Genomic DNA, 72,089 nt, shown 5'->3' with positions numbered 1-72,089 from the left:
TCATATATACTTCCTCTTCCACAACACCATGAAGAAACGCATTCTGTACATCTAGCTATCTGAGATTCCATCCCCTGAAAACAGCAATGGACAATACAAGACGAATAGTTGCTGCTTTCACAACAGGACTAAGAGTGTCCTCATAGTCTATACCATACCGTTGTTTGAAGCCTTTTGCAACAAGTCTTGCCTTGTATCTGTCTATAGTACCATCAGATTTTTTTTAATTCTGAAAACCCACTTGGAGTCTATCAAGTTTTTACCTTTCTGATAAGGAACTAGATGCCAAGTTTTGTTTTTGTGAAGTGCCGTGTGTTCCTCTTCCATGGCTTTCTTCCACTTGACATCTCCAAGTGCCTCCTCAAGAGTGCTAGGTTCACCTATTGAGCATGCAAGACCAAACTTTGTGATGCATTTATAGTTAAGAGGCTTTGTTACCCCTTTTTGTAAAGGTGTTCGTAGCAAAGGAGCAGCAAAATTAGTCGATGTAGAGGATCCGCCAGTGCTAGGATCCTGTACGGCCAGCGACGGCATGGGAGCAATTGACGCAGAAGATCCACTGCGTCGAGACTCATCATGCGCTAATGACTGCGCAGGGGACGATGATGCTGACCCGACCGAATCCATGTTGGATCCCGAGCCGGGCGGTTGGTCGAAGCCAGCCCCGGACGCGCCACCAGCACCTGACGCGCCGGCAACTGACGCGCATGGATCTTGTCGGTTTTCGCTGGATCCCGAGCCGGTCGGCTGATCAATGCCAGCACCAGGCCCTGTCGCGCGTCTTGAGTACTGGAGAGGCCCACCAGGATGCCAGCGAGGAGATGCGGGCGACGTGTCAGCGCCAGGTTGGTGGTGAGTTCCCGCAGGTGGCACAGGCGACGCGGCGGTTGGTGGCGCTGAGCCCGAGGCTGCGCCTTCCGAGGAAGATATGCTCCCCAACGGCGGTCGGTCCCCTAACGACAGGCACATAAAATGACGGTGTGCTTCACTGTTTTGGCTGCTTCCTTCACCATTGTTGCCAGAATTTACCTGCATCACCACAAGGCTCAAGTAGAGGGATATGAGAATTAGTCAGAGATTGGTCATCATAGTCATTTCCCTTTGATCAAGACCGGTAAGGCTAGATGGTAAGAGGAGGATTTCTTTTGTAAGAAGGGCACCAACATTTGGGTGGAGATCAGAAAAGGGAAATTTCGTTTCATCAAAGACCACATCTCGTGAGATGTAGACACGACCGGTGGGGATGTCAAGGCATTTAACACCTTTATGTTGATTGCTATAGCCAAGGAAGACGCATTGCTTTGAGCAGAACATAAGTTTGCGGTTGTTGTAGGGGCAAAGATTTGGCCAGCATGCACATCTAAACACTCGTAGAGATGAGTAATCTGGTTTGGTGTGGAGGAGTCTTTCTATGGGAGTTTCATTGTTAATGACACGACTAGGGAGCATGTTGATGATGTGGACTGTGGTGAGAAAAGCCTCATCCCAGAATTTTAGTGGCATGGATGCACCGGCTAGGAGTGCAAGTCCTACCTCAACAATATGCATGTGTTTTCTCTCGGCTGACCCATTTTGTTGATGGGCATGTGGGCAGGACACATGGTGGGAGATCCCAAGGTTTTGGAAGAAAGAATTTAGTTTCTCATACTAGCCTCCCCAATCTGATTGGAGAGCAACAATTTTGGTGTCAAATTTTCTTTCAACAAGGGCTTGGAAGTTGAGAAACACTTGGAACACATCTGATCGTTTTTTAAGGAGATAGATCCAAACAAACTTGCTATAGTCGTCAATGAAACTCACATAGTATGTGTGTCTTCCAACCGATGAGGGTGCAGGACCCCAAACATCAAAGAATATAAGTTGCAATGGTTTAGTAGAAACACTGAAAGACACAGGATAAGGTAATTGATGTCTCTTGGCCTTTTGACAAGAATCACAAATAGTTTCAACACTTCGATCTCCACTACGTGGGAGTTTATTTTTCCTAAGTAGACGCTCAACTAAAGGAAAATACGCATGTCCTAGACGATCATGCCATCGTGTTGAAGACACTTTGGTGGCACTAAAACTGACTTTATTCAACCTTCGAAGCTCCGGAATAAGAGGGTATAGCCCACGAACGCATCTACCTCGGTAGAGCACCTTCTTCGTTGCATGATCCTTAATCAAAAAGAAGAATGGGTGAAACTCGAGGAAGACATGATTGTCAATAGCAATACGATGGACAGAAAGAAGATTCTTGGAAGCACTAGGAACATGAAGAATTTTTCGGAGATGGATTTTTTTGTGAGGGGTTTTAATGATGGAGTGACCAATATGACTGATTTTCATACCTTCTCCAGTGGCGCTGTGAATGTGATCCTTGCCACGATACTTCTCCCGCATGGTTACCTTCTCTAGTTTGTCGGTGATGTGATTTGTTGCGCCGCTGTCAACATACCAGTTTGTGTCGACGCCGTAGGAGCCTTCTGCAGCTCCGTCTACCTTCTCATCTTGAGAGGATTCATCACCATCTTCGTCGAAGCGATACCAGCAATCTTTTGCTGAGTGGCTCGGTTTACCGCAGATCTGGCACCGGATCATGTCCGGGCGGGAGCGGTTGTTGTCGCGTCGACCTCTGTTGGATCGATTGTTGTTGTTGCGATCATTGCCGCTGCCCCTGCTGGAGTCCCCACCAGGGCCCCTGCCCCGGTTGTTGCGAGGGGGGCCGCGACCACCACGACCTCCACGGCCGCGAGTAGCAGCATTGGCTGAAGATTTGAATCCGCCACCCGCACTGGTCCCTTGGAAGAGAGCCACCCTTTGATCAAAGTTACTCATCTGAGCAAAAAGTTCATCAAGGGTGACAGGCACAGTGCGTGCGTCTAGGGCAGATACAAGTGGTTGATACTCCATGTCGAGGGCGTTGACGATGTAGGAGATCAGCTCGTCGTCGGGCAGTGCCTTTCCTGCCGCGGTGAGCTCATCGGCGAGGCCTCTCATGTGAGCGAAGAAAGAGGACACATATTGCGTCCCCTTCTGGGCATTGGTGAGGGCCGCACGGATGTTGTTGACGCGGGACAACGAAGTTGACGAGAACATGCTCGCCAATGCTGCCCAAAGCTCATGTGCATGGCGATGGAGGTCACCTGCACAAGTGTCTCTTGGGAGAGATTGTTGAGAAGATAGCCAAGTACCTGCTGATCTTCTCTCATCCAGATCGCATGAAGCGGGTTGGGGATGGTTTCCTCCTTGCAATCTTTGTCCTTGCTGACGACGACCTTGGCCGGCTCCGGTGTGCTGCCATCCACGTACCCAAACACACCGACGCCACGAAGTTGCGGTGCAATTTGGGTGCGCCACAAGATGTAGTTGCTGCGGGTGAGGCGTTCGGTGACCTGGCCGGTGAGAGTGGGGGTGGAGTTGCTGGAGGAGGCCATGGAGCAGGATGCGGCGAGGAGAGGTATGTCGTTAGATGGGAAGACCTAGGCTCTGATTACCATGTGAGAACGTCGTACCCCTTAAGGGCGATGGTTTCATGTTATATATAGGGGTCGCAACTCCCTGATAGCGGTACATTTAACTTGGGGTACAAAGAGATAAAGAGAGATAGAGATAGTTGGTTTAAAGAGATTACAATCATTCAAACTAGATCTATCTATATATTCCTTGCACTACAAGACAACTCCATATCGTATGTATCGCCGTATCTTGTTGTTTAACAGGAGGAAGAGGAGATGGTGATGTAGCCCTTCAAACGTCGGACGATGCGGTCCTTCTTCCACTTGAGCTTTGCCACCCTCGCCGCCTTCCGTTCGGACTGCTAAATTAAAGCCGGGCTAGAATGCCTTGGCGTTTATCCTTCATCTCCACCATCGTAAATGACCACCAATACACCCATTGGAAGAGCCGCTCCTCCTCGCCAGTCACCACCGGCATCCCACGACAGCAGTAAAGCTGAAACAAACTTGGTAGAGCGATGCGGGAATCCGAACATGCAATTGGCCAAGAACCATGATGGATGACCTCATTGGTTGACAAAAATATTTTGTCCTCATTGGTTACGACCTTGACCTAGTTAGAGAGGAGATACACTTCTTTCTATGTCTGTCATATAAAGTACTCCCTCCGTTCTTAAATATAAGTCCTTTTAGAGATTTTACTACAGACTACATATGAATGTATATGTAGACATATTTTAAAGTGCAAATTTATTTAATTTGATCTGCATGTAGTACGTAGTGAAATCTCTATAATGACTTATACTTAGGAATGAAGGGAGTATTGTATACCGTTGTCTCCCTGAACTAGGAATGGAGCCTTCCAACATTGGTACCATTTGATCTCTTCCTCATGTAGAAGACTGGAAATCTGCACACTTAATTGACTTTTTTTATCAATCTTAGTAGCAGTTAGGAGCCTTACCTCCGCAATTTCATCAAGGGGTCAATCAAGGTTGTAAGCCTCAGCTTTTCTTTCTTGTAAATACCGACTGTTTCTTTTGTCCATCCATGAAGGAATAGTCGCAAGGCATGAATTCTATAATTTCATCACTGAACGGGCGTATTGTTATGGGGTTGCCATGTCCATCCTTCTTAACAAAGTCACAGATTCCTTCCTACGGAGCCATCGGAGTTCGAATTTAAAATTTTGATGGTTAGTCCTTGGAGAGATTTGATCAAAATAGGTTAGTAAATGGAGCATGATCTGATAATGCCTCAATCCTTTGCAGTGCCCCTATCGAAGCAAGAGGAAACTTGTGTTCCCAGTCGATGGTCATTAAAACCCAATCACGTTTTTTTTATAAGTGAGGACTAGCCCGTTAGTGGCCCAAGTAAAGTGACGACCTCATATACTGAGCTCTTATAAATCCAAGCTATCATGTCTCAAAAATTAAAATTGAATCCAAGCTGTCAATAATAATATTCAATAGCAAGTTTATTAAAGAATAGAAGCCTTGAATTCCTCTTGTGTTGTGCCATAGAAGGCCACCTGGCTCAGTAGAAAACAGGTATGAACTTAATGTGATATTTACCCTTTGATGTGCAAAAGAATTCTAAAAAGAAGATGCTAAGAAAAATTCCGTCGAAACTTTCATAAGGGGTAATACATGCCATGCATACATAATCATAGCCACATGTAAGTGATCTGTATCACATGCCTGAAAATCACATTTAATCAACTTAGTTATGCCTCAAAGCCGTACCAAAGTTCCCAAGGTATCTCCTATTCTAAAACATCCCTCCCGGAAAAAAAAATCTATGGGACTAGGTCTCACTCGCAAGCAGTAGTGACCATGATGGATGACATGTGACATGCACAAAATCAAAGCATATACTCCCACTTTGCCCATCCTCTATAACACTAAGCTCCCTATTTTTAAACAGCTCATATTCAATTAAGGTCTCTAATTAAGTGCCCCGGGCCACTGACGCCAGAGGGGCTCCCGATTAGGTGCGTGTTATGTACTGGGGGCCTGGCCAGAGTGGCAAAATGAGTAACGGGCGCATTGATAGAGGGTGGTTCATTACGGAAGATTGTGTATCTCGTTCAGCGGTCGCCATGCCGAGATCCCCTCTTGGTGCAACGACAAAATTGATCTCGAGGATCTCTTGTGATTTCTCCAACATCTTCTATCAAAATTTCCTCATCCCGATCCCCACCCGCCCCCTCCCCTCCCGTGAACTCTTCACGCACCCCGACTTCTCTTGCACCTCTAACCAATCACCAATCAGAAGGTCCTTTAAGCAATACGTGATTAAATATCTAGACTACAACCCCACGCGGACACACTCAGTTTAAAAAGAGATGGTATTGGTTTTTTTTATTTAATGAATTGATTTAATACCTTTGTAACTAGCGTTAGTTGTCGTTTACTACTTTTCTGATTCTGTAAATTTTAGCACGGCATGCCATCTAGAACATATGCATCCGCTGAGCAAAAGAAAAGGAAAGAAACTAACGAGTCAATGAGTTTATATAGTTACAAAGTTGATCCATCCAGTGGCGGACCTAGGATAAAAACTGAGTGGGGGCACTCATTTATGAAAAACTCATGAACATGTTTGCACAATCATATAAAAACGCTTAGTGCTTTTCATCCATAAAAAATATCTAGCATTTTTTCTATAATAATAAGATACTTGATCCACGTTCTAAACAAAAGATACTTCATCCAGTAGTAACATCGTAAGTTTATCATTAAATTAAGCAAAACTTACATTTTATATCCCAGTATTTCATCTGTAGCAAAAGGCCATTACATTTCCTTTCTCCCACGACGATCTTTCATCTTATGAAAACGATCAACAATCACTTCATTGGTAATTGTGTCCAGTCAGCAGTGTTTGTATCTAGCGGAGTTTACTAATTACTAGTTGGGGAAAAGGATTAAGGAGATGTATGCAGGACCGAGTAGCAGACTAGCACTCTAGCAGTTGAGAGATGAGCCTACGCAGCGTACATACCTGATCAGAGATAGAGATTAGTTGGTTCAGTCCTGAGTTGGTTGCTGCTGCCTGCGCTACACACAGGGCCTTCGACGCTGGCCGCTGCTGCCTACTCCTAACGCCCAATGCTGACGCTGCTGTCGGCGGCCGGCGACGGGCGACCGAATTGTCCGAGATGCGATCCACCGATGGTCCAACTTTAACCAAGCGGCGGCCGAGGACACAGGGCTCGCCTCTTCGTTTTTCTAGTTATTGATCCCAGAGTTGAAGCGGCAGGCTTCGGGCTTCAGGCTTAATTTTTTATGTGATTAGCTTTGTTTATTGGGCTTTCTAATCGGAGTGGGGGCACAGCTAAATCCCGACTGGGGGCCTTGTAGCTCGTCTCGGACCTAGTACGAGGAGGACCAAGAATCGAGTGGGGTCCTGGGCCCCCGCTCGCTATAACATAGGTCCGCCCCTGGATCCATCGATAATGTAAGTGATTACGAGCACATATTCAATTCATCTTGTATAGAATCTGCTGTCCCCTTGTTGATGTGTTGAACGTCATTGATCGGTCTTTGAAATTAGGATGGATGTCCTTGTCCTTGCCGCATCTGGTTAGACGTGACGACGGCGGCATGAGGGCATATCACATCTTGAAGCTGGTGTTGTTGCAGAAAAAGTTGTCTTCCTTATTGGTAATAACTTCATATCTTGTAATGGGTCTACTGTAATCGTGTTTGTTATGTAGTCTGCTTCTTGATGATTTTGGCTTCAGTGCATTGTATCAACTTTAACAAAGAAAATGGGTTTGTGCATCATAATGATGTAGAGGCGGCGGTTCAACCTTCTTTCGAAAAAAAACATTATCATATGTGTATTTTCTATGCAAGCGATGTTTGAATATATATTTCCAAGAAGCTTGCAGATTGACAGCTAGTGTGGTGTGGTTCAAGATTTACTCCCTCCGTTCCAAAATAAGCGACTCAAAAATAATTCAGTTTTATACTAATTTTAATATAAAGTTGAGTTACTTTTGAGTCACTTATTTTGGGACCGGGGAAGTACATGATAGCCAGCTTTTCTTTTGATATTTGTTGACGTTATAAATATCTGTTTTTTTTTGTTTTATTAGGAGAAAAGGTTAATTTACCAGCGTTTGTGACTCAAAATGGTGCACTCTTAAATCCTAATTGAAGCTCTATACACATTAGCGCAGACAATGTTGCTGTGTTTCCCAGTTGCACGCATAGCGAAAGCTACGGCTTATTAGATTATATACATATATATATTCACATTCATGTATACTCCGGCCCACTGCCACGCGCACGGCCGCGTGCCTGCACCGACGGCTGATTTGTCACCTGGCCGCACGAACAGAATTCTGAATGGGTGAGGCAGACGTGACGCCACCGTACGTACGTGTCACCATGGTCGTCCGTCCATACACATCTGCCTGCGCAGTCAAGGGACACCACACTAATCAGGTGATCGAACACTGGCGCCGATGTCCATCCGTGTGCATGGTGTACCTGCAGCGAAGAACCAGAGACACAACGTACGAGCGCCCACGTGAGTTTCACGTTGGTGCGTCCATGTCCATGTCCATGTCCATGTCCGGAGAAAGCATGCATGTCACCTCACGCACAGGCCGATGGGGGCTAATCGGAGACCTGTTACATGGCCGCCGGTGATCCACGCCGTCATGCAATATGCAATGCCGGCGACGCACGGAAGGCGATGGCTTACACTGGAGTATTAGCTTGATTTGGATTTAGTTAATTAGCTCACCCACGTGATCGGGGCGTCGTGACTTGGTCGCTATATATGTAGCTGCTTGCAGGCCCTCAACTTCAATTTGGCCGGACAAAGCCAAGGCAGCCACACGAATTAAGCTAGCTAGCTGGCTAGCTAAGGGCAGATGTGATCCCCAAACTAAAGGACTTAATTAATCCTGGACGTACAATTACCTTACCCTCACACTGTGCACAAACATCCACATCAAATCAAAGTGTAGCTAGGTAGTGTACCTTGGTTCCACGCTCACGAAAACAACAAGTCTAGCTAGGTTGATTGATTACTTTGCTTATTTGGTGCATCCAATGGCTATCTAGCTTGGTTGTTTGATATTCTTTGCTATTGCTATGGGCTGGACTGGGGGTCCATGCATGCTGGAGCATATATAGCCAAGATAGTAGGACAAATTAACGTCGTACACACGTACACACGGATCCATGTATTGACCAACCAACCAACCAACCTAGCAAAACTAGCATGCGCGTGCATGTTGCATCATTGTTGTTGTTTCTGTTAGAATTAATTAATTAGTTTAATTAGTTGAAATCTCTGCCATGTGGAACCAACTGCCGTTTCTCCCCCGAGCGATCGCGTCTTAATGTAATGGATGCGTCGTTTGGTTTGTAACCGTCGCGTCCGTGCGACACATCCCTTCCAGGGATATAAATATGTAAATCATCTACATCAATGAATAGCGATTATTACTGTTCATCACACTGTTTCTTTACACGTTATCACGCACTCCTCTCCAGCGAGAGCACTAGGCCAGAAAAACTCGTCGGAGAAGAAACCAAATCGGTGAGGATGCCGGCCCTCGCCTCCCTTCTCCTTGGTCTTCTTTGGGAAGAGGGTCGCCGTCACTTCCTTGCCCAGCAGCGCCGCCGGTTCGTCCGCCGTCAATGGGGGGCGCCACCACGACTTCCTGGCCTCGGTATTAACCGCCAGAACATCGCTGGTAGACGCCGCCATCATGCGGCCGCTGGACGACGTCGTCACACCACGTCGGTGAACCGGCGCCTGGTCACGCCGGTGGGAAACCGCCAGAGTCTCGAACCAGGGCTCGTCGCCGGACCCAGTGCGGCACCGCCCCTGAACTCCGAGATGGGAACGCCAGAGCCTGGACTCGCTGCTCCCTCCCCTCCACAGTGGTGCCGTGTGCACGGGTATGGCCCGTGCCCTGCTCGCTCCATTGGCACACGCCTGCCGTCACCAACGCCAGCAGAGGAGGAAGAGCGGGAGATCGTCACTGACATAGCTGCACGCGGCTACAGCCCGGCTCCGGCGCGCGTCGCCGGCGATGGGGGCGACGACCTCATCTTCGTCCCAACTCCAGGACGCGAGATGGCCACCGCAGGGACAAGCAGTGCTCCATGGGCGTTCGGCCGCTCTCCTGCTTCTTCTGGCGAGCAGCGGATCTTCCTCTTCGGCGCTGGTGGGACGGCTGCCGCGGATATCGCTGACACGAGCGGCAGCGAAGGTCCGCCTGACGCTGGCACGAGCCGCCGTCTCCTCTTCGGGGCAGGAGAGCGGCCCGCCATGGACGTCGCCGGCACAGGCAGCAGCGCGGGTCCACCTGACACCAGCGCGAGCCGCCAGCTCCTCTTCGGGCGCTCCGTTGCCGCCGTCGACCGTCGTCCCGGACGCCGTCGGGGAGCTTGGAATCCGACGTCGCTCGGACTCGCCAATGGACTCCCGAACGGAGGCGACTACACCCCCTCGTCGGACGAGGATGAGGGCCCCATTCCTCGACCACCGGCGACTCGCCGGTGAGCGCGCGTGCGGCGCGGCGACAGGAGCAGAGGAACGGGCTGCGCGTGGAATGGATTGGGGGCGGCAGTAGGGGAAACCCTAACCGTCGGCCTCGTCTTAATCCAGCGCGGTGCCGGGCCAGATGGGCCAAAAGGCCAGATGGGCTTCGGCATGCGTCCCGTCCTCAGCCGAAAAAGGAAAAAAAAAACGAAAATTACTGTAGTAGTGCGCTATTTGTTGGTTTGGGCCTCCCTGTGTGCGGCCCAGAACTATTTTTTTTTCTTCTTTCGTTTTTCTTTTCTGTTTAGTTCTTTAACTAGCAGTTTAAAGTTGTGTGTTATTGTTTAGTAGTTTGTGTAAATTACTATACTGTATTGTTCAGTAATTAGTGTATATTATTGTATTGTACAAGCACAATGTATGTCAACATATATGTTCCGGTAATTTGGCAATTGCTATATGTTGATCAATTTACATGCATTGTTTTATTTACAACCAATTAATTTGCTATGAGAGTAAATTAATAAGCATGATGATTGCATGCAGGATATGGCTGACATATCGAAAAAAGAGTTTGCTGAACTTGCCGTCGATGGTTCTAACTATTTGACATGGGCAATGGATGTCAAAATAAATTTGACGGCCAAGGGACTCAATTCCGCAATAACCACACCTGCCCAAGGGACTTCATCTATAACAGACATAACAAGGTATTCAGCGTTGCACTTCATTCGACATCATCTTCACCCTGACCTAAAGACAGAGTATCTGATGGAGGAGAACCCTCTGACACTCTGGAACTCCTTAAAGGAGAGGTATGATCAACAAAGGGCGGTGATGTTGCCTGAAGCGCAACGGGAATGGGCGCTAGTCCGATTCCAAGACTTTAAGTCTGTAGCTGCATACAATTCTGCTGTTCATAAGATCAACTCCAAGTTAAGATTCTGCAATAGTGCAGTTTCTGATGCTGATCTTATTGAAAAGACACTTTCTACTTTCCATCCTTCGATGAGGATACTTGCTGAACAATACCGTCAGCAAAAGTATAAGAAGTATTCTGAGTTGATTTACTCGCTGCTTCAGGCAGAGAAGCACAATGAGCTTCTAGAGAAGAACAATTTGGCTCGTCCAACAGGAACGATGCCTCTGCCTGAATCACACTTCAACTCTAAGAATACTCAAAAGTTCAATGGTTCCAACAAGAACCGTAGGACATTCAATGGAAAGTGGAAGCGTAATGAGAAGCAGAATAAGAATGGAGTCCAAAAGGGCAAAGGTTCTTTCAAGAAAAATGAAAGGACTAGCAACACTGGTTGTTTTAGGTGTGGTTGTAAAGGACATATTGCAAAGAAGTGTGACACTTCGAACCATTTGGTGGAATTGTACCAACAGTCACTTGGAAAGGGCAAGAAGGCTCAGGGGAACCAGTATGAAGCACACTTCACTGGAAATGAAGATGGTACCCCTACGGTTGATGGTTCTCGAGATGATTCTCTGAACATGGACAACCAGAAGCAGAATCAGCAAATGGAAGATCCAATACTAGATGTCGATGACATGCTAGTGGAATTTGGTTCTAGTGACATATTTGGAGACCAAATTTAGTCTCATTTGTCTAAAAGTATTCTAATGGTGTTATTAGACATATTACATGTGTTGTAAAATAAGTTATGTCTTTAAGACATAATATGTTAGCTATGTCGTGTGATATATGGCTTGTAATAAGTACCAGACATATATAGTTTGTAATGTATGTACTGATTCTATATGAGTTTGATTATATACTGAACTTTGTTCTTTTACTCTATAGAACTTCAAGGAATAATACAATGGAGGAGGAAATGTGTTTAGTGGATAGTGGATCTACTAACACGATACTCAGGGAGATGAAGTATTTCCAGACACTCAAGAAGAGTAATGGAAGTGTCATGACAATTGCTGGTCGAGACACGGTGATTGTTGGTTCTGGTCAAGCTACAATTACACTCCCTATGGGTACTAAATTGATAATCCAGGATGCTCTATTGTATCCAGATTCTACTCGTACCTTGCTGAGTTTTAAGGATATCCGCAAAAATGGTTTTCATGTGGAAACTAATGAAGAGAGTGGGGCTGAATGCCTACTCATAACTCAGCAAAAGGGATTTCGAAAGGAAATCCTTGAGAATCTGCCTTCTCTATCTTCTGGGTTGTATTATACATACATTAAACCAGAGACGCATTTGGCGTACAAGATAGTTTTTCAGAATCTTGATAAGTTCAAGATTTGGCATGGTCGCCTAGGTCATCCTGCTATTGGGATGATGAGAAAAATTATTGATGGTTCTGTTGGACACAACATAACGGGTAGAAAGTTCCCAAAATCATCTGATTTTGTATGCACTGCATGTGCAACTGGGAAATTGATCACAAGGCCATCTTATGTGAAATTAAAGGATGAGCCACTTGATTTCCTTGAACGTATTCAAGGAGATATTTGTGGTCCAATACAACCGTTATCTGGACCATTCAGATATTTCATGGTCCTAATTGATGCATCAACAAGATGGTCAAATGTGTGTCTACTGTCAACAAGGAACCATGCTTTTGCAAAGCTAATTGCTCAGATCATTAAATTGAGAGGAAATCATCCTGAGCATAGGATAAAAACCATCAGAATGGATAATGCTGCAGAATTCAGTTCTCGAGCATTTAATGATTACTGCCTAGCTTTGGGCATTTCTGTGGAGCACTCAGTACCCTATGTACATACCCAGAATGGTCTTGCGGAATCACTTATCAAGAGGATCAAGTTGATAGCAAGACCGCTCCTGCAGAATAGTAATCTTCCAGCTTCATGTCGGGGTCATGCAGTTTTACATGCTGCAGAATTGATACAAATTTGACCAACTGCATATCATACGGTCTCCCCGTTGCAGTTAGTACGTGGAAATCAGCCAAGTATTTCCCATCTGCGGCAATTCGGTTGCGCGGTATATGTACCGATCTCACCACCGCAGCGTACATCAATGGGCCCTCATAGAAGAATGGGGATCTATGTGGGGTACAATTCTCAGTCAATCATTAAGTACCTGGAACCCCTGACAGGGGATTTGTTTACAGCCCGGTACGCTGATTGCATTTTTGATGAGGACAATTTCCCGGCATTAGGGGGAGAGAATAACCACAAAGAATGCCGAGAAATAGATTGGGATGTAAAAGGCATCCAGTCCTTAGATCCACGTACGAATGAATCTGAACTGGAGGTTCAGAAGATTATAAATTTGCAAAATATTGCAAATAATCTGCCAGATGCATTTACTGATTATAAAGGTGTCACAAAATCAAATGTTCCCGCTATGAATGTGCCAGAGAGAATAGATGTGACCCATAGATCTACTCAGCCACCTAAGAGGGGGAGAAATCTGGACACAAAGGACAAGGCTTTGCAGAAGCGTCCAAAGGGAATGAGGAATCCTCAAAAAGTAAATGCAAATCAACAAAATGTTGATATTCAACCTAGGGTTGAAGGACACCTAAAGGATGTTGGACATCCAGAACCCAACACGAGTGTGCACACAAATTTTGGTGTTGGGACATCGGAAGACCTTGATCCAATTGTTGAGGGAAATCACGAAGGATCAAAAGCTATTGATGAAATATCCATTAACTATATTGATTCAGGAGAATCATACAATAGAAAGACTACAGTTGTCGACATTTATTTCTCCTCTAGAATTGCAGAAGGCCTTGATTTGGATTGCGAACCTAAGTCCATGGCAGAGTGCATGAAGCGCTCAGACTGGTCCAAATGGAAGGCAGCAATTGAGGATGAATTGCGCTCGCTCATAAAAAGAGGGGTATTTACTGCAGTAATACCTACTCCTCAGCATGTGTTCCCTGTGGGAGCAAAATGGGTTTTCGTTCATAAGAGGAATGAGAACAATGAGGTGGTGAGATACAAGGCGAGGCTTGTAGCACAAGGGTTCACGCAGAGACCCGGCATCGATTATGATGAAACGTATTCTCCGGTTATGAGTGGAACAACGTTCCGATATTTAATATCACTGGCAGTGAAAATGAATTTGTCTATCCAGCTGATGGATGTTGTGACTGCATATCTATATGGGTCACTGGATTCTGATATTTATATGAAAGTTCCTGAGGGAATGAAGCTTCCGAATCCAAAGACTAATCGCAATATGTATTGCGTAAAACTTCAGAAGTCATTGTACGGCTTGAAGCAGTCGGGAAGAATGTGGTATAACCGACTGAGTATATTCCTTCTTCAGAAGGGTTACTCAAATAACAATGATTGCCCATGCGTGTTTATTAAGAAATCTAAGAATGGATTTTGCATTATTTCTGTGTATGTGGATGATCTGAATATCATTGGGACTACACAAGAAATACATGAGGCAAGTAATCATCTTAAGACGGAGTATGAGATGAAAGATTTAGGTAAGACTAAATTTTGTTTGGGCTTACAACTTGAACATCTTCCTTCGGGAATACTAGTTCATCAGTCTGCTTACATCCAAAAGATTCTTGAGAAATTTAATATGGATAAAGCATATCCATCGAAAACACCAATGGTTGTTAGATCTCTTGATAGAGATAAAGACCCATTTAGGCCTAAGGGTGATAATGAAGAGGTATTAGGACCTGAGTTTCCTTACCTAAGTGCTATTGGAGCACTGATGTATCTAGCAAACTGCACCAGGCCTGATATATCATTTGCAGTAAATTTATTGGCTAGATTCAGTGCATCACCAACAAAGAGGCATTGGGTTGGTGTGAAGAACATTTTCAGATACCTTCAAGGCACCAAAGATCTTGGTTTGTTCTATCAGAAAAATCAAGACAAGACCATGGTGGGATATTGTGATGCTGGATACCTATCGGATCCCCATAATGCCAGATCACAGACTGGTTTTGTCTTCTTGAGTGGAGGTACGGCTTTTTCTTGGAAGTCAACAAAACAAACTCTGGTGGCTACGTCCACGAATCATTCTGAAATTATTGCTTTGTTTGAAGCATCACGTGAATGTGCATGGCTTCGCAGAATGATAAACTTTATCGAAAGTGCAAGTGGGATTGGATCATTAGAATCACCCACCATTATCTATGAAGATAATGCTGCATGCATTACACAAATGCAAACAGGTTATATAAAGAGTAATATTACAAAGCATATTTCTCCCAAGTTATTTTATCCCCATGAGTTACAGGGAACTGGAGAGATAAATATTTTGCAAACGAAGTCATGTGATAATCTTGCTGATTTGTTTACAAAGTCATTACCAAGTTCTTTATTTGAGAAGTACATCAATGGAATTGGTATGAAACGACTTCGGGATTTGCAAAATTCAGGGAGAGTGTCTCCCTGAATGATAATCTGTTTGCGATCCTCGGATCTTTGATATTGCACTCTTTTCCTTTATAAGTTTTTCTTGGATGATTTCTTATGGAAGGTTTTTAATGAGGCAATAGTAATGCAGGCATTGTGATATGTCAGTTTCTCCTTATTTTCTCACTGGGTTTTTGGAAGGAGTTTTTGATGGCATATTGTACATATCTCCTCACATTTTTCCTATAGGGTTTTTGGAGGAGACTAATCGTGATATGATGATCAAGATGTTGATGATGATGTTTACCAGAATAATTGAGGCAGAGATTAGGGGGAGTGTTAGAATTAATTAATTAGTTTAATTAGTTGAAATCTCTCCCATGTGGAACCAACTGCCGTTTCTCCCCCGAGCGATCGCGTCCTAATGTAATGGATGCGTCGTTTGGTTTGTAACCGTCGCGTCCGTGCGACACATCCCTTCCAGGGATATAAATATGTAAATCATCTACATCAATGAATAGCGATTATTACTGTTCATCACACTGTTTCTTTACAGTTTCCGCGACGTGACACCGCAGCGGTGCATACTATTCATGCGTAATTATCCGGGATCCCAACCTACGGCTCCTACAATCCGCGGATATAGTACATAAGCGCATCGACCCTTAACCTGGACACCACATCCGTTCATCGATCAGGGAGAAGCAGCCCCCGAACACGGGTGCGGGAGCTAGCCATTCAACCATAGCCGTATATATCTATTCCTATTTTAGTTTTTTTTAATAAAATTTTAAAAAATAGATGGATATTAAAAATACATATTCATTTATATATGGATATTTTTTAGCCTTTTCATCTAAACCGAAGCAAACTCATTACATTTCGACATGTTTTAACTAAATTGTATTCTAATTGACTTGCGGCGCCCGTTTTCCATGTCCGGACGGCCATGAGCACCGAGAACTGAACCTATCCATCTTCGGACCCGAGCGCCGACGATCTCCCATGCTTTACTCTTCCTTGTTGTCGGCGGTATCCATGGACGTGTCGGCTTCTTGGTTGTGGGCGCGGGGCATAGCCATGACAAAGCTCTAATCTCTTCCTCGTCCTCAATCTTGTCGTACACTTGGTACGCCGCCTTGTCAATCTCCTTGAAGGCATTTTCTAACTCCGCCTGATGTGTTGGGGAACGTTGCATGGAAAACAAAAAAATTTCTACGCATATCATGGTGATGTTCATCTACGAGAGGGAGATCGGATCCACATACCCTTGTAGATCGTTAAGCGGGAAGCGTTAAGAAACGCGGTTGCTGTAGTGGTACAACTTCATGATTCAAATCACCGTCGTTCCACGATCCGTTCTGATCTAGCACCGAACGGACGGCACCTCCGCGTTCAGCACATGTACAACTCGATGACGATCTCCGCCTTCTTGATCCAGCAAGAGAGACGGGGAAGTAGATGAGTTCTCTGGCAGCGCGACGGCGCGCCGGTGATGGTGATGATTTATTCCTGCACGGCTCCGCCCAAGCTCCACAAAAATCTGATCTAGGGGAAGAACTACGTGGTATATGTTTGAGTTCCACGTGGCAAAGTTGTTTCTCAAAAGCCCTAAAACCACCAATATATATAGGATGAGGGGAGGGGCTAGCCTTGGGGCTCAAGGGAGCCCCAAGGGCGCCGACCGAGAGGAGGAGGTGGACTCCCACCCCAATTCGGTTTGGGGGAAGGAGTCCACTCCTTCGTTCCCACCCCCTCTTTCCTTTTTTTCCTTTCCTTTGGTTTTTTCTCCTTGTGGTACCATAGCCCACTTGGGCTGTGGGCTGGTGCACCACGCTAGTGCTATTGGGCTCACTCCCGGGTGGGTGGGCCCCTCCCGGTGAATATCCGGAACCCATTCGTCACTTCCGGTACATCGCCGGTAATGCCCGAAATCTTTTCGGTGACCAAATGAAACCATCCTATATATCAATCTTTGTTTTCGAACCATTCGGGAAACCCTTGTGACGTCCCTGATCTCATCCGGGACTCCGAACAACCTTCGGTCACAAACACCTATAACTCAACTATACTAAAACATCACCGAACCTTAAGTGGGCAGACCCTGCGGGTTCCATAACTATGTAGACATGATCCGAGACACTCCTCGGTTAATATCCGATAGTGGGACCTGGATGTCCATATTGGATCCTACATATTCTACAAGATCTTATCGGTTGAACCTCTGTGACAAGGATTCATATAATCCCGTGTAGCATTCCCTTTGTCCTTCGGTATGTTACTTGCCCGAGATTTGATCGTCGGTATCCCTATACCTATTTCAATCTCGTTACCGGCAAGTCCCTTTACTCATTCCGTAATACAAGATCCCATGACTTACACTTGAGTCACATTGCTTGCAAGGCTTATATGTGATGTTGTATTAACGAGTGGGCCCCGAGATACCTCTCCGTCACACGGAGTGACAAATCTCAGTCTTGATCCATGCTAACTCAACGGACACCTTTGGAGATACCTGTAGAGCACCTTTATAGTCACCCAGTAACGTTGTGACATTTGATACACACAAGGTATTCCTCCGGTGTCAGTGAGTTACATGGTCTCATGGTCATAGGAATGAATACTTGACACGCAGAAAACAATAGCAACAAAATGACACGATCACATGCTACGTTTATAATTTGGGTATTGTCCATCACATCATTATCCTAATAATGTGATCCAGTTATGAAGCAACAACACTTGCATATGGTCAGAAAACCTTAACCATCCTTGATTAACTGGCTAGCCAACTAGAGGCTTATTAAGGACATTGTTTTGTCTATATATCCACACATGTATCTATGCTTTCATTCAATACAATTATAGCATGGATAATAAACAATTATCTCGAAACAGGAAATATAATAATAACTATTTTATCATTGCCTCTAGGGCATATTTCCAACATGATGGAGGTGGTACCGCTAGCGGTCACAGCGAATGTCGCGGGTTGTGCGATAGGCTTTGAGCAGTGCCTCCTGCTCAGGCACATCCACGTCTGGCGCGATGGCCGTGTTGCCGGGGAGTTTCTCCGCGCGAAGTGCTCGTTGAATAGGTGAAGGTTGTACTCCTATTCAGCATGCGCTAGCCGAAACGCGGCCCGTCGCACGAGTACAAGGGGATTGCCAACCCTTTTCCCCATGTTGGGTGCAAGTGTTTGCTCTTTTGTACGTAGGCGTTGAAGACAGGAGTTGTGTGGTCCTCCTATTACTTCGATAACCTTAGTTTTCACTGAGGAAAATACTTATCTATAATGCGCTGCATCATGCCCTTCTCTTCGGGGAAAAATCCAACACAGAACATGAGTATCACGTGTGGCATAAACGAGGACAGGTAGTCTCTGCTGCTCACCAAGGGAGTATCGGCTCCTCGTGACAATCCTTCGCCGCTTACTCACCACGGGAAAGACCGAAGCACGACAGATCCGCCACAAGAATGGCGAGGCACTCCGACTGGCCATCGAGCACCCGGAGCGTGAGCCAGCACCGGATGTGGCGGCCAAAGCCCATGCCGCCCGACTAACAAAGAAGCAACAATGCACGGTTCGTCGCCTGGCCGCCATCTTCTCCTCCAACTCCAACTGACGGCTCTGAGAACTCTGTCTCTCGTGCCGTCGAAGTCTACACGGAGGGGTACGACCGCATCGGCGACAGAAAGGGGAAGGTGCCATCGATGAAATGGTGATTTCCTCCGCCCTTCTCCATTTTTATTTTATCTAGTTATTTAGTATGAATTAGTATTGTCGTTGATGCACTCTGAGATCTTTTTGGTGGTATAACAATGTATGTTTGCTACTATGTCCGTTTTGTTTGTTATGTTTGTTTGTTGCCTATGTTTATCTACGTAGTTCCTATCATACTCTAAGGCATTTCATCGAACACCTCTTGTGCATAGGAAAAGAAAACAAAGTATAGCACACACCTTCCATCTTCTCTGAGGAAAAAAACAGAGCAGAGGGCGGGCAGGTGTGAAGATGTATACATGCAAATTTTTAGCCTCGTGAACTCAAGAGGCTCACCACGGTAGTGTCGGCGACGAGATCGGCGCGGGGGATCGACGACGGTGAGGACGGTGACGGGGACGGGACGACACCCTCAATTCAACCACACCTACACATATGCAAAGAAAGAGGATAAACCTTAAGTGTAGCTCGTGAACTCAAGTGGCATCATGCTCTCAGGCATTTCATCGAATACCTCTTATGCAATAGGAACGAAAAACAAACTAGCACACACCTCCCACCTTTTGTAAGGGAAAAACAGAGGAGAGGGTTAGTGTCTAAAACAGGTACCGAGGATGGACATTTAGTCCCGGTTGGAGACACCAACCGGGACGAAAGGGTGTCGCTCCTGTTGGGGAACGTCGCATGGGAAACAAAAATTTTCCTACGCGCACGAAGACCTATCATGGTGATGTCCATCTACGAGAGGGGATGAGTGATCTACGTACCCTTGTAGACCGTATAGGATAAGCGTTAGAGAACGCGGTTGATGTAGTGGAACGTCCTCACGTCCCTCGATCCGCCCCGCGAACAATCCCGCGATCAGTCCCACGATCTAGTACCGAACGGACGGCACCTCCGCGTTCAGCACACGTACAGCTCGACGACGATCTCGGCCTTCTTGATCCAGCAAGAGAGACGGAGAGGTAGAAGAGTTGTCCGGCAGCGTGACGGCGCTCCGGAGGTTGGTGATGATCTTGTCTCAGCAGGGCTCCGCCCGAGCTCCGCAGAAACGCGATTTAGAGGAAAAACTATGGAGGTATGTGGTCGGGCAGCCGTGAGAAAGTCGTCTCAAATCTGCCCTAAAAGCTCCATATATATAGGAGGAGGGAGGGGGACCTTGCCTTGGGGTCCAAGGGACCCTCAAGGGGTCGGCCGAGCCAAGGGGGGGAGGACTCCCCCCCCCAAACCGAGTTGGACTTGGTTTGGTGGGAGGAGTCCCCTCCCTTCCCACTTCTTCCCTCTTTTTTTTTTCTTTTTCCTCTGATTTCTTTTCTTGGCGCATAGGCCCACTTGGGGCTGTCCCACCAGCCCACTAAGGGCTGGTGTGTCTCCCCAAAGCCTATGGGCTTCGCCGGGGTGGGTTGCCCCCCCGGTGAACTCCCGGAACCCATTCGTCATTCCCGGTACATTCCCGGTAACTCCGAAAACCTTCCGGTAATCAAATGAGGTCATCCTATATATCAATCTTCGTTTCCGGACCATTCCGGAAACCCTCGTGACGTCCGTGATCTCATCCGGGACTCCGAACAACATTCGGTAACCAACCATATAACTCAAATACGCATAAAACAACGTCGAACCTTAAGTGTGCAGACCCTGCGGGTTCGAGAACTATGTAGACATGACCCGAGAGACTCCTCGGTCAATATCCAATAGCGGGACCTGGATGCCCATATTGGATCCTACATATTCTACGAAGATCTTATCGTTTGAACCTCAGTGCCAAGGATTCGTATAATCCCGTATGTCATTCCCTTTGTCCTTCGGTATGTTACTTGCCCGAGATTCGATCGTCAGTATCCGCATACCTATTTCAATCTCGTTTACCGGCAAGTCTCTTTACTCGTTCCGTAATACAAGATCCCGCAACTTACACTAAGTCACATTGCTTGCAAGGCTCGTGTGTGATGTTGTATTACCGAGTGGGCCCCGAGATACCTCTCCGTCACACGGAGTGACAAATCCCAGTCTCGATCCATACTAACTCACCTAACACCTTCGGAGATACCTGTAGAGCATCTTTATAGTCACCCAGTTATGTTGCGACGTTTGATACACACAAAGCATTCCTCCGGTGTCAGTGAGTTATATGATCTCATGGTCATAGGAACAAATACTTGACACGCAGAAAACAGTAGCAACAAAATGACACGATCAACATGCTACGTCTATTAGTTTGGGTCTAGTCCATCACATGATTCTCCTAATGATGTGATCCCGTTATCAAGTAACAACACTTGCCTATGGCCAGGAAACCTTGGCCATCTTTGATCAACGAGCTAGTCAACTAGAGGCTTACTAGGGACAGTGTTTTGTCTATGTATCCACACAAGTATTGTGTTTCCAATCAATACAATTATAGCATGGATAATAAACGATTATCATGAACAAAGAAATATAATAATAACTAATTTATTATTGCCTCTAGGGCATATTTCCAACAGTCCCCCACTTGCACTAGAGTCAATAATCTAGTTCACATCACCATGTGATTCCAACGAATCCAACACCCATATAGTTCTGGGGTCTGATCACGTCTTGCTCATAAGAGAGGTTTTAGTCAACGGTTCTGAAATTTTCAGATCCGTGTGTTCTTTACAAATCTTTATGTCATCTTATAGATGCTGCTACTATGTGCTATTCGGAAATACTCCAAATATCTACTCTACTATACGAATCCGTTTCACTACTCATAGTTATTCGGATTAGTGTCAAAGCTTACATCGACGTAACCCTTTACGACGAACTCTTTAACCACCTCCATAATCGAGAAAAATTCCTTAGTCCATCAGTTACTAAGGATAAATTTTGACCGCTGCTAGTGATTCAATCATGGATCACTCTCTGTACCTCTCAACAGACTTGCTGCAAGGCACACATTAGGTGCGGTACTCAGCATGGCATACTTTAGATTCTACGGCTAAGGCATAGAAGACGACCTTCGTCTATTCTCTTTATTCTGCCGGGGTCGGGTTTTGAGTCTTACTCAAATTCACACCTCACAACGCAACCAAGAACTATTTCTTCGCTGATCTATTTTGAACTCTTTCAAAAACTTGTCAAGGCATGCATCTTATTGAAACTTTCATTAAGCGCTTTTGATCTATCTCCATAGATCTTTGATGCTCAACGTTCAAGTAGCACAATCCAGGTATTCCTTTGAAAACTCCTTTCAAACAACCTTATATGCTTTACATAAATTCTACATTACTTCTGATCCACAATATGTCAACCACATATACTTATCAGAAATTCTATAGTGCTCCCACTCACTTCTTTGGAAATACAAGTTTCTCATAAACCTTGTACAAACCCAAAATCTTTGACCATCTCATCAAAGTATATATATATTCCAACTCCGAGATGCTTGCGCCAGTCCATTGAAGGATCACTAGAGCTTGCATACTTGTTAGTATCTTTAGGGTCGACAAAACCTTCTGGTTGTATCACATACAATGTTTGCTCAAGGAAACCGTTGAGGAAACAATGTTTTGACATCCTATGTGCAATATTTCACAAATAATGCAGCAACTACTAACATAATTCTAACAGACCTTTAGCATCGCTACGAGTGAGAAAGTCTCATCATAGTCAACTGTTTGATCTTGTCGAAAACATCTTTGCGACAAGTCGAGCTTTTCTTAATAGTGACTTATCACCATCATCATCTGTCTTCTTTTAAAGATCCATTTCTACTCAACAGTCCTATGACCATCAAGTAATTCTTCCAAAGTCTACACTTTGTTTTCACACATGGATCCTCTCTCGGATTTCATGGCTTCCAGCCATTTGTCGGAATCTGGGCCCACCATTGCTTTCTCCATAACTCGTAGGTTCACTGTTGCTCAACAACATGACCTCCAAGACAGGGTTACCGTACTACTTTGCAGCAGTACGCGACCTTGTCGACCTACGAGGTTTGTAGTAACTTGATTCGAAGCTCAATGATCATCATCATCAGCTTCCACTTCAATTGGTGCAGGCGCCACATGATCAACTTCCTGCGCCCTGCTACACACTGGTTGAAGTGATGGTTCAACAACCTCATCAAGTTCTACTACCCTCCCACTCAATTCTTTCGAGAGAAACCTTTCCTTGAGAAAGGATCCGTTTCTAGAAACAAACACTTTGCTTTCGGATCTGAGATAGGAGATGTACCCAACTGTTTTGGATATCCTATGAAGATGCATCTATCCGCTTTGGGTTCGAGCTTATCAGACTGAAACTTTTTCACATAAGTGTCGAAATCCCAAACTTTCAAGAAACGACAGTTTAGATTTCTCAGAACCTCAGTCTATACTGTGTCATCTCAAACGGAAATACGTGGCGCCCTATTTAAAGTGAGTGCGGTTGTCTCTAATGCATAACCCATAAACGATAGTGGTAATTCGATAAGAGACATCATAGTATGCACCATACCAAATAGTGCGCGGCTATGACGTTCAGACACATCATCACACTATGATGTTCCAGGTGGCATGAACTGCGAAACAATTTCCACATTGTATTAACTGTGTACCAAAACTCGTAACTCAGATATTCATTTCTATGATCATATCGTAGACAGTTTATCCTCTTGTTACGACGAACTTCACTCCGAAACAGAATTGAACTTTTCAATATTTCAGACTTGTGATTCATTAAGTAAATACTCTAGTATCTACTCAAATCGTCAGTGAAGTAAGAACATAATGATATCCACTGCGTGCCTCAGTACCCATTGGACTGCATACATCAAAATGTATCACTTCCAACAAGTTACTATCTTATTTCATCTCAATGAAAACAAGGCCTTGCTCATGTGGTATGGCTTGCATGTCACTAGTGATTCGAAATCAGGTGAGTACAAAGATCCATCAGCATGGAGCCTCTTCATGCAATTTATACTAACATGACTCAAGCGGCAGTGCCACAAGTAAGTGGTACTATCATCATTAACTCGTATCCTTTTGGCACCAATATTATGAACATGTGTAACACTACGATCGAGATTCAATAAACCATCGAAGGTGTTTATTCAAAAAAATAGAGTAACCATTATTCTCTTTAAATGAATAATCGTATTGCAATAAACACGATCCAATCATGTTCATGCTTAACGCAAGCACCAAATAACAATTATTTAGGTTTAACACCAATCCCGATGGTAGAGGGAGCGTGCGACGTTTGATCATATTAACCTTGGAAACACTTCCAACACGTATCGTCACCTCGCCTTTAGCTAGTCTCCGTTTATGCCGTAGCTTTCATTTCGTGTTACTAATCACTTAGCAACCGAATCGGTATCCAATACCCTCATGCTACTAGGAGCACTAGTAAAGTACACATCAACATCATGTATATCTAATATACTTGTTTCGACTTTTGCCAGCCCACTTATCTACCAAGTATCTAGAGTTGCTCCACCTCAGTGACTGTTCCCCTCATTACAGAAGCACTTAGTCTCGGGTTTGGGTTTAATCTTGGGTCTCTTCATTAGTGCAACAACTGTTTTGCCGTTTCACGAAGTATCCCTTGTAGCCCTTGCCTTTCTTGAAACTTAGTGGTTTTACAAACCATCAACTATTGACGCTCCTTCTTGATTTCCACTTTCGCAGTGTCAAACATCGCGAATCGCTCAAGGATCATTGTATCTATCCTTGATATGTCATAGTTCATCACGAAGCTCTCACAGCTTGGTGGCAGTGACTTTGGAGAACCATCACTATCTCATCTGGAAGATTAACTCCTACTTGATTCAAGTGATTGTCGTACTCAGACAATCTGAGCACATGCTCAACGATTGAGCTTTTCTCCTTTACTTTGTGGACAAAGAATCTTGTTGGAGGTCTCGTACCTTTTAACAAGGGCACAAGCATGAAATCACAATTTCATCTCTTTAGAACATCACTTATGTTCCGTGACGTTTTACAACGTTTTCGGCGCCTTGCTTCTAAGCCATTAAGTATCTTGCACTGAACTATCGTGTAGTCATCAGCAACGTGTATGTCGGATGTTCATAGCATCCACAGACGACGCTCGAGGTGCAGCACACCGAGTGGTGCATTAAGGACATAAGCCTTCTGCGTAGCAACGAGGACAATCCTCGGTTTTACAGACTCAGTCTGCAAAGTTTGCTACTATCAATTTTCAACTAAATTTTCTCTAGGAACATATAAAAACAGTAGAGCTATAGCGCAAGCTACATCGTAATTCGCAAAGACCATTAGACTATGTTCATGACAATTAGTTCAATTAATCATATTACTTAAGAACTCCCACTCAAAAAGTACATCTCTCTAGTCATTTGAGTGGTACATGATCCAAATCCACTATCTCAAGTCCGATCATCACGTGAGTCGAGAATAGTTTCAGTGGTAAGCATCTCTATGCTAATCATATCAACTATACGATTCATGCTCGACCTTTCGGTCTCATGTGTTCCGAGGCCATGTCTGCACATGCTAGGCTCGTCAAGCTTAACCCGAGTGTTCCGCGTGCGCAACTGTTTTGCACCCGTTGTATGTGAACGTTGAGTCTATCACACCCGATCATCACGTGGTGTCTCGAAACGACGAACTGTAGCAACGGTGCACAGTCGGGGAGAACACAATTTCGTCTTGAAATTTTAGTGAGAGATCACCTCATAATGCTACCGTCGTTCTAAGCAAAATAAGGTGCATAAAAGGATTAACATCACATGCAATTCATAAGTGACATGATATGGCCATCATCACGTGCTTCTTGATCTCCATCACCAAAGCACCGTCACGATCTTCTTGTCACCGGCTCCACACCATGATCATCCATCAACGTGTTGCCATCGGGGTTGTCGTGCTACTTATTCTATTACTACTAAAGCTACATCCTAGCAAAATAGTAAACGCATCAGCAAGCACAAACATTAGTATAAAGACAACCCTATGGCTCCTGCCGGTTGCCGTACCATCGACGTGCAAGTCGATATTTCTATTACAACATGATCATCTCATACATCCAATATATCACATCACATCATTGGCCATATCACATCACAATCATACCCTGCAAAAACAAGTTAGACGTCCTCTAATTTTGTTGTTGCATGTTTTACGTGGTGACCAAGGGTATCTAGTAGGATCGCATCTTACTTACGCAAACACCACAACGGAGATATATGAGTTGCTATTTAACCTCATCCAAGGACCTCCTCGGTCAAATCCGATTCAACTAAAGTTGGAGAAACCGTCACTTGCCAGTCATCTTTGAGCAAAGGGGGTTACTCGTAACGATGAAACCAGTCTCTCGTAAGCGTACGAGTAATGTCGGTCCAAGCCGCTTCAATCCAACAATACCGCGGAATCAAGAAAAGACTAAGGAGGGCAGCAAAACGCACATCACCGCCCACAAAAACTTTTGTGTTCTACTCGAGAAGACATCTACGCATGAACCTAGCTCATGATGCCACTGTAGGGAAACGTCGCATGGGAAACAAAAAATTTCCTACGCGCACGAAGACCTATCATGGTGATGTCCATCTACGAGAGGGGATGAGTGATCTACGTACCCTTGTAGATCGTACAGCAGAAGCGTTAGAGAACGCGGTTGATGTAGTGGAATGTCCTCACGTCCCTCGATCCGCCCCGCGAACAATCCCGCGATCAGTCCCACGATCTAGTACCGAACGGACGGCACCTCCGCGTTCAGCAGACGTACAGCTCGACGACGATCTCGGCCTTCTTGATCCAGCAAGAGAGACGGAGAGGTAGAAGAGTTCTCCGGCAGCGTGACGGCGCTCCGGAGGTTGGTGATGATCTTGTCTCAGCAGGGCTCCGCCCGAGCTCCGCAGAAACGCGATCTAGAGGAAAAACTATGGAGGTATGTGGTCGGGCAGCCGTGAGAAAGTCGTCTCAAATCTGCCCTAAAAGCTCCATATATATAGGAGGAGGGAGGGGGACCTTGCCTTGGGGTCCAAGGGACCCTCGAGGGGTCGTCCGAGCCAAGGGGGGGAGGACTCCCCCCCCAAACCGAGTTGGACTTGGTTTGGTGGGAGGAGTCCCCCTCCCTTCCCACTTCTTCCCTCTTTTTTTTTTCTTTTTCCTTTGTTTTCTTTTCTTGGCGCATAGGCCCACTTGGGGCTGTCCCACCAGCCCACTAAGGGCTGGTGTGTCTCCCCAAAGCCTATGGGCTTCGCCGGGGTGGGTTGCCCCCCCGGTGAACTCCCGGAACCCATTCGTCATTCCCGGTACATTCCCGGTAACTCCGAAAACCTTCCGGTAATCAAATGAGGTCATCCTATATATCAATCTTCGTTTCCGGACCATTCCGGAAACCCTCGTGACGTCCGTGATCTCATCCGGGACTCCGAACAACATTCGGTAACCAACCATATAACTCAAATACGCATAAAACAACGTCGAACCTTAAGTGTGCAGACCCTGCGGGTTCGAGAACTATGTAGACATGACCCGAGAGACTCCTCGGTCAATATCCAATAGCGGGACCTGGATGCCCATATTGGATCCTACATATTCTACGAAGATCTTATCGTTTGAACCTCAGTGCCAAGGATTCGTATAATCCCGTATGTCATTCCCTTTGTCCTTCGGTATGTTACTTGCCCGAGATTCGATCGTCAGTATCCGCATACCTATTTCAATCTCGTTTACCGGCAAGTCTCTTTACTCGTTCCGTAATACAAGATCCCGCAACTTACACTAAGTCACATTGCTTGCAAGGCTCGTGTGTGATGTTGTATTACCGAGTGGGCCCCGAGATACCTCTCCGTCACACGGAGTGACAAATCCCAGTCTCGATCCATACTAACTCAACTAACACCTTCGGAGATACCTGTAGAGCATCTTTATAGTCACCTAGTTACGTTGCGACGTTTGATACACACAAAGCATTCCTCCGGTGTCAGTGAGTTATATGATCTCATGGTCATAGGAACAAATACTTGACACGCAGAAAACAGTAGCAACAAAATGACACGATCAACATGCTACGTCTATTAGTTTGGGTCTAGTCCATCACATGATTCTCCTAATGATGTGATCCCGTTATCAAGTAACAACACTTGCCTATGGCCAGAAAACCTTGGCCATCTTTGATCAACGAGCTAGTCAACTAGAGGCTTACTAGGGACAGTGTTTTGTCTATGTATCCACACAAGTATTGTGTTTCCAATCAATACAATTATAGCATGGATAATAAACGATTATCATGAACAAAGAAATATAATAATAACTAATTTATTATTGCCTCTAGGGCATATTTCCAACAGCTCCTGGCACAACCCCTTTAGTCCCGGTTGGTGTCTCTAACCGGGACTAAATGACCCATACCAATCGAGACTAAAGAAGGTAGTGTCGTCCATCCGCTCCTAAGCGTTCGAACCGGGACTAATGAGCCACTGAGACTAATGCTCGATCGGGGCTAGAACGAAAGCCCTGTTTTCTACTAGTGGGTATGGCCGCATTGGCAATAGAAAGGGGAAGGTGTCGTCGATGAAACTGCGATTTCCTCCGTCCTTCTCCATTTCTGTTTTATCTAGTTTTTTAGTATGAATTAGTATTATCAGTTGATGCACTGTGAGATCTTTTTGGTGGTATAACAATGTATGTTTTCTACTATGTCTGTTATGCGAGTTATGTTTGTTGCCTTTGTTGTATGTGTGTGTGTGTGAGAGAGAGGGGTTGATATTATGGGGACGACTGCGTAGGCAACAAAATGAGGAGTGACCCCGTGGGCGCATACGACCGTGTGTGCGAGCGTTTCGGGCTGAATTAGCTACGTGTGGTTATAGATGCTCTAATATTTTTTTCAAGTTTGGCTTTGACTATTGATAAAATTAAACACATATGAGATGTACATATAAAATTATATCATTATAATTTGCTTGCACATACGAGTTTGATGATATGCTTTGTGTAGCATGCATGCCATATAATATTGCTCGAAGCCATGGTCATAGATATCCTCAAAAAGAGTGTTATGCCTGTATATTTGGATGGAGTGAGTAATCTCTAATTTTCTATCCTAGCTAGAGCATCAAGGAGTGGCTGGCTCCCTGAGGCCAGACGTTGGTTGGAGATGGAGACTTCCTTCCATGATTTTGATTTGAATGCTAGCCGCTGAGCTGTCACCTATCAGCATCAGCACGAACAGAATTTTGAACAGATGAGACGGACGTAACGCGGCGTACGTACGTACGTGTCACCATGGTCGTCCATATATATGTCTGCCGCGCGCGTGCACGATCAAGGCACTGGTGCCGAGGCCCACCCCCGTGTGGTACCTGCGAAAAAGAGCGAGACATCGTACGAGCGCCCACGTGAGCTCCACGCGCGTGCATGCATGCATGTCACCTCACGTATAGTTGGAGGATGGCGGTGGCGGCGACGCTGATCGGAGAGCTGCACGCATGGCCGCCGGCGGCCCACGTATGCGTCGACACATTAGGAGGCGACGCAAGTACTGCGTACGGAGGGCGATGGCTTAGCTTGATTTGGAATTTTGGATCTTGCACTGCAGCGGGCAGTGTCATTGTAGAGCGCGTCGCTGATTAGCGTGCCTCTCCCACGTGATCGGATGCTAGCTAGCTACCTGCTTGTGCTAAACATTGACCGGACAAAGACAAGGCAGCCACACAAATTAAGCTAGCTAGCTAAGGCAGAGATGGCAAGCAGATCTGATGAAAGGCTCGTCTCGTGCATGCTGTCAGAAAGAAAGAGATCAGATCCCAAACCTATGGACCTAATGACCCGTCAAGTACGTACCCTTATACCTTACCATCACACTGTACGTACGAGCACAAACGTACACCCATCAAACTGTACCTACGTACGTACCTTGATTACTTATTTTGGTGCATGCAGTTGCTCGCTAGCTTTCTTGTTAATATGCTCATCTCTCGATCGGCCGTGTCCGTGTGGATGCATTATGCTGGAGTCTGCTAGCTAGCCAGCTAGCTACGTCAAACCAATATCGTACGCACGTCACAGATGTATGGATCAGTAGAACTTCCTTTGTGCACTAGTGTAAGTCGTTTCATAGTTCAATACTTTCTTCGCCCCGAATCAATCTTTCTCTAATAGTAATAAAGTATAGTTATTGCTTCTGGCGTCTGTCATGGCAGTTTTACATAAAACCCTCTGTCGTTTTCTGAAATCAACCGGCAGTTCGAATTTAAGTCAGAAAACGAATCTTTTTTTTACATTTTACATAAAACCCCCTATGTTTAATCTGATCGATTTTGCCATCTGGTATCTTCGTCTTCACAGGTCACCGGTACAGAAGACGGCATCAAGGAGCGGCAGGCGATCTTCTCCGCCTGCTTCGGCGCGGCGTTCATCATGCTCCACCCGACCAAGTACGCCGCGATGCTCGCTGAGAAGATGCAGACTACGGCGCCACCGGGTGGCTCGTCAACACCGGCCGGTCTGTTGGAAGGTACTATCCATGTCCTTGCAATGAGATTTCTCGCGACCACCAGTGCGTTGCTAACTCTGCATTTCTCCCTGTCCAGGTATGGCGTTGGCAAGCGGATCAAGCTGCCATACACCAGGAAGATCATCGACGCCATCCACTCCGGCGAGCTCCTCACGGCGAACTATCACAAGGCCGAGGTCTTCGGCCTCGAGATCCCCACGGCCATCGACGGCGTGAATTTTTACGTACGTACGTCTGTATTTATACGTACAGCTGTTTGAGTTCGCGGACAAGTACCGGGGCCGGTACGACGAGAGCGTGCAGGTGGTGGAGAGCTACTACCCGTCGGCGAGCGGGTACAAGGACGAGGTGCTGTGGGCGGCGCTGTGGCTGCACCGCGCAACCGGCGGCCGCGAGTACCTCGACTACGTCGTCTCCAATGCCGACGACTTCGGCGGCACCGGCTGGGGCGTCTCCGAGTTCAGTTGGGACATCAAGTACCCCGGCCTACAGATCCTCGCCTCCAAGGTCAGTACTACTACTACCGATCAGTGTCTCTCCATCGCTGACGCACGCACGCAAGCAACCCATGCATGCATGCACCAATCTATCCACCTTTCCATGGACCGGTCAAACTTGCTTACCTTTTCATCGTTGCATACATGATAAAAGTGATTTCCTCGCCAAAAAAAGGATCATTCCACCTCCGATCGCGGCAGCTAGCTGTAATTTAGTCAAAGGCATACGTCAATTACTACTCTACTGGAGTACTATTGTACTAGTCAGTAGCAGCCGTAGTACTCGTAACAAAATAGTAGAGGGTTAATACTGCATGGGATGAATGGGGTTAATTCGTCCCATATATTCTGGAAGAACTTTGAGTTGTTCGCCAGCTACAAGATCGGGGAGGACAGCACCCTCACCGAGGAGATCCTTGCTGCTGGACCCAAAGTTTGATTGCCCACGTCGCTCCCAGATGGAGAGCGCGATGCAATGGAATTGTGTTTTTTCTTTAAGAATAAAACAGGGGTGTTTGTGTGTGTGCGCGCTGCGTAGGTCGATGATGAATTCTACCCTCAGGACATATCAAGCATGGATTTGGTAAGGCTAGAATTCCAACTTGCTACTTTTATTGATGATATGAGACAAGATGCTAGGTTCAGATCTGTGCATACTATTGGTGAACTGTCTGTTATGCTTGTTTGTACAAACAAACATGTTCTCTATGATTTGGTCTACATGCTTATCAAATTGGTATTGATCTTACCGGTCGCCACAACGAGTGTTGAAAGAGTATTCTCGACAATGAATCTAGTGAAAAATAAGTTGAGAAATAGTATGAGTGATGATCTCCTGAATGATTGCTTAGTGACATTCATTGAACGAGATGTGTTCTTGAAAGTAAGCGAGGACGACATAGTTGAAGCTTTCATGGCAAAGGAACGTCGCAGAGTTACTTAGTGTAGTAGTTTGCTACATATTTGTATCCATGTAAGACTTTGTATTTGCAACATTGCAAATTTGCTACATGTGGGAACTATAATGTTGTCTGACTTTTGAGCTATATGTATTATATTGTTGCCAACTTTTGTGTGACACTTGGATTAGGTAGGAAAAAAAATTTAGGTGTGCACACCCTCCATTTCATTCCTAGCTCCACCACTGATGATGATGATGATGATGACGAAAATTGGGTCCGTGTGCGGAGCTGCATTGTTAGCGTTGGGCATGCTTGAGTATAAAGGCATCCCGATCAGGCGAATAGACATGACCATATATCAACTGAAGGTAATCAATCGTAAATATTGCATCTTATATATATCTTTGAGTATTCGGTGTTGGTATAAACGCATGTTAATAATGTGCACGTGTGGACAATTCAGCATCTGCACAAAAATCTTCGTTATAATGACTATCCATTCAACGTCTCTTTTTCTCCTTTGTAATATTTCTCATCAAAGATTAAAAGTATCGAACGGCCCATCCAGATGGTGCGTGAGTGTAATCGTAAATGCACGACATCAATACGACGAGTCAAAATAAAAAATGTATCAAAATTAAAATAATAACTTAAATAAAATAAAATGTTTATCCCGTTGCAACGCACAGATATTTTTACTAGTAATATCTATACATATGTTTAGTTTTAGATTAGATACATCTTTATTCATTTATTTTTATGATAATCAATTTGAGGTGAAGGGAGTACTATATAAGTCTTTCTACATATAAATCTTTCTAGAGGTTTTACTAGTGGACTATACACGGATGTTTATAGACATACTTTAAAGTGTACATTCAATCATTTTGCTTTAGAGCAAGTACAATAAGGTACAGTCTGCAGGCTGTAAGGATTAAAATACTATATTTTTGCTGAGTTCGATGAGAGAGAAAGGAAGCGGGCTCTTCGTGAAGAACCAGCTCTATCACGTGCTCCTAGGTGCTTTGTAAGAATGAAAGGTGGGCCATATATGATAAAAGTAGTACTCTTTTATAGCTAACTATTGTACGAGCTAGCTATAAGATGAGCTATAAGACTGCTTATAGCCAGCAGTTGGCTATACTATTAAGCATGCTAAAATGTAGAAATCTAATAAAATCGCTTAAAAGACTTATATTCAGGAACAGATGAAGTATTGGCCAACCAGCTAACCTAGCTAGCATGCACGTTATATGCCATGTTGAGCCACCAAGACACTTCGCTGGTTTATCATGCACTCCTCCACTTTCTTTGCAAAATCCAACGCAACACATCGAGTTTGGTGGCTGCGGTTGGAAAAGTGAAGCCTTTAACTAGAGCGTCTTCATGGATGACCCGTAAAACATCGGTATATGTTCGATTGGACACTTTTATTTACTTTTACAATCCAAAGAGGACCTTTATCAGTTTGCGAAGTGGTCCGGATGTATATTTTCCGACAAAAACAAGAGAAACATGGTGGTGCTATATCAAAATTCGGAATCCACTTAACCAACCAAAAGCCACCGCATGGTCCTCTTCTTTTATCTCTTTCTTGACATGTATGATCTCCTCTCATTTTTCTTTCTTCACATGCATGAATCCCTCTCATTTTTCTTTTCCCAACTGGACATCACACCATAAATTTCACCACATGCATGAACCCCCTCTACTCTCCCTCCTCTCAATCGGATTAATTTGTAAACAGCTTTGGATGGCTCACTCCGACATCATGTCCGTGGACCATATTTCGACATAAAAACGGACATACGTCGAAGACATTTGCTGGTCAGCCTTGGAGATACCCATAAATGTTCACATGCACGTAAAGATTGAGGGCCAACTCCATCTAAGAGCATCTCCAACATGCGTCCCAAAACTACTCCGCGCGTTAAAATATTCGTTTATTGGACGTCGGACAGCTCCAACAGACGCTGTAAAACAGTGCACGCTAAATTTTTTTGGACACACGCTTAAAAACGCTATAGCGCGCAGCATATTTGGTGCGCCCGCTTGCGCGCGCAGCAAACTCTGAGCTGCTGCAGGTAAGGCTGCTGGACCAGGCTGAATTGGGTGTCGCACTAGCGCGCGTCTGTTGGAGATGGTCCGGTTCCGCGCTTTAAAAATGCTACAGTGACACGCTAAAAAGTTTATTGGGCGTGGATTTTTTACACTGCGGTTGAAGATGCTCTAATTATCCATCTTAGGTTGTGCACCCCGGTCAAGGCGAGGGAGAAAATAAGATAACTTAATGTTTATTTTCTAACTAATACCATTGAACACAATAAATTAAACACTACATGTTGTGCTAGGTAGTCTTACTTAAATCATTAAAAACATACAGAATCACATTTATTATTGACTGATTCCTTTGTTCATGTCAATAAATAAGAAACTATGTAAAAGTTAATGCTCCATAACTAAATGTTTTAGAGTTATTTAGTTTTTTTTAATGCACAGATACAAAAAGAGTATCGATTAGTCACTATCTAGACATGCATTCGTGTTATGCACTCTCTTTTCATATAAACCCAACAAAACACACTTCATTTGACCGATTGTCGATCGGCTGTCTCACTCGCCCATATGGCCTTCACGTGTGTGTCTAATTAGGTGTCAGCACATGAAAAGTGAAGTTTTTGCTATTGGCGTGATAACGATATCACTAACTGTGTCTGATGCTAATGTGTTCGGCAATCAAGTAGGTCATTTTCCGATGGAATATCTTGGTGTATCTGTCAGTTTAGCTGCTCCTAAAAAGGGGCCCTTCTGGATGCTATATTTCTGGGGGAAAATAGCTGATGCTTGGAGAGGTACCTATTTGTCTTTTTCAACCTCAAAAAGACATTTATGTTTTCCTTTGGATGTTAATCCCTATTCCTTAATGTTGTGTTAACTAGCATTGCATCTCGTCCTCTCGTATAACCATTTAGAAAATATATTAATAAGACTTTTAATGATAGAATGGATAAATATAAAAAATGGGCTCTTTTTAAATATCTTAACAAGCATACAATTCTTCTTCTTCTGTAAGTGGCCTGTGAAAGTTAGAAACGTTGAAATATTGTGGCAAAATACCATCCTTGTTAAAATTATAAATAATTAACTAGTGGTGCAAGTCCGGTTTTAAGATTAAAAAGTTGTACTTTCCATGTATTTGAAAACAAAGTTTTATGAAGAAATGATACCTGTTGTGTTCTGGAAAAACAAAATTGGTTCTATAGAAACTCCAAATTTGTTTTCTTTGCACGTAGGACACACAACAACAACAACACCAACCAAGCCTTTCAGTCCCAAACAAGTTGGGATAGGTTAGAGTTGAAACCCATAAGATCTCGAAGCCAAGTCATGGCTGTGGAACGTGGATAGCTAACTTCCACGCACCCCTGTCCATGGCTAAGTCTTTGTCGATATTCCAAACCTTCAGGTCTCTCTTAACGGACTCCTCCCATGTCAAGTTTGGTCTACCACGACCTCTCTTAACATTCTCAGCACGCTTTATCCGTCCGCTATGCACGGGACGCTTCCGGTGGCCTCCGTTGAATATCTCCAAACCATCTGAGACGATGCTGGACCAGCTTCTCTTCAATCGGTGCTACCCCAAGTCTCTCTCGTATATCGTCATTCCGTACCGATCCTTCCTTGTGTGGCCACATATCCATCTCAACATGCGCATCTCTGCTACACTTAACTGTTGGACATGTCGTCTCTTGGTTGGTTGGCCAACACTCCGCACCATACAACATCGTAGGTCGGATAGCTGTCCTATAAAACCTGCCTTTTAGCTTTTGCGGCACTCTCTTGTCACAGAGTACGCCAGAAGCTTGGCGCCACTTCATCCACCCAGCCTTGATTCGGTGGCCCACGTCTTCATCGATATCGCCATCCTTCTGCAACATGGATCCCAAATATCGAAACGTGTCTCTCTCCGGTACCACCTGCCCACCAAGGCTAACCTCTTCATCCTCGTGCCTAGTAGCACTAAAACCGCACCTCATGTATTCAGTTTTAGTTCTACTAAGCCTAAAACCTTTCGATTCTAGAGTCCGCCTCCATAACTCTAACTTTTTATTAACCCCGTTCGGCTATCATCGACTAGCACCACATCATCCGCAAAGAGCATACACCATGGGATATCTCCTTGTATATCCCTTGTGACCTCATCCATCACCAAATCAAAAAGATAAGGGCTCAAAGCTGACCCTTGGTGTAGCCATATTCTAATCGGAAAGTCATCGGTGTCGCCCTCACTTGTTCGAACACTTGTCACAACATTATCATACATATCCTTGATGAGGGTAATGTACTTTATTGGGACTTTGTGTTTGTGCAAGGCCCACCACATGACATTCCGAGGTATCTTATCATATGAAGGTCCTTCTTTTGCTCCCTGTATCTCTCCATCAGCTGTCGTACCAAGAAGATGACTTCCATGATAGACCTCCCAGACATGAAACCAAATTGGTTTTTGGTCACGCTTGTCAACCTTCTTAAGCGGTGTTCAATGACTCTCTCCTATAGCTTCATAGTATGGCTCATCAGCTTGATTTTGCGGTAATTAGTACAACTTTAAACATCCCCCTTGTTCTTAAAGGTTGGTACTAAAATACTCCGCCTCCATTCTTCGGGCATCTTGTTTGACCGAAAAATGAAGTTGAAAAGCTTAGTTAGCCATACTATCGCTATGTCTCCAAGGCCTCTCCACACCTCGATGGGGATACCATCAGGACCCATCGCCTTGCCTACTTTCATCCTTTTTAACGCCTCCTTAACCTCACACTCCTGGATACGTTGCACAAAGCACATGCTGGTATCATCAAAGGAGTCGTCTAGCTCAATGGTAGAGCTGTCAACCTCTCCATTGTAAAGGTTGTCAAAGTACTCCCGCCATCTACGCTTGATCTCCTCATCCTTCACAAGAAGCTGATCATCTCCGTCCTTGATGCATTTGACTTCGCCGACATCCCTCGTCTTCCTCTCCCTAATCTTGGCCATCTTATAGATGTCCCTTTAGCCTTCCTTAGTGTTTAAACGTTGGTAGAGGTCCTCATACGCTCGACCTCTCGCTCCACTCACCGCCCGCTTTGCAGCCTTCTTCGCCACCTTATACTTCTCCATGTTAGCTGCACTCCTGTCCAGATATAGGCATCTGAAACAGTTCTTCTTCTCCCTAATAACCTTCTGGACCTCATCGTTCCACTACCAGGTGTCCTTAGCTTCCCTTCTACTTTCCTTGATCACCCCAAACTCCTCTACAGCGACCTTCCGCAAGAAGGTGGCCATACTCGTCCACATCAAGTTTGCATCGCCTCCTTCCTCCCAAGGGCCCTGCTTAATGACCCTCTCCGTGAAAGCCTGGGATGCCTCCCCCTTGAGCTTCCACCACTTCGTTCTAACGACTTTGGCGCGCTTATCCCGTTGGACACTTTGCACATAGGACACAAAATTATGAAAAACAAATCATCACATTTGCATGTACATATAAGACATGGACATACATGAGTAAAGAAAATCAGGGTTTTTAAAGAAAAAACATCTTTATTTCATCCCAAGAGCGTATAACAAACAGAGTCAATCGACAAGGAGAAAGAGCAGCGCATGGGTGGCCTTGATACACAAATTCATAGCAGACCAACTAACTATTTATACTTTTGTATATTTTATCTATTATCTCATTGCAATGCACGAGTGCTTCGCTAGTACATTAGAAAATATTTAGCATGGTATATGCACAACGATGGAGCATGGAAAATATCTATTATCTTTCCTATTCCCCACTGTGTGCGGCAGATTAGCCTCACTAGTACAAATGCCCGTGCGTTGCACCGGGCAAGAAAAAAATATATAATCTGCTTGTTGTATTATTATGCGATATTAATTAAAAAATATGTATAATAATGTTAAATGTTTTCTTTTAAATATATTATAAATATGTCTGTGCGTTGCAACGGAAAAAGACATAAAATAAAACTTATGAAATCACGTATAAAACGCTAATGGACAAAGGTGGAAGATTAATTTTTGCCTACTTAAAATCCTGCAATTTTTCTGCTTTTTTATTGAACTTATTCGAGATTACAACAAAGGAAATGGGCTCATTACCCCTGAATTTTTGCTATTACAATCCACAACCCTCGTGCATCCCACAAATACATCAATATGACATATACGTCGGTTTTGTTGGTTAAACACCCAAGCTAATCTCGCTAACCCATTAATTATGGAGACTCGTAGAGGAAACATAACGCTACCGAAACAACGGTCGTAAACCCTGCTGAACTCGCAAGGTTTATTCTAACAAAAACATGCTTAGCGTGCCATTACACGCCGCTCATAAAGAAACATAGAGTGTAATTCATTTAAATGATTTTTATAGAATTATCAAAACGTTCAAATCCAATGATTTTGATTCTGTAGATATTCTTTAGCCTAATTTTTGTAGATTTTTTATTTGTAATATTATATTTCATTTGTAATGGTTCTTTCACTATTTGGGCACGTTTTTTTTCTCATGCATCTCTTCCATACGTTCATTTGCTCAAAAAAATGCATTGTCCATGTCCTATTTTTGTGTGGGATTAAAAAAATCAATCAGCTAATAGAAATAATGTTGGTAAGTTCAAGCCGACACATACACCTCCCGTCACGTGTATGCCTCGCTCTAGAGAGATCACGCATGAAAGCTTATCCATCCATTTCTCACATCCCCAGCAACCCCATCTCCAGCTCTGACCACCAACAACCCCATCTCCAACTCCTTCTCCTCGTTGCCGCCTAAGGCCATCACCAGCAACCCCATCTCCCCCCTCGACGCCGCCTAAGGCCACCACCAGGCGAGGCCCACGAGCTATACGATACCAGACCCATGAAGTTCTTTGGCTCCACGACGTCTTTCTTGGGGGTGGAGCAGTCAGGGTGCCTGCAGAACGGGCTAAGGGGTGGATTCATCAATGTCTCAGCAGGGTAGCCACCTGCTATGAAGCCTGCTGCGTCGAGTTCGACGACGCTGGTGTACAGATTGGCCATGCCGCCTGTGCCAAGAGGAGAGGCGAGGTCAGTGTCATGCATGTTCTTGATCACACAGCCCAGCGGGTAGGTCAAGAAGCCGAGGAGCAGATCCTCGGTGGCAGATTCGGGGCGTCTGTGCTCCCCTGGCCAAACCCGTGACTCCCGCTCGGCGCCTCGCCCCTCCACTTCCTCCGAAGGACGCCCGGTGCGGCGCATCGTCGATCTGCATTATTATCCGGCTCACCCCGACGCCCCCACCCCCACCTGCGCGTCGCCGGCGCCCCTTTCTCTCATCGCCCCGAGCCCCCACCCGCGCGTCGCCGGCGCCCCTTTCTCTCATCGCCCCGAGCCCCCACCCGCGCGCCGCCGGCGCCCCTTTCTCTCATCGCCCCGAGCCCCCACCTGCGCGTCGTCGGCGCCCCTTTCCCTTCCTCTCGAATTCGTTCCTCAGTTGACTTCCATCAGACGAAAAGCTGTTCACTCAAATCAGGAGTGCGGGTTAAATACCTAATACAACAGGGGCTTTTTTGTAAAATGACCACGACGGACGCACTTCGTGCTTTATTATTAGGGAAAGAAAAGAGTAAAGATTAAAGCTGAGGCAATGCCTTGTATTTTTCAAACAAAACTTGAAAAGGTAAGAAGGATCGACATTACATCTCCATCTCCCTGAAATCCAAATCCCTCTCTGGCCTAACCGAACACTCTCGGGAGGAAGAGGATGAGCACAACGCCATTCTTAATCTCTTAACTCCTTCCTCCCATCCCAATGAACCCATCACTCACCAAAACAAAAACCCTGGATTATCCTAGCTAGGACCTCAAACATGCATGGAAAGATTTCACTCACTCACTCACTCACACCAGCTTGTATCCGGTGACCCACACATTGGCCGGAGGGCCGGGCTGCACGTACCCAAACCTGACGCTCCTCCCGGGGCGCAGCGCCCGCAGCCACCTCCGGGGAACGTACCCGTACCGCGCCTTGTCGAGCCCCCACAGCCTGCCGGCGAGCTCCGAGACACCGAGGTGGAGCCCCCGCACCGTCTTCCGGGACCTGTTGGTCACCGTCACTGAGTACCTGTGGTACGTCCTGCGCCTGACCGCCCATGTCCCCGTCACGTTCTGCTCCACCTCAAGGTGAGGATGCCGCCGACGAGCCGCCGCCAACCTCGCCGTGCGGTTCGCGGCCGCCTCCGCCGGGAGCGACGGCCGGTACTCGTCCAGCCCGCCGCAGGGGCCGGCGAGGCGGGCGAGAACGCCGAGCAGCGGCGCGCTGTTGTAGGTGGCCGCCTCGGTCTGCTCGTAGTTGTTCCTCTCGTCGGCGAAGTCGTCGTACTCGTCGGGGCCCCCGACGACGGCGCCGTCCAGCGTGTTGGGGTTGACGGCCTGCTTGCTGTACCAGCTCGCGTAGCCCTCCTGGCAGCTCACGAACGACGGGTCCGTCCTCACCGACACGATGGAGGCGCCCCGGTGGTGCACCTGCCGCGGGTAGTTGAGCCCGTACCCGACCATGTAGCTCGTCGCCCTCGGGTTGTCCCCCAGGATGTAGTTCACCTGGGACCTGACGAACGCGAGGATCTCGTAGGGCCGCGCGGCGCCGCCGGGGCAGCGCACGGCGCCCCCGCCGGCCACCGTCGCGTAGTCGGCGTACGCCGTGAGCAGGAAGGAGGCGCTGGTGACGAACTGGAGGTTGTTCCACCGCTGGTGGTACATGATGCCGCCGGGGGTCCTCGGGACGTTGACGGCGCCCTTACCGACGCACGAGCACACGAAGAACTCGGCGTTCTGCCGGTACCTCTGCAGCGCCGCCGCGTGCTCGCCGGCCTTGTTGGCCTCCGCGGCGACGCTCTGGGCGTCGAGGTGCCGGAGCAGCTCCACCACCACCTCGAGGTAGCCCTTCTCCGCGGCGGCCAGGAGCGGCGTCTTCCCGGCCTCGTTGGCCTCCGCAGCGACGCCCTGGGCGTCGAGGTGCCGGAGCAGCTCCACCACCACCTCGAGGCGGCCCTTCTCCACGGCAGCCAGGAGCGGCGTCTCCCCGGCCTCGTTGGCTTCCGCGGCCACGGCGCAGCGGACCGCCTCCAGCCCCTCTCCTACCTCCCCCGCCGCCACGACCAGCGCCGCCTCGTCCAGCGCGCGACGCAGCGCTGCGGCGTCCCCGACCCGCGCCGCCATGTGGATCCGAACTTCCTTGCGGGATGCGGGTAAGATGGCGGACGTGGGCTCCCACAACAGGCGCGCGCGTGGCAAAGCCGGGTGCAGCTGTTCGTGGCCAGAGGCTTGCGGGCATGGCGAGCGAGAACGACGAGCAGATCCAGGGACGTACTGATGCGACGGTGCGAGCGCGAGGCGAGGGGAGAGGGAGAGGACGGAGGATGTAGGCCATGGCCTCACCGGCGACGTGTTGGGGGCAGTGGGCTCGGGGCGAGGCGGGGAGTCACCGGTGAGGACGACGGGGTCGGGTTGGAGGCTATGAAGGGGTGCTGCAAGGCGGGACCGGTGTGGGAGGGCGCCGATGACGGCGAGCGTCAACGGAACGTCATGGGGTGGCGACGGGGGCGGTCTAGCCCCGATCCAGATCGGGATCGGGAGGGGAGGGGAGAGAAGTGGGGGAGGATCGTGTGGGAGTGGGGGTGTCGGTGCCTCCCGAGGGGAGGCTATAGGCCAGGGGCTGGCCCGGCGCGGGCGGCCAGGAGGGCGCGCCGGCGAGGGGCGACGGCGGGGAGGCGGTGAGGCGGGCGGTGGCGGAGAGCCCGGTGCTGGTGGTGGGGAGGCCCGTAGCTACGGACGGACGAGGGGGTTTACGTAAAAACGAAACGTTTTTTAACTCACAAAAGGACCGCGGGTTGAATAGCCGAAAACATAAGGACTTTTTTGCAAAACCGCCAGCGACGTACGACAGAAGCTATCCGTGGTTTATTATTAGGGGAGATAGCGCACCTGGCGCGTGCGCGTTAGGCTGACCCACTACATCGGTTTCCACCGTCCAGTAAATTTTGTTGTCTTTACGTTTGTTTTTTGATTCGTTTTTGTTTCCTTTGGTTTATAAATCTTTTCAAGTTATTATAAATGTATGACTAATTACTAAAATAAAGTACTTTTAAAAGACGTTAATACATGAAAAAAATGGTATTACATGATTTTGACTATGTGGATGCTTTTAAAGTAAGATGGTTTTTGTAGTTCATGAACACTTTCAATTATGTTACCATTATAAAATATGTCTGAGCACTTTTTTCAAAACATATTTTAAAACTGGATAGGCCCGTGATGATGAACGTTTGTGCGTTTGCCATACTATGTAATTTCTTCCAGGTGTTATCTGTGGGCAAATCCTATTTGACGCTGCAGACGTCGGTTAACATGCATTTTTGGGATATGAACTCATGATGAGGGTGTTCAGTATTGGATACGATAACCAGCTGGCCACCTCAAATTTTTGGGATTACGTAGATGTTTTACCTATTTTGTTCCTTGTTCCTTTTTTTTCCTTTCTTTTTTTTTCTTTTTTTTTTCTCTGTTTCCTTTTCTTTTTTGCTGCCCCCTTTTTTCTAATTCGCGAATTTTATCTTTAAATAGATGAACTTTTGTTCTTTCTGAAAATGCATGATCCTTTTTTCAATTCGATGAATTATTTCAAAATTGATGAAGTTTTTTCCGAATTTGATGGTTTGTTTTCAATTTCGATGAACTTATTTCAAATATGATGAACTTTTTCAAATTTGATGAACTATTTTCAATTTTTCTGAATTTGTTTCAAAAGCGATGAACTATTTTCAAACTCCATGAACTGTTTTTCATATTTGATGAATTTGTTTTCAAATTTGATGATTTTTTTCGAATTCAATGAAATATTTTTCAAATTTGCTGTACTTTTATGAAATCTGATGAAAATTTTCAGATCCTGTAAGTTTTTTCAAATCCCATGAACTTTTACAAAATTTGATAAAAGTCTTCAGATTCGATGAACTTTCCTTAAATTCGCGAACATTTTGCATTTGTGCAATCTTTTTCAATGGTACGTACCATTTTTAAATTCCGATTTCTTATCAATTCATGGGCTTTGTGAATGTATTTCTAATTTTTTTGTTTCTTTATTGAATTAATTTATAGTGGGTATATAATATTGCTATTGTTTAATGTTTGTAGTGAAAGAAGTGTCAAATAGCGTTGTTTTCTATAGTAAAAAATAAACTGGCACTTGGTTTAGTATTTAACGCGTGTGGGCATTCACCTTGTTGACTGCAGTTCGAGTTCCACTTCCCGCAAAATTAGCCTCCAGTTTTTCCTTGGCGTTTTTCTTTTTCCACTTTTTCGTACAACCACACTGTACATGGCCTAGCCCATGAGAAGGGACGCTACAGGCACCGGTTCCCCCAAGTTGCGCTCAAGGCGCCACATAAAAGCTCCCTTATGTGTGGACTGTCTAAAAGAAAAAAAAAGTATTAACATGGTCGTTGAGCCCCTAGATACTTAAGGTGAATTGGGCTGATACTGGTAAACATAACTAAGCTAATTTTTTTTAATATTGTATTTTTTTTATTCATTTCGAAAAATAATATGAAATTTTGAAAATTTACAAAAATATAGCTGCCTCGGCTTAGGCGTGGCCGACAGGGACTAATCGGCCTAGCCAAGACCAATTAGTCCCAGTCGGCCTTGGCTAGGCCGACATGCCTGTCAGCATGCAGGTGGGTGGATGACAGGGACTAATCGGCCTTGGCTAGTTCAATTAGTTCATGTCAGCCTAGCCAAGACCAATAAGTCCCTGACAGGACTAATTGGTCTTGGCTAAGCCAATAGGTGCATGGATTTTTTTTTTCAACCTTAGCTATTTCCCCGGCTCTATTTGCCGCCCATATTCCCCCAATCTTTCCCGCAATTTCGTTCCCTTCGTTCCTAAATATAAGTCTTTTAGAGATTCTACTATAACTACATACGACGCAAAACGAATGAATCTATACTCTAAAATTTATCTATATACATTCGTATATAGTCCGTACTAGGATATCTAAAAATACATATATTTAGGAACCGAGGGAGTATCATCTATTTCCAGGGAGTGCTAATTCATTTGCATAGTGAAAAAAGGCACCTGATGGTTAATATGAGAACATATTTGTTTGTAAGATATCTCTGGAGGCAAAGTTAGAACGCTCTGTTCACCATCACTGCATGTAGACTTATCTGAAGCTTTCATTTGAGCTTACGTTTCTTTATTTTGATGAAGCAAACTGTATCAATTCAACCATGCCCATCGAGGCTGTGTTTGCAAGCAAAGTGGAGAAGCTCAAGGCCGACCAGTCCAAGCCCTCGGAAGAGGTGACTCGGGAGCCCTTTGAGTGTGACCACGCCAGCATCTTTTGTGGTTACAGGATGCCCAGAAGGTAAAAAAATGAAAGTACGAAGAAATGAGTGTAGATTTTATACAGACTGTTTTTTTCCTGAAAAATTGGAATTTTTGCGCCCAGGAACTGAAGCCGGTACAGAATAACAAATGTATGTAGTATAAAATTCATTGGTGTGAATGATGGGCATGTAGAACAAAGAAACAAATTGTGAGCAGTCACAAATCGCGTTATATCCCATATGCAACACTAACGTCTGTAATCTTCAGCTATTAAACTTGTTTCCAGGGAAGTCTTTAGTTGTTAATATGAAAACCACCATTTAAATTTGCTTCCACGGGGAATAGGATGAACTGTAGCAGACATTTTGATCTTCGGTTTCATGCGAACTCACACTTAATACATCGAAAAATGCACGAGTCTGCAAATGAAAACGAACTAAAAAAACGCGAGGACAGAAGCTTCTTATCTTATGGAAGTAAAACACAATGCTAAAAGTAGATGCTCCATGTTTCTTAAACATACAAAGAAAAGTAGATACTAGAAGTACAAGGTAAGGTCTCTGTTTCAAAAACCCATCCTCGATGACCAACAGACTGCTTCAGATTCAGTCATTTTGGTGACATTGACATGGTACATGGACATAAATCAAGAACCTCCACACACTTCTGAAAATTTAAAATCCATAAATATCTACAACAGAAGCAGCCATGAACGAAAATTCAGACAAACCGAGATAAAAGAGAATTCTTAAACACCAGACATAAAATTGTTTATTCATATACTTCATGTATTATTTTTTACACGTATATTATTGATACATATGTACATTGGGAAGACATAGTATCTACTAGGAGGGAAATGAGGCGGGAAAGTTTTGGCAGGAAATAAGAGGATCAAAATTTGGCGGGAAAGGTGGCGGGAAAAGAAACGGGGAAAATTTGGCGGGAAAGGTGATGCGGAAAATTTGATGGGAATGGAGACATGGAAATAACAGCGGCAACGGAGGAGGGAACGAAATGACGGGAAAGATTGGGGAAATATGGGCGGGAAATAGAGCCGGGAAAATAGCTAAGGTTGAAAAATAAAATTTCCATGCACCTATTGGCTTAGCCAAGACCAATTAGTCCTGTCAGGGACTTATTGGTCTTGGTGTTGGGTTACGTAGCATAAATTCAAAATTTTCCTACGCATATTCAGATCTTCCTATGGAGAGACCAGCAACGAGAGAGGGGTAAGAGCATCTTCGTACCTTTGAAGATCGCTAAGCGGAAGCGTTGCTAGAACGCGGTTGATGGAGTCGTACTCGCAGCGATTCCGATCTAGTGCCGAACAACGGCACCTCCGCGTTCAACACACGTGCAGCCCGGTGACGTCTCCCGCACCTTGATCCAGCAAGGAGGAGGGAGAGGTTGGGGAAGAAGACCAGCAACACGACGGCGTGGTGTTGGTGGAGAGACGAGGTCTCCCGGCAGGGCTTCGCCAAGCGCCGGCAAAGAGGAGGAGGGAGAAGTGCGGGGCTGCGCCGAGGGAGAGGGAAAACTGTGTCCTCCAAAGGCCAAAAGTGCCCACTATATATAGGGGAAGGGGAGAGGGGGTGCCACCCCTAGGGTTCCCACCCTAGGGGGTGCGGCAGCCCTCCCAGATGGGGTTTGTGGCGGCCAGATGGGGAGGAGGGGGTGGCGCACCCCTCTGGTGGGCCTAAGGCCCACCTAAGTTAGGGTTCCCCCCTCTTTTTCTTTCCCCCGCGCCATGGGCTGAGTGGGGAGGCGCACCAGCCCAACTAGGGGCTGGTTCCCACCCCCACTTAGCCCATCTTACCTCTTGGGGTCGCAGCCCCCCTTCGGTGGTCCCCCGGGACCACCTCCGGTGGTCCCGGTGGTCCCGATACGTTACCGGTGATGCCCGAAACACTTCCGGTGTCCGAAACCATCCGTCCTATATATCAATCTTTACCTCCGGACCATTCCGGAGCTCCTCGTGACGTCCTGGTTCTCATCTGGGACTCCGAACAACTTTCGGTAATCTCGTACAACAATTCCCTATAACCCTAGCTTCATCGAACCTTAAGTGTGTAGACCCTACGGGTTCGGGAGACAGGCAGACATGACCGAGACACCTCTCTGGCCAATAACCATCAGCGGGGTCTGGATACCCATGGTGGCTCCCACTAGCTCCATGATGATCTCATCGGATGAACCACGATGTCAAGGATTCAATCAATCCCGTATACGATTCCCTTTGTCTGTCGGTATAGAACTTGCCCGAGATTCGATCGTCGGTATACCTATACCTTGTTCAATCTCGTTACCGGTAAGTCTCTTTACTCGTTCCGTAGCACGTCATCGTGTGACTAACTCCTTAGTCACATTGAGCTCATGATGATGTTCTATCGAGTGGGCCCAGAGATACCTCTCCGTCACACGGAGTGACAAATCCCGATCTCGATTCGTGCCAACCCAACAGACACTTTCGGAGGTACCCGTAGTGCACCTTTATAGTCACCCAGTTACGTTGTGACGTTTGATACACCCAAAGTACTCCTACGGTATCCGGGAGTTGCACAATCTCACGGTCGAAGGAAAAGATACTTGACATTAGAAAAGCATTAGCATACGAACAATACGATCTAGTGCTAGGCTTAGGAATGGGTCTTGTCCACCACATCATTCTCCCAATGATGTGATCCCGTTATCAATGACATCCAATGTCCATGATCAGGAAACCATGATCATCTATTGACTAACGAGCTAGCTAACTAGAGGCTTGCTAGGGACACATTGTGATCTATTCATTCACACATGTATTACTGTTTCCTGTTAATACAATTATAGCATGAACGATAGACGATTATCATGAACAAGGAAATATGATAATAACCATTTTATTATTGCCTCTAGGGCATATTTCCAACAGTCTCCCACTTGCACTAGAGACAATAATCTAGTTACATTGTGATGTATCGAACACCCATAGCATTATGGTGCTGATCATGTTTTGCTCGTGGAAGAGGTTTAGTCAACGGGTCTGCAATATTCAGATCCGTGTGTACTTTACAAATATCTATCACTCTAGTTTGGACATGGTCCTGGATGGAGTTGTAGCGGCGCTTGATGTGCTTCGTCTTCCGGTGAAACCTGGGCTCTTTGGCTATGGCAATGGCTCCAGTGTTATCACAGAAGAGTGTCATAGGACCCGACGCGCTTGGAACCACTCCAAGGTCGGTGATGAGCTCCTTCATCCAAATTCCTTCATGAGCCGCTTCTGAAGCAGCTATGTACTCCGCTTCACATGTAGATGCTGCCACGACTTCTTGCTTGCTGCTGCACCAGCTCACTGCCCCACCATTCAACACATATACGTATCCGGTTTGTGACTTAGAGTCATCCGGATCTGTGTCGAAGCTAGCGTCGACGTAACCCTTTACGACGAGCTCTTCGTCACCTCCATAAACGAGAAACATTTCCTTAGTCCTTTTCAGGTACTTCAGGATATTCTTGACCGCTGTCCAGTGTTCCGCACCGGGATTACTTTGGTACCTCCCTACCAAGCTTATCGCAAGGTTTATATCAGGTCTGGTACACAGCATGGCATACATTAGAGAGCCCACGGCTGAAGCGTAGGGGACATAACTCATCTTCTCTCTATCTGCTGCCGTGGTCGGCGACTGAGTCTTACTCAATCTCATACCTTGCAAAACTGGCAAGAACCCTTTCTTTGAGTTTTCCATATTGAATTTCTTCAATATCTTGTCAAGGTATGTACTTTGCGAAAGACCTATGAGGCGTCTCGATCTATCTCTATAGATCTTGATGCCTAATATGTATGCAGCTTCTCCAAGGTCCTTCATTGAAAAACTCTTGCTCAAATAGGCCTTTATGCTCTCCAACATCTCTATATCATTCCCCATCAATAATATGTCATCCACATATAGTACGAGGAAAGCTACAGAGCTCCCACTCACTTTCTTGTACAGACAGGCTTCTCCGTAAACCTGTATGAACCCAAACGCTTTAATCACCTCATTAAAGCGAATGTTCCAACTCCGAGATGCTTGCACCAGCCCATAGATGGAGCGCTGGAGCTTGCACACTTTGTTAGCACCCTTAGGGTCGACAAAACCTTCTGGTTGCATCATATACAACTCTTCTTTAAGGTTCCCGTTAAGGAACGCTGTTTTGACGTCCATTTGCCAAATTTCATAATCATAAAAGGCGGCAATTGCTAACATGATTCGGACTGATTTAGCTTCGCTACGGGAGAGAAAGTCTCTTCGTAGTCAACTCCTTGAATTTGTCGAAAACCCTTTGCGACAAGTCGAGCTTTGTAAACGGTTACATTACCGTTTGCATCAGTCTTCTTCTTGAAGATCCATTTATTTTCTATGGCTCGCCGGTCATCGGGCAAGTCCACCAAAGTCCATACTTTGTTCTCATGCATGGATCCTATCTCGGATTTCATGGCCTCAAGCCATTTGTTGGAATCCGGGCCCGCCATCGCTTCTTCATAGTTCGAAGGTTCACCGTTGTCTAACAACATGATTTCCATCACTGGGTTGCCGTACCACTCTGGTGCGGAGCGTACCCTTGTGGACCTTCGTGGTTCAGTAGTAACTTGATCCGAAGCTTCATGATCATCATTAACTTCCTCTTCAGTCGGTGTAGGCACCACAGGAACAAATTCTTGCGCTGCGCTACTTTCCTGTTCGAGAGGGGGTGTAATTACCTCATCAAGTTCTACCTTCCTCCCACTTACTTATTTCGAGAGAAACTCTTTCTCTAGAAAGGATCCATTCTTGGCAACAAAGGTTTTACCTTCGGATCTAAGATAGAAGGTATACCCAATAGTTTCCTTAGGGTATCCTATGAATATGCATTTCTCCGCTTTGGGTTCGAGCTTTTCTGGTTGAAGTTTCTTCACATAAGCATCGCAGCCCCAAACTTTAAGAAACGACAACTTAGGTTTCTTGCCAAACCACAGTTCATACGGTGTCGTCTCAACGGATTTAGACGGTGCCCTATTTAAAGTGAATGCTGCAGTTTCTAATGCGTATCCCCAAAATGATAGCGGCAAGTCGGTGAGAGACATCATAGATCGTACCATATCTAATAAGGTGCGATTACGACGTTCAGACACTCCGTTGCGCTGCGGTGTGCCAGGCGGCGTTAGTTGTGAAACGATTCCAGACTTTCTTAGGTGTGTGCCAAACTCGTGACTCAAATATTCTCCTCCACGATCAGATCGTAGACATTTTATTTTTTTGTCACGTTGATTCTCAACCTCACTCTGAAATTCCTTGAACTTTTCAAACGTCTCAGATTTGTGCTTCATCAAGTAGATATACCCATACCTACTCAAATCATCGGTGAGAGTGAGAACATAACGATAACCACCGCGAGCTTCAACGTTCATTGGACCACACACATCAGTATGTATTATTTCCAATAAGTCGGAGGCTCTCTCCATTATTCCTGAGAATGGAGTCTTAGTCATCTTGCCCATGAGGCACGGTTCGCATGTGTCAAATGATTCAAAGTCAAGAGACTCTAGCAGTCCATCAGTATGGAGCTTCTTCATGCGCTTAACGCCGATATGACCAAGGCGGCAGTGCCACAAGTATGCGGGACTATCATTATCAACTTTGCATCTTTTGGTACTCACACTATGAATATGTGTAACATCACGATCGAGATTCATCAAGAATAAACCATTCACCAGCGGAGCATGACCATAAAACATATCACTCATATAAATAGAAAAACCATTATTCTCTGACTTAAATGAGTAGCCGTCTCGCATTAAGCAAGACCCTGATACAATGTTCATGCTTAAAGCTGGTACTAAATAACAATTATTAAGGTTTAAAACTAATCCCGACGGTAGATGTAGAGGTAGCGTGCCGACGGCGATCACATCGACCTTTGAACCATTCCCGACGCGCATCGTCACCTCGTCCTTGGCCAGTCTCCGCTTATTCCGCAGTTCCTGCTTTGAGTTGCAAATGTGAGCAACAACACCGGTATCAAATACCCAGGAGCTACTACGAGCGCTGGTAAGGTACACATCAATAACATGTATATCATATATACCTTTAACGTTGCCGGCCTTCTTGTCCGCTAAGTATTTGGGGCAGTTCCGCTTCCAGTGACCTTTTCCCTTGCAGTAGAAGCACTCAGTCTCAGGCTTGGGTCCGTTCTTTTTCTTCTTCCCGGTATCTGGCTTACCGGGCGCGACAACAGCTTTGCCGTCTTTCTTGAAGTTCTTCTTACCCCTGCCTTTCTTGAAACTAGTGGTCTTGTTGACCATCAACACTTGATGCTCCTTCTTGATTTCTACTTCTGCAGACTTGAGCATCGAGTACAACTCGGGAATGGTTTTCTCCATCCCTTGCATGTTGTAGTTAAGCACAAAGCCTTTGTAGCTTGGTGGGAGAGACTGGAGGATTCTGTCAATGATAGCATCATCCGGAAGTTCGACTCCAAGTGAAGTCAGACGACCGTGTACCCAGACATTTTGAGTATGTGCTCACTGACAGAACTGTTCTCCTCCATCTTACAGCTGAAGAACTTGTCGGAGACTTCATATCTCTCGACACGGGCATGAGCTTGAAAAACTAGCTTCAGCTCTTGGAACATCTCATATGCCCCGTGTTGCTCAAAACGTCTTTGGAGCCCCGTTTCTAAACTGTATAACATGCCACACCTGACCAGAGAGTAGTCATCACTCCGCGCTTGCCAGACGTTTAGAACGTCCTGGGCTGCTGCGGGAGCGGGAGGGTCACCTAGCGGAGCATTAAGGACATAAGTCTTTTTAGCTGCTTCAAGGATGAGCTTCAGGTTGCGAACCCAGTCCGCATAGTTGCTACCATCATCTTTCAGCTTGTTTTTCTCTAGGAATGCGTTGAAGTTGAGGTTGACGTTGGACATCTACAATATTTATAAAGACAACTTTTAGACTAAGTTCATGACAATCAGGTTCATTTAATCAAATTAAGTATGAACTCCCACTTAAATCGACATCCCTCTAGTCATCTAAGTGATACATGATCCATGTTGACTAACCCGTGTCCGATCATCACGTGAGACGGACTAGTCACCATGGTGAGCAACTTCATGCTGATCGTATTCAACCATACGACTCATGTTCGACCTTTCGGTCTCTTGTATTCGAGGTCATGTCTGTACATGCTAAGCTCGTCGAGTCAACCTAAGTGTTTTGCGTGTGTAAATCTGGCTTACACCCGTTGTATGCGAACGTTAGAATCTATCACACCCGATCATCACGTGGTGCTTCGAGACAACGAACCCTCGCAACGGTGCACACTTAGGGGAATACGTTCTCGAAATTTTAGGAGGGATCATCTTATTATGCTACCGTCGTTTTAAGCAATAAGATGTAAAACATGATAAACATCACAATGCAATCATATAGTGACATGATATGGCCATTATCATCTTTGCTCATTCGATCTCCATCTTCAGGCATCGCATGATCATCATCGTCACCGGCGTGACACCATGATCTCCATCATCATGATCTCCATCATCATGTCTTCGTGAAGTCGTCACGCCAACTACTACTATCACTACTACTATGGCTAACCGTTAGCAATGAAGTAAAAGTAGCAAGCACATGTCGTTGCATCTCATACAATAAATTAAGACAACTCCTATGGCTCCTGCCGGTTGTCATACTCATCGACATGCAAGTCGTGAAACCTATTACAATAACATGATCATCTCATACATCATATATGCAACATCACAACTTTGGCCATATCACATCACATGTCAAACCCTGCAAAAACAAGTTAGACGTCCTCTAATTGTTGTTGCAAGTTTTACGTGGCTGATTTGGGTTTCTAGCAAGAACGCCTTCTTACCTACGTGACAGCCACAACGATGATATGCCAAAGCTATTTACCCTTCATAAGGACCCTTTTCATCAAATCCAATCCGACTAGAGTAGGAGAGACAGACACCCGCTAGCCACCTTTATGCACGATGTGCATGTCTGTCGGTGGAACCAGTCTCACGTAAGCGTACGTGTAAGGTCGGTCCGGGCCGCTTCATCCCACAATACCGCCGGAAAAGAATAAGACTAGTTACGACAAGAAAATTGACAAACCATCGCCCACAACTTTTGTGTTCTACTCGTGCATAGAATCTACGCATAGAAAACCTGGCTCGGATGCCACTGTTGGGTTACGTAGCATAAATTCAAAATTTTCCTACGCATATTCAGATCTTCCTATGGAGAGACCAGCAACGAGAGAGAGGTAAGAGCATCTTCGTACCTTTGAAGATCGCTAAGCGGAAGCGTTGCTAGAACGCGGTTGATGGAGTCGTACTCGCAGCGATTCCGATCTAGTGCCGAACAACGGCACCTCCGCGTTCAACACACGTGCAGCCCGGTGACGTCTCCCGCACCTTGATCCAGCAAGGAGGAGGGAGAGGTTGGGGAAGAAGACCAGCAACACGACGGCGTGGTGTTGGTGGAGAGACAAGGTCTCCCGGAAGGGCTTCGCCAAGCGCCGGCAAAGAGGAGGAGGGAGAAGTGCGGGGCTGCGCCGAGGGAGAGGGAAAACTGTGTCCTCCAAAGGCCAAAAGTGCCCACTATATATAGGGGAAGGGGAGAGGGGGTGCCACCCCTAGGGTTCCCACCCTAGGGGGTGCGGCAGCCCTCCCAGATGGGGTTTGTGGCGGCCAGATGGGGAGGAGGGGGTGGCGCACCCCTCTGGTGGGCCTAAGGCCCACCTAAGTTAGGGTTCCCCCCTCTTTTTCTTTCCCCTGCGCCATGGGCTGAATGGGGAGGCGCACCAGCCCAACTAGGGGCTGGTTCCCACCCCCACTTAGCCCATCTTACCTCTTGGGGTCGCAGCCCCCCTTCGGTGGTCCCCCGGGACCACCTCCGGTGGTCCCGGTGGTCCCGATACGTTACCGGTGATGCCCGAAACACTTCCGGTGTCCGAAACCATCCGTCCTATATATCAATCTTTACCTCCGGACCATTCCGGAGCTCCTCGTGACGTCCTGGATCTCATCCGGGACTCCGAACAACTTTCGGTAATCTCGTATAACAATTCCCTATAACCCTAGCTTCATCGAACCTTAAGTGTGTAGACCCTACGGGTTCGGGAGACAGGCAGACATGACCGAGACACCTCTCTGGCCAATAACCATCAGCGGGGTCTGGATACCCATGGTGGCTCCCACTAGCTCCACGATGATCTCATCGGATGAACCACGATGTCAAGGATTCAATCAATCCCGTATACGATTCCCTTTGTCTGTCGGTATAGAACTTGCCCGAGATTCGATCGTCGGTATACCTATACCTTGTTCAATCTCGTTACCGGTAAGTCTCTTTACTCGTTCCGTAGCACGTCATCGTGTGACTAACTCCTTAGTCACATTGAGCTCATGATGATGTTCTACCGAGTGGGCCCAGAGATACCTCTCCGTCACACGGAGTGACAAATCCCGATCTCGATTCGTGCCAACCCAACAGACACTTTCGGAGGTACCCGTAGTGCACCTTTATAGTCACCCAGTTACGTTGTGACGTTTGATACACCCAAAGTACTCCTACGGTATTCGGGAGTTGCACAATCTCACGGTCGAAGGAAAAGATACTTGACATTAGAAAAGCATTAGCATACGAACAATACGATCTAGTGCTAGGCTTAGGAATGGGTCTTGTCCACCACATCATTCTCCCAATGATGTGATCCCGTTATCAATGACATCCAATGTCCATGATCAGGAAACCATGATCATCTATTGACTAACGAGCTAGCTAACTAGAGGCTTGCTAGGGACACATTGTGATCTATTCATTCACACATGTATTACTGTTTCCTGTTAATACAATTATAGCATGAACGATAGACGATTATCATGAACAAGGAAATATGATAATAACCATTTTATTATTGCCTCTAGGGCATATTTCCAACACTTGGCTAGGTCGACAGGAACTAATTGGCCTAGCCAAGGCCGATTAGTCCCTGTCATCCACCCACCTACAGGCTGACAGGCCTGTCGGCCTTGGCTAGGCCGATTAGTCCCTGTCGGCCACGCCTAAGCCGAGGCAGCTATATATTTGTAATTTTTCAAACTTTCGCACTATTTTTCGAAATGAATAAAAAAATGCAATATTTTTTAAAAAATAGCCATAACTAACGGGCCTCTCCCATTTGTTGTCCATCTTGAACATGAAGCTCCCAACCGTGAAACAGACGTCCCTATGTCTGTCTTGAGTGAGAGAAGAGAAACCCCTCGCTAATGAGGGACCTAGATGGGCCATCCCACAAGTACGGGAGGTCACAACCTACTTTTATCGTTTTGTTTATGTTTTTTTTCTTTTTTTTTCTTTTGTTTATACTTTAAAATAATCTTAATGTATATATTAGGAAACAACAATCTATTGAAACATTTAAAAAATGTTGAATAAATATTTAAAACAGTGGAATAGGTATTTCAAAAATGTTGAGGAAGCATTTAAAAAAATGTTAATCATGTATATAAAAATGTTAATCAAGTGTTTGAAAAAAACCTAAATCCTAAAAATGCTGATGTGCTCGTTGGTTGTGCCGAGCGCACGTGCTACCGACAAAACAACATACGCGCCATCCACCTCCCGCACCTTATCCACTCATCCTACCTCCTACTGGCCTACCCACCACCAGCCGCCCCGCACTTCCTCCCTGATATGCGTCTGTCGCCTCGCTCCTCCACCGGGCCAAGCGTCCCTCCGTCGTGCTCCTTCACCGGGCCACACGTCCCTCCGCCGTGCTCCGTCTCTCGGTTACGCGGCTGTCGCCTCAATCCTCCCCTGGCTCCGCAACCCAGGCTAGGCATAACCCCGGCCGCCTCCTCTCCTTACCTATTCCTGGCGACAAGCGCCGCACTCCAGCACCCATAAAGGATTTGGTCGTGCGACTTCTCCTGGTGATGCATGTCGTGCCCTAAAGGACCTGCTCCCCCAGTTCCCTGGGTAGCCGGTCGCGAGCCCGTTATGCGTCCCTATGGCGTCGGCTTTCCCCTCAGTCGTGTTGTGCCAGCTGTGCGCATAAGGTCCACCATCTTCTCTCGATTCTGTAGTTCGATTTGGTTGCTGATCAACCAATTCTATCCAGAACCACCAGGAGCAGCAGCAAACACCAACAACGGCTAGATGCAGCCGCAACTGTCCTTCAATATGCTACTGTAGACACAAGCGTTGAGGGAAGTACGCCTAGAACGCCATCAATTTCCTGTGCTTCCTAAAAAACAAGGGCCTCATCGATGATGAGGTCGAAGAAGAAAAAAATTGTGAAATGTGAGTTTACAGAACCTATCTGTATTGCCTGTGTGATTCCTCTCTGATTGATGGAGGGCATTAATTTTTTAGGGGGTGAGCGTTGCCTGAGAAGGTGGAGTGTGCTCCCGCAGTGAAGGAATTCGAGAAGTTCCGTCGTTCATTGACTCGCTGTAAATTCTGAACTAGCTTTGTATCTGCCAATAGAAGTAGAAGTGTAGAACAAGTGGTACATTCTGAACTGTGTCCATTTTTTATTCTGTTTGTGATGCACACTGTTGTGTGTTTCTTCAATCAATTTTTTTTATGCGATCACACAAGTTGTAATCAACACTTAGGCAAGTATGTGTGTAGAGAGGTTACCCTTTCATATTCTCGTGCAAAACCAATCGATGCATATACTATTGTTGCTTTTGAGAGGTGGAAGTTGTGATTAAAGTGTAGACATCATGCACATTTTCTTTTGCATACAGGGCCGGCCCTGGGGGTTCCGCGGGGGCGGCCGCACGGGGCCCAAATTTTTTTGAGGCCCCCTGCGTATATACGTATACTAAGTATTATAATTAATATGAAAAAATTGAAAAAATAAATAGAAACCAGGCCTATTTGCATGGGCCAAGAGACAAATGGGCTGGAGCAGGGGATCTCTTATCACGACAGGAGATCGTATGGATGGATTGATCCTTTGACCGTGCGTGCTTCTGGTCCGCCGCACGCACGAACACGAGCGCTCTGGCTCTCTCCAGGAGCCGCTCCTCGCCGCACGCACGCCGCACGCACGCGCTACAACGAAGTCTCCCTGCATGCCGCGGTTGACGGCTCTCTCATCTACTGATCTGCGAGTATCGCGTCGCGCGGAGCCGCTCCTCGCCGGCAGCTTCCCCCATGGCGTCCGTCGCCGTCAGTCCCAAGCCTGTTCAGTCCGTGGTGCGTCCCTTCTGCTGATGGATCTGGTCATCTGGACGGCAATTGATTACTTCTAGTGATTCCTTTTTAATTTTTAGGTAGTTTATGTCCTAATTTTGATTCATATTTATTTATTTTCAGAATTATTATGAAGTCTAAATCAGGTGCTGCTAAAAGAAAAAAGAGGAAAGCAGATCAAAAATTGATAGATTCACAAAGAGGATCTCTTCCTAAGTTTTTCAAGAGTAATCCGTCCACTTCAAAAAATCCAGATGAGTTGGCGTTAGTTCTTGTGGGAGAACCAAGTAATGTGAATCTAGAAGATGATATCCATACAAAAGACAATGTTGACATCGACGCGAACGATAACAATGTGAGTGATCATGACCATAATTCATCTCCCATGGAATCTGCTACTGTTGATGAAGAACCAGTTCATGTGGATATTTATGATCCAGCAAATTGGGCTAGTCTTGATAACAAAGCAAGGGATACAATAGTTGAGAAGGGGCCTATTAGAGAAGATGATATTACTTTTCCTTTAAATGGCAAGAGAAGACATTTTTCATATGCCCATTACTCTAGAACAATGAGCAACGGAGAGGTACTTGATCGAAAATGGTTAGTTTATTCAAAACAGGCTGACAAAGTGTTTTTTTGCTATTTATTTTGCTAATCTATACTATTTATTTATACTAAGGGGCCTTGAATTTTAGTTTCGCCCTAGGCCCCCGAAATCTCAGGACCGGCCCTGTTTGCATATGCAAGATTGCACAGTTATATGCATGAGCTCCTCATCGAGGATAGGGGTAGTCTTCTTTTCGAGGCGAGAATTGAAGAACCGGAAGAGGTAGTCTCTCTACATCGAGTATTGAAGAACTCGAAGAGGTAACCTCGGGGTCCAGTTACGGGAACTCGTCAAAACTCGTAGTTTTGGCCTATTCCGGTCAGTTTTGTATAAGTCACTGATGGGTCCTGCTGTGATTCGAATGTTTCGGTAAACCTGAGGTCTGCTTACGTGGAACTCGTCAAAACTCGCAGTTTTGCCCTATTGTGGCCAGTTTTTATTCTATTGCTCACTGATTTTGAGTCTTGCTGCGAACCGAACGTTTCGGGAAACCCGGGGTCCGGTTACGTGGAACTCGTCAAAACTCGCATTTTCGGGAAACCCGGGGTCCGGTTACGTGGAACTCGTCAAAACTCGCAGTTTTGCCCTATTGTGGCCAGTTTTGTATGCTATTGCTCACTGGTTTTGAGTCTCGCTGCTAACCGTACGTTTCCGGAACCTCGGAGTCCAGTTACGGGGAACTCGTCAAAACTCGCAGTTTTGGCCTACTCCGACAAGTTTTGTATGCTATTACTCACTGATTTTGGGTCCTGCTGCGATCCGAACGTTTCAGGAACCCCGGGGTCCGGTTACTTGGAACTCGTCAAAACTCCAAGTTTTGGCCTATTCTGGCCAGTTTTGTATGCAAACTCACTGATTTGGGTCCCGCTGTGATCTGAACAATTCGGCAACCCCGTGGTCCGGTTATAGGGAACTTGTCAAAACTCGCAGTTTTGCATATTCCGGCTAGTTTTGTATGCTATTAGTCTCTGATTTTGGGTCCCGCTGCGATCCGAACGTTTCGAGAACCTCGGGGTCCGGTTACGGGAACTCGTCAAAACTCGTAGTTTTGGCCTATTCCGGTTAGTTTTGTATGCGTCACTGATTTTGGGTCCCGTTGTGATCCGAACGTTTCGGGAACCCCGTGGTGCGGTTACGGGGAACTCGTCAAAAATCACAGTTTTGGCATATCCCAGCCAGTTTTGTATGCTATTGTTCACTGATATTGGGTTCCGCTGTGATCCGAACGTTTTGGGAACCTTGCGGTTCGGTTACGGAAAGGTCGTCAAAACTCGTAGTTTGGGCCTATTCCGGTTAATTTTGTATGCTATTAGTTACTGATTTTGTGTCCCGATATGATCCGAATGTTTCGGGAACCCTTGGGTCCACCTACGGGGAACTCGTCAAAATCGTAGGTTTGGCCTATTCCGACCAGTTTTGTATGCTATTAGTCATTCATTTTGGGTCCCGCTGTGATCCGAACGTTTCTCGAACCTCGAGGTTCGATTACGGGGACCTCAACAAAACTCGTAGTTTTGGCCTATTCCGGCCAGTTTTCTATCCTATTACTCACTGATTTTGGGTCCCGATGCGATGTGAACGTTTCGGGAAGCCCGAGGCCCAATTATGGAGAACTCGTCAAAACTCACAGTTTTTGCCTATTCTAGCGAGTTTTGTATGCTATTACTCACTGATTTTGGGTCCCGCTGCGATCCGAACGTTTTGGGAACCCCGGGGTCCGGTTACGTGGAACTCGTCAAAACTCGAAGCTTTGGCCTATTCTGGCCAGTTTTTATGCAAACTCACTGATTTTGGGTCCCGCTGTGACCCGAACGTTTCAGGAACCCCGTGGTCCGGTTATGGGGAACTCGTCAAAAATCGCAGTTTTGGGCTATTGTGGCCAGTTTTGTATGCAATTGCTCATTGATTTTGGGTCTCGTTGCGATCCAAACGTTTCGGGAACCCCGTGGTCCGGTTATGTGCAACTCGTCAAAACTCGCAGTTTTGGCCTATTCTCGCCAGTTTTGTATGCTACTACTCACTCATTTTGGGTCCCGCTGTGGTTCGAACGTTACGGGCACCCCGTGGTCCGGTTACGGGGAACTCGTCAAAACTCGCAGTTCTAGCCTATTCTGGCCACGTTTGTATGCTATTAGTCACTGATTTCGGGTCCACCCGCAATCCAAACATTTCAGGAACCCTGGGGTCCGGCTATGGAGAACTGGTCAAAACTCGTAGTTTTGGCCTATTCCGACCAGTTTTTATGCTATTAGTCAATGATTTTGGGTCCCGCTGTGAGCCGAACGTTTCGGGAACCCCGGGGTCCAGTTACGGGGAACTCGTCAAAACTCGCAGTTTTGGTCTATTCTGGCGAGTTTTGTATGCTATTAGTCACTGATTTTGGGTCTTGCTGCGATCCAAATATTTTGGGAACCCCGGGGTCCAGTTATGGGAACTCGTCAAAACTCGTAGTTTTGTATTCTATTAGTCATTGATTTTGGGTCCCGCTGTGATCCAAACGTTTCAGGAACCCGGGGTCCGGTTACGGGGAACTCATCAAAACTCTTAGTTTTGGCCTATTCTGGCGAGTTTTGTATGCTATTAGTCACTGATTCTGGGTCATGCTGCGATCCAAACATTCTCGGAACCCTGGGGTCCGGTTACGGGGAACTCGTCAAAATTCACAGTTTTGGCCTATTTCGGGCACTTTTGTATGCTATTAGTCATTGATTTTGGGTCCCGCTGTGATCCAAACATTTTGGGAACCCTCGGGTCCGGTTACGGGAACTCGTCAAAACTCGCAGTTTTGGCCTATTCCAGCCATTTTTGTATGCTATTAGTCACTCATTTTGGGTCCCGATGTGATCCGAATGTTTCCGGAACCCTTGGGTCCGGTTTCGGGGAACTCGTAAAAACTCACAGTTTTGCCCTATTATGGCCAATTTTGTATGCTATTGCTCACTGATTTTGAGTCTCGCTGCGAACCGAACGTTTCGGGAAAACCGGGGTCCGGTTACGTGAAACTCGTTAAAACTCACTGATTTGGATCCCGCTGTGATCCGAACATTTCGGCAACCCCGTGGTCCGGTTATAGGGAACTCGTCAAAACTCGCTGTTTTGGCCTATTCCACCATTTTTGTATGCTATTAGTCACTCATTTTGGGTCCCGATGTGATCCGAATGTTTTCGGAACCCTTGGATCCGGTTACGGGGAACTCGTAAAAACTCACTGTTTTGCCATATTGTGGCCAGTTTTTATGCTATTGCTCACTCATTTTGAGTCTCGCTACGAACCGAACGTTTCGGGAAACCTGGGGTCTGGTTACGTGGAACTCGCCAAAACTCACTGATTTGGGCCCCCCTATGATCCGAACATTTCGGCAACCCCGTGGTCCGATTATAGGGAACTCGTCAGAACTCGCAGTTTTGCCTATTCCCGCTAGTTTTGTATGCTATTAGTCACTGATTTTGGGTCCCGCTGCGATCCGAACGTTTCGGGAACCTCGGGTCCGGTTATGGGAACTCGTCAAAACTCGTAGTTTTGGCCTATTCCGGTCAGTTTTGTATGCGTCACTGATTCTGGGTCCCGCTGTGATCCGAACATTTCGGGAACCCCGTGGTGTGGTTACGGGGAACTCGTCAAAAATCACAGTTTTGGCCTATCCCAGCCAGTTTTGTATGCTATTGCTCACTCATATTGGGTCCCGCTGTGATCCGAACGTTTTGGGAACCTCGCAGTCCGGTTACGGGGAGGTCGTCAAAACTCACAGTTTGGGCCTATTCCGGTTAGTTTTGTATGCTATTAGTCACTGATTTTGTGTCCCGATATGATCCGAATGTTTCGGGAACCCTTGGATCCACCTACGGGGAACTCGTCAAAATTGCATGTTTGGCCTATTCCGCCTGTTTTGTATGCTATTAGTCATTCATTTTGGGTCCCGCTGTGATCCGAACGTTTCTGGAACCTCGAGGTCCGGTTACGAGGAACTCAACAAAACTCGCAGTTTTGTCCTATTCCGTCCAGTTTTCTATCCTATTACTCACTCCTTTTGGGTCCCGATGCGATGTGAACGCTTCGGGAACCCCGAGGTCCGATTATGGAGAACTCGCCAAAACTCGCAGTTTTGGCCTATTCTAGCGAGTTTTGTATGCTATTACTCACCGATTTTGGGTCCCACTGCGATCCGAATTTTTGGGAACCCCGTGGTCCGGTTACCTGGAACTCGTCAAAACTCGAAGTTTTGGCCTATTCTGGCTAGTTTTTTATGCAAACTCACTGATTTTGGGTCCCGATGTGACCCGAACGTTTCAGGAACCCCGTGGTCCGGTTATGGGGAACTCGTCAAAAATCACAGTTTTGGGCTATCGTGGTCTGTTTTGTATGCAATTGCTCACTGATTTTGGGTCCCGATGTGATGTGAACGTTTCGGGAAGCCCGAGGCCCAATTATGGAGAACTCGTCAAAACTCACAGTTTTTGCCTATTCTAGCGAGTTTTGTATGCTATTACTCACTGATTTTGGGTCCCGCTGCGATCCGAACGTTTTGGGAACCCCGGGGTCCGGTTACGTGGAACTCGTCAAAACTCGAAGCTTTGGCCTATTCTGGCCAGTTTTTTATGCAAACTCACTGATTTTGGGTCCCGCTGTGACCCGAACGTTTCAGGAACCTCGTGGTCTGGTTATGGGAAACTCGTCAAAAATCACAGTTTTGCCTATTCGCGCTAGTTTTGTATGCTATTAGTCACTGATTTTGGGTCCCGCTGTGATCCGAACATTTCGGGAACCTCGGGGTCCGGTTATGGGAACTCGTCAAAACTCGTAGTTTTGGCCTATTCCGGTCAGTTTTATATGCGTCACTGATTTTGGGTCCCGCTGTGATCCGAACATTTCGGGAACCCCATGGTGTGGTTACGGGGAACTTGTCAAAAATCACAGTTTTGGCCTATCCCAGCCAGTTTTGTATGCTATTGCTCACTCATATTGGGTCCCGCTGTGATCCGAACGTTTTGGGAACCTCGCAGTCCGGTTACGGGGAGGTCGTCAAAACTCACAGTTTGGGCCTATTCCGGTTAGTTCTGTATGCTATTAGTCACTGATTTTGTGTCCCGATATGATCCGAATGTTTCGGGAACCCTTGGATCCACCTACGGGGAACTCGTCAAAATTGCATGTTTGGCCTATTCCGCCTGTTTTGTATGCTATTAGTCATTCATTTTGGGTCCCGCTGTGATCCGAACGTTTCTGGAACCTCGAGGTCCGGTTACGAGGAACTCAACAAAACTCGCAGTTTTGTCCTATTCCGGCCAGTTTTCTATCCTATTACTCACTCCTTTTGGGTCCCGATGCGATGTGAACGCTTCGGGAACCCCGAGGTCCGATTATGGAGAACTCGCCAAAACTCGCAGTTTTGGCCTATTCTAGCGAGTTTTGTATGCTATTACTCACCGATTTTGGGTCCCACTGCGATCCGAATTTTTGGGAACCCCGTGGTCCGGTTACCTGGAACTCGTCAAAACTCGAAGTTTTGGCCTATTCTGGCCAGTTTTTTATGCAAACTCACTGATTTTGGGTCCCGATGTGACCCGAACGTTTCAGGAACCCCGTGGTCCGGTTATGGGGAACTCGTCAAAAATCACAGTTTTGGGCTATCGTGGTCTGTTTTGTATGCAATTGCTCACTGATTTTGGGTCCCGATGTGATGTGAACGTTTCGGGAAGCCCGAGGCCCAATTATGGAGAACTCGTCAAAACTCACAGTTTTTGCCTATTCTAGCGAGTTTTGTATGCTATTACTCACTGATTTTGGGTCCCGCTGCGATCCGAACGTTTTGGGAACCCCGGGGTCCGGTTACGTGGAACTCGTCAAAACTCGAAGCTTTGGCCTATTCTGGCCAGTTTTTTATGCAAACTCACTGATTTTGGGTCCCGCTGTGACCCGAACGTTTCAGGAACCCCGTGGTCTGGTTATGGGGAACTCGTCAAAAATCGCAGTTTTGGGCTATTGTGGCCAGTTTTATATGCAATTGCTCACTGATTTTGGGTCTCGTTGCGATCCAAACGTTTCGGGAACCCCGTCGTCCGGTTACGTGGAACTCGTCAAAACTCGCAGTTTTGGCCTATTCTCGCCAGTTTTCTATGCTACTACTCACTCATTTTGGGTCCCGCTGTGGTTCGAACGTTACGGGAACCCCGTGGTCCGGTTACGGGGAACTCGTCAAAACTCGCAGTTCTAGCCTATTCTGGCCACGTTTGTATGCTATTAGTCACTGATTTCGGGTCCACCCGCGATCCGAACATTTCGGGAACCCTGGGGCCCGGTTATGGAGAACTCATCAAAACTCGCTTTTTTTGACCTATTCCGACCAGTTTTTATGCTATTAGTCACTGATTTTGGGTCCCGCTGTGAGCCGAATGTATCGGGAACCCCGGGGTCCAGTTACGGGGAACTCGTCAAAACTCGCAGTTTTGGTCTATTCTGGCGAGTTTTGTATGCTATTAGTCATTGATTTTGGGTCTTGCTGCGATCCAAATATTTTGGGAACCCCGGGGTCCAGTTATGGGAACTCGTCAAAACTCGTAGTTTTGTATTCTATTAGTCATTGATTTTGGGTCCCGCTGTGATCCAAACGTTTCAGGAACCCGGGGTCTGGTTACGGGGAACTCATCAAAACTCTTAGTTTTGGCCTATTCTGGCGAGTTTTGTATGCTATTAGTCACTGATTCTGGGTCGTGCTGCGATCCAAACATTCTCGGAACCCTGGGGTCCGGTTACGGGGAACTCGTCAAAATTCACAGTTTTGGCCTATTCCGGGCACTTTTGTATGCTATTAGTCATTGATTTTGGGTCCCGCTGTGATCCAAACATTTTGGGAACCCTGGGGTGCGGTTACGGGAACTCGTCAAAACTCGCAGTTTTGGCCTATTCCAGCCATTTTTGTATGCTATTAGTCACTCATTTTGGGTCCCGATGTGATCCGAATGATTCCGGAACCCTTGGGTCCGGTTTCGGGGAACTCGTAAAAACTCACAGTTTTGCCCTATTATGGCCAATTTTGTATGCTATTGCTCACTGATTTTGAGTCTCGCTGCGAATCGAACATTTCGGGAAATCTCGGGTCCGGTTACGTGAAACTCGTTAAAACTCACTGATTTGGATCCCGCTGTGATCCGAACATTTCGGCAACCCCGTGGTCCGGTTATAGGGAACTCGTCAAAACTCGCTGTTTTGGCCTATTCCACCATTTTTTTATGCTATTAGTCACTCATTTTGGGTCCCGATGTGATCCGAATGTTTTCGGAACCCTTGGATCCGGTTACGGGGAACTCGTAAAAACTCACTGTTTTGCCATATTGTGGCCAGTTTTTATGCTATTGCTCACTCATTTTGAGTCTCGCTACGAACCGAACGTTTCGGGAAACCTGGGGTCTGGTTACGTGGAACTCGCCAAAACTCACTGATTTGGGCCCCCCTATGATCCGAACATTTCGGCAACCCCGTGGTCCGATTATAGGGAACTCGTCAGAACTCGCAGTTTTGCCTATTCCCGCTAGTTTTGTATGCTATTAGTCACTGATTTTGGGTCCCGCTGCGATCCGAACGTTTCGGGAACCTCGGGTCCGGTTATGGGAACTCGTCAAAACTCGTAGTTTTGGCCTATTCCGGTCAGTTTTGTATGCGTCACTGATTCTGGGTCCCGCTGTGATCCGAACATTTCGGGAACCCCGTGGTGTGGTTACGGGGAACTCGTCAAAAATCACAGTTTTGGCCTATCCCAGCCAGTTTTGTATGCTATTGCTCACTCATATTGGGTCCCGCTGTGATCCGAACGTTTTGGGAACCTCGCAGTCCGGTTACGGGGAGGTCGTCAAAACTCACAGTTTGGGCCTATTCCGGTTAGTTTTGTATGCTATTAGTCACTGATTTTGTGTCCCGATATGATCCGAATGTTTCGGGAACCCTTGGATCCACCTACGGGGAACTCGTCAAAATTGCATGTTTGGCCTATTCCGCCTGTTTTGTATGCTATTAGTCATTCATTTTGGGTCCCGCTGTGATCCGAACGTTTCTGGAACCTCGAGGTCCGGTTACGAGGAACTCAACAAAACTCGCAGTTTTGTCCTATTCCGTCCAGTTTTCTATCCTATTACTCACTCCTTTTGGGTCCCGATGCGATGTGAACGCTTCGGGAACCCCGAGGTCCGATTATGGAGAACTCGCCAAAACTCGCAGTTTTGGCCTATTCTAGCGAGTTTTGTATGCTATTACTCACCGATTTTGGGTCCCACTGCGATCCGAATTTTTGGGAACCCCGTGGTCCGGTTACCTGGAACTCGTCAAAACTCGAAGTTTTGGCCTATTCTGGCTAGTTTTTTATGCAAACTCACTGATTTTGGGTCCCGATGTGACCCGAACGTTTCAGGAACCCCGTGGTCCAGTTATGGGGAACTCGTCAAAAATCACAGTTTTGGGCTATCGTGGTCTGTTTTGTATGCAATTGCTCACTGATTTTGGGTCCCGATGTGATGTGAACGTTTCGGGAAGCCCGAGGCCCAATTATGGAGAACTCGTCAAAACTCACAGTTTTTGCCTTTTCTAGCGAGTTTTGTATGCTATTACTCACTGATTTTGGGTCCCGCTGCGATCCGAACGTTTTGGGAACCCCGGGGTCCGGTTACGTGGAACTCGTCAAAACTCGAAGCTTTGGCCTATTCTGGCCAGTTTTTTATGCAAACTCACTGATTTTGGGTCCCGCTGTGACCCGAACGTTTCAGGAACCTCGTGGTCTGGTTATGGGAAACTCGTCAAAAATCACAGTTTTGCCTATTCGCGCTAGTTTTGTATGCTATTAGTCACTGATTTTGGGTCCCGCTGTGATCCGAACGTTTCGGGAACCTCGGGGTCCGGTTATGGGAACTCGTCAAAACTCGTAGTTTTGGCCTATTCCGGTCAGTTTTATATGCGTCACTCATTTTGGGTCCCGCTGTGATCCGAACATTTCGGGAACCCCATGGTGTGGTTACGGGGAACTTGTCAAAAATCACAGTTTTGGCCTATCCCAGCCAGTTTTGTATGCTATTGCTCACTCATATTGGGTCCCGCTGTGATCCGAACGTTTTGGGAACCTCGCAGTCCGGTTACGGGGAGGTCGTCAAAACTCACAGTTTGGGCCTATTCCGGTTAGTTCTGTATGCTATTAGTCACTGATTTTGTGTCCCGATATGATCCGAATGTTTCGGGAACCCTTGGGTCCACCTACGGGAACTCGTCAAAATTGCAGGTTTGGCCTATTCCGCCAGTTTTGTATGCTATTAGTCATTCATTTTGGGTCCCGCTGTGATCCGAACGTTTCTCGAACCTCGAGGTCCGGTTACGGGGATCTCAACAAAACTCGCAGTTGTGCCTATTCCGGCTAGTTTTCTATCCTATTACTCACTCCTTTTGGGTCCCGATGCGATGTGAACTCTTCGGGAACCCCGAGGTCCGATTATGGAGAACTCGCCAAAACTCGCAGTTTTGGCCTATTCTAGCGAGTTTTGTATGCTATTACTCACCGATTTTGGGTCCCGCTGCGATCCGAATTTTTGGGAACCCCGTGGTCCGGTTACCTGGAACTCGTCAAAACTCGAAGTTTTGGCCTATGCTGGCCAGTTTTTTATGCAAACTCACTAATTTTGGGTCCCGATGTGACCCGAACGTTTCAGGAACCCCGTGGTCCAGTTATGGGGAACTCGTCAAAAACCACAGTTTTAGGCTATCGTGGTCTGTTTTGTATGCAATTGCTCACTGATTTTGGGTCTCGTTGCGATCCAAACATTTCGGGAACCCCGAGGTCCAATTATGGAGAACTCGTCAAAACTCGCAGTTTTGGCCTTTTCTCGCCAATTTTGTATGCTACTACTCACTCATTTTGGGTCCCGCTGTGGTTCGAACGTTACGAGAACCCCATGGTCCGGTTACGGAGAACTAGTCAAAACTCGTAGTTCTAGCCTATTCTGGCCACGTTGGTATGCTATTAGTCACTGATTTTGGATCCACCCGCGATCCGAACATTTCGGGAACCCCGGGGTCCGGTTACGGGGAACTCATCAAAACTCACAGTTTTGGCCCATTCTGGCGAGTTCTGTATGCTATTAGTCACTGATTCTGGGTCGTGCTGCGATCCAAACATTTTGGGAACCCTGGGTTCGGTTACGGGGAACTCGTCAAAACTCGCAGTTTTGGCCTATTCCAGGCAGTTTTGTATGCTATTAGTCATTGATTTTGGGTCCCGCTATGATCCAAACGTTTTGGGAACCCCGGGGTCCGGTTACGGGGAACTCGTCAAAACTGGCAGTTTTGGCCTATTCCGGCCATTTTTGTATGCTATTAGTCACTCATTTTGGGTCCCGATGTGATCTGAATGTTTCCGAAACCCTTGGGTCCGGTTACGGGGAACTCGTAAAAACTCTTAGTTTTGCCCTATTGTGGCCAGTTTTGTATGCTATTACTCACTGATATTGAGTCTCGCTCCGAACCGAACGTTTTGGGAAATCCGGGGTACGGTTACGTGGAACTCGTCAAAACTCACTGATTTGGGTCCCGCTGTGATCCGAACATTACAGCAACCCCGTGGTCCGGTTATAGGGAACTCGTCAAAACTCGCAGTTTTGGCCTATTCCGGCCATTTTGGTATGCTATTAGTCACTCATTTTGGGTCACGATGTGATCCGAATGTTTCCGAAAACCTTGGGTCCGGTTACGGGGAGCTCTTAAAAACTCACAGTTTTGCCCTATTGTGGCCAGTTTTGTATGCTATTGCTCATTGATTTTGAGTCTCGCTGCGAACCGAACGTTTCGGGAAACCCGGGGTCCGGTTACGTGGAACTCGTCAAAACTCACTGATTTGGGTCCCGCTATGATCCGAACATTTCGGCAACCCCGTGGTCCGGTTATAGGGAACTCATCAAAACTCATAGTTTTTCCTATTCCGGCTAGTTTTGTGTGCTATTAGTCACTGATTTTGGGTCGCGCTGCGATCCGAACGTTTCGGGAACCTCGGGGTCCGGTTACGGGAACTAGTCAAAACTCATAGTTTTGGCCTATTCCGGTCAGTTTTGTATGCGTCACTGATTTTGGGTCCCGCTGTGATCCGAACGTTTCGGGAACCCCGTGGTGCGGTTACGGGGAACTCGTCAAAAATCACAGGTTTGGCCTATCCCAGCCAGTTTTGTATGTTATTGCTCACTGATATTGGGTCTCGCAGTGATCCGAACGTTTATGGAACCTTGCGGTCCGGTTACGGGGAGGTCGCCAAAACTCGCAGTTTGGGCCTATTCCGGTTAGTTTTGTATGCTATTAGTTACTGATTTTGTGTCCCGATATGATCCGAATGTTTTCGGAACCCTTGGGTCCACCTACGGGGAACTCGTCAAAATCGCAGGTTTGGCCTATTCCGGTCAGTTTTGTATGCTATTAGTCATTCGTTTTGGGTTCCGCTGTGATCCGAACGTTTCTGGAACCTCGAGGTCCGGTTACGGGGAACTCAACAAAACTCGCAGTTCCGGCCTATTCCGGCCAGTTTTCTATCCTATTGCTCACTCATTTTGGGTCCTGATGCGATGTGAACGTTTCGGGAACCCCGGGGTCCGATTATGGGGAACTCGTCAAAACTCGCAGTTTTAGCCTATTCTGGTGAGTTTTGTATGCTATTAGTGTTGGGTAACGTAGCACAAATTCAAAACTTTCCTACGCATATTCGGATCTTCCTATGGAGAGACCAGCAACGAGAGAGGGGTAAGAGCATCTTAATACCTTTGAAGATCGCTAAGCGGAAGCGTTGCTAGAACACGGTTGATGGAGTTGTACTCGCAGCGATTTCGATCTAGTGCCGAACTACGACACCTCCACGTTCAACACACGTGCATCCCGGTGACGTCTACCGCACCTTGATCCAGCAAGGAGGAGGGAGAGGTTGGGGAAGAACTCCAGCAGCACGACGGCGTTGTGTCGATGGAGAGACGAGGTCTCCCGGCAGGGCTTCGCCAAGCACCGGCACAGAGGAGGACGAAGAAGGGCAGGGCTGCGCCGAGGGAGAGGGAGAAGTCTATCTCCCAAGGGCGAAAACCCCTCTCTATTTATAGGAGGAGGGCGAGGGCGGTGCGCCACCCCTAGGGTTCCCCCCTAGGTGGTGCGGCAGCCACCAGATGGGAAAGGGGGGCGGCGGCTAGGGTGGGAGGGGGTGGCGCACCACCTGGTGGCCTACTCCGACAATTTTTGTATGCTATTACTCACTGATTTTGGGTCCTGCTGCGATCTGAACGTTTCAAGAACCACGGGGTCCGGTTACGTGGAACTCGTCAAAACTCCAAGTTTTGGCCTATTCTGGCCAGTTTTGTATGCAAATTCACTTATTTGGGTCCCGCTGTGATCTGAACATTTCGGCAACCCCGTTGTTCGGTTATAGGGAACTCATCAAAACTCGCAGTTTTGCCTATTCCGGCTAGTTTTGTATGCTATTAGTCTCTGATTTTGGGTCCCGCTGCGATCCGAACGTTTCGGGAACCTTGGGGTCCGGTTACGAGAACTCGTCAAAACTCGTAGTTTTGGCCTAGTCCGGTCAGTTTTGTATGCGTCATTGATTTTGGGTCTTGTTGTGATCCGAACGTTTCGGGAACACCGTGGTGCGCTTATGGGGAACTCGTCAAAAATCTCAGTTTCGGCCTATCCCAGCCAGTTTTGTATGCTATTGTTCACTGATATTGGGTTCCGCTATGATCCGAACGTTTTGGGAACCTCGCGGTCCGGTTACGGAAAGGTTGTCAAAACTCGTAGTTTGGGCCTATTCCGGTTAGTTTTATATGCTATTAGTCACTGATTTTGTGCCCCGATATAATCTGAATGTTTCGGGAACCCTTGGGACTACCTACGGGGAACTCGTCAAAATTGTAGGTTTGGCCTATTCCGACCAGTTTTGTATGCTATTAGTCATTCATTTTGGGTCCGAACGTTTTGGGAACCCCGGGGTCCCGTTACGTGGAACTCGTCAAAACTCGAAGCTTTGGCCTATTCTGGCCAGTTTATTATGCAAACTCACTGATTTTGGGTCCCGCTGTGATCCGAACGTTTCAGGAACCCCGTGGTCTGGTTATGGGGAACTCGTAAAAAATCGCAGTTTTGGGCTATTGTGGCCAGTTTTGTATGCAATTGCTCATTGATTTTGGGTCTCGTTGCGATACAAACGTTTCGGGATCCCCGTGGTCCGGTTACACGGAACTCGTCAAAAGTCGCAGTTTTGGCCTATTCTCGCCAGTTTTGTATGCTACTACTCACTCATTTTGGGTCCCGCTGTGGTTCGAACATTACGGGAACCCCGTGGTCCGGTTACGGGGAACTCGTCACACCTAGCAGTTCTAGCCTATTCTGGCCACATTTCTATGCTATTAGTCACTGATTTCGGGTCCACCCGCGATCCGAATATTTCGGGAACCTTGGGGTCCGGTTATGGAGAACTCGTCAAAATCGCAGTTTTGGCCTATTCCGACCAGTTTTTATGCTATTAGTCACTGATTTTGGGTCCCGTTGTGAGCCGAACGTTTCGGGAACCCCGGGGTCCAGTTACGGGGAACTCGTCAAAACTCGCAGTTTTGGTCTGTTCTGGCGAGTTTTGTATGCTATTAGTCACTGATTTTGGGTCTTGCCGCGATCCAAATATTTTGGGAACCCCGGGGTCCAGTTACGGGAACTCGTCAAAACTCGTAGTTTTGTATCCTATTAGTCATTGATTTTGGGTCCCGCTGTGATCCAAACGTTTCAGGAACACGGGGTCCGGTTACGGGGAACTCATCAAAACTCGTAGTTTTGGCCTATTCTGGCGAGTTTTGTATGCTATTAGTCACTGATTCTGGGTCGTGCTGCGATCCAAACATTCTGGGAACCCTGGGGTCCGGTTACGGGGAACTCGTCAAAATTCGCAGTTTTGGCCTATTCCGGGCAGTTTTGTATGCTATTAGTCATTGGTTTTGGGTCCCGCTGTGATCCAAACATTTTGGGAACCCTCGGGTCCGGTTACGGGAACTCGACAAAACTCGCAGTTTTGGCCTATTCCGGCCATTTTTGTATGCTATTAGTCACTCATTTTGTGTCCCGATGTGATCCGTATGTTTCCGGAACCCTTGGGTCCGGTTACGGGGAACTCGTAAAAACTCACAGTTTTGCCCTATTATAGCTAATTTTGTATGCTATTGCTCACTGATTTTGATTCTCGCTGCGAAACGAACGTTTCGGGAAATCCGGGGTCCGTTTACGTGAAACTCGTTAAAATTCACTAATTTGGATTCCCTGTGATCCGAACATTTCGGCAACCCCGTGGTCCGGTTATAGGGAACTCATCAAAACTTGCAGTTTTGGCCTATTCCGCCATTTTTGTATGCAATTAGTCACTCATTTTGGGTCCCGATGTGATCCGAATGTTTTCAGAACCCTTGGATCTGGTTCCGGGGAACTCGTAAAAACTCACTGTTTTGCCCTATTGTGGCCAGTTTTCATGCTATTGCTCACTCATTTTGAGTCTCGCTACGAACCGAACGTTTCGCGAAACCCGGGGTCCGGTTACGTGGAACTCGCCAAAACTCACTGATTTGGGCCCCACTGTGATCCGAACATTTCGGCAACCCCGTGGTCCGATTATAGGGAACTCGTCAAAACTCGCAGTTTGGCCTATTCCCGCTAGTTTTGTATGCTATTAGTCACTGATTTTGGGTCCCGCTGCGATCTGAACGTTTCGAGAACCCCGTGGTGCGGTTACGGGGAACTCGTCAAAAATCACAGTTTTGGCCTATCCCAGCCAGTTTTGTATGCTATTGCTCACTCATATTGGGTCCCGGAGTGATCCGAATGTTTTGGGAACCTCGCGGTCCGGTTACGGGGAGGTCGACAAAACTCACAGTTTGGGCCTATTCCGGTTAGTTTTGTAAGCTATTAGTCACTGATTTTGTGTCCCGATATGATCCGAATGTTTCGGGAACCCTTGGGGTCCACCT

General features: G+C 46.5%; 1 protein-coding gene, 1 long non-coding RNA gene and 1 other non-coding gene across 3 annotated transcripts; 1 reads left to right on the top strand and 2 right to left on the bottom strand.

Annotated features, from left to right (window-relative positions):
- Positions 1 to 2,804: 2,804 nt before the first annotated feature.
- LOC123451582 lies at positions 2,805 to 2,944 on the bottom strand. Its single transcript, XR_006632421.1, has one exon. It is a non-coding gene; the product is annotated as a small nucleolar RNA Z247 (small nucleolar RNA).
- A 36,585-nt stretch (positions 2,945 to 39,529) lies between these two features.
- LOC123450908 lies at positions 39,530 to 44,109 on the bottom strand. The gene is made up of 2 exons (XM_045127947.1): positions 44,005 to 44,109; positions 39,530 to 41,690 (listed from the first exon to the last, which is right to left on the bottom strand). Exons 1-2 carry the CDS (start codon positions 44,107 to 44,109, stop codon positions 39,768 to 39,770), a joined length of 2,028 nt encoding a protein of 675 aa, XP_044983882.1. The 3' UTR covers positions 39,530 to 39,767.
- Positions 44,110 to 54,905: 10,796 nt separating this feature from the next.
- On the top strand, positions 54,906 to 55,873 carry LOC123447514. Its single transcript, XR_006631512.1, has 2 exons — positions 54,906 to 55,579; positions 55,652 to 55,873. It is a non-coding gene; the product is annotated as an uncharacterized LOC123447514 (long non-coding RNA).
- The last annotated feature ends 16,216 nt before the right edge of the window (positions 55,874 to 72,089 follow it).

The sequence above is a fragment of the Hordeum vulgare genome, chromosome 4H, assembly GCF_904849725.1.
Source record: "Hordeum vulgare subsp. vulgare chromosome 4H, MorexV3_pseudomolecules_assembly, whole genome shotgun sequence".
Lineage (NCBI taxonomy): Eukaryota > Viridiplantae > Streptophyta > Magnoliopsida > Poales > Poaceae > Hordeum > Hordeum vulgare.
Note: the sequence above shows the minus strand (reverse complement) of the source record. Positions and strands in the feature narration are given on the sequence as shown.

Excerpts from the sequence above, each read along its gene's own strand:
- LOC123450908 (XM_045127947.1), bottom strand. The coding sequence starts at position 44,109 with ATGAAAGCTTCAGATAAGTCTACATGCAGTGATGGTGAACAGAGCGTT. Across the intron at positions 41,691-44,004 it reads GTTCTCATATTAACCATCAG|CTACGGGCCTCCCCACCACC; the intron begins GTGCCTTTTTTC and ends GTCCGTCCGTAG.